The 60948-nt window shown below is 33.6% G+C and overlaps 1 protein-coding gene and 1 long non-coding RNA gene across 2 annotated transcripts; both read left to right on the top strand.

The window, feature by feature from the left end:
- The first annotated feature begins 9521 nt into the window (after window positions 1-9521).
- Window positions 9522-11297, top strand: LOC107941793 (phosphoglycerate mutase-like protein 1). Its single transcript, XM_016875404.2, has 9 exons — window positions 9522-9604; window positions 9701-9808; window positions 9916-9995; window positions 10102-10207; window positions 10316-10390; window positions 10498-10586; window positions 10699-10818; window positions 10896-10940; window positions 11055-11297. The coding sequence occupies exons 1-9, from the start codon at window positions 9545-9547 to the stop codon at window positions 11083-11085; spliced, it is 714 nt and encodes a 237-aa protein (XP_016730893.1). The 5' UTR covers window positions 9522-9544; the 3' UTR covers window positions 11086-11297.
- A 21529-nt stretch (window positions 11298-32826) lies between these two features.
- LOC107941794 (uncharacterized) lies at window positions 32827-35045 on the top strand. Its single transcript, XR_005914405.1, has 4 exons — window positions 32827-33390; window positions 33515-33577; window positions 33695-34653; window positions 34869-35045. It is a non-coding gene; the product is annotated as an uncharacterized lncRNA (long non-coding RNA).
- Window positions 35046-60948: the final 25903 nt, after the last annotated feature.

The following is a 60948-nucleotide window of genomic DNA, read 5'->3' as shown; positions in this document are numbered from 1 at the left end:
ACGTACCATAATTTCACTAGCTTCAGGAGTCATAGCAGATCCATCTTTCTTCTTATGTGTAATTTCAAAAAGTTGAAGGCGTCCAACTTTTTGACCGGACGACCGTTCCTACAATATAGTAGTAAAAATATTATTTAATAGAAAGTTATACATATTTGAGAATATTAAAAAATTAAAAATACCTCTGCTTTAGCTACACATGCAAAACTTCTCGACCCAGCTGTGTGAGTGAATTTTTGTTGCTGCCAGCTGCTTTTTCCAACTCGTTCACGATCCTACGTTATAAAATTTTTAGTACGTAAATAGTAAATACTATAAACCAAAATAATTACAATAGTTTGGAAGTACGTCGTACCTTGCCTTTCTTCGAATGCCAAAATCTAACCGCATCTTCCCATTGATATCTCAACATACCCGGCGAGACATTTTGCAATTTCTCATCGAGGGTTGTTTTTGTCTTATAATAATTTTTCTTCAAAGTACTTTTATTGTCTCTCCATTTTTTTCCCAATGCCTTCTTTACATAAGCATCCGAGACCTTTAAAGCAAATCTCACCTACAATAAACACAAGTTAATAAAGTAAATATAAATGAAACTATTTCCCAAGCATTACAGATGCCATTAACATTTTGTTACCTTAATATTATTGAGGGTTTGGTTTTTGTTGCTATCGGGCATTTGACGCATTGACTCGTAGTTGATAGGCAACATATTCGCATTTCATGCTAAAATGTCCATGTATCCTGCTAAAAGTCGAGCTTCTGATCCAACAGGCTGACCAAAACTGTTTCTGCATACCTTGACACGCTCGACTGGATCTAACTCGTATAACTCTCTAAGAAGCGTACGTTCTCGACTTCTGCGCGTCCCACCATTTTCAGCTACAAATGGTATATTATAATATAAGAATTTGAAAAATAAATCAATTATAAGTCAACACGCATGTAAATTAAATGTAAAATTAGTTTGAACTTCCGTAGGATCCTCAGGTGTAATCGGAACGTTCGAAGATCCAATTGCTGTCTGTTGTTCAGTACTATTGTTTCTGTCGAGTTTGGATCATTTTGAACAATGCTTTCCCTTAGAATTTTTCTTCTAGGCATTTTATCTGCAATACACATAAAATGTAAGTAAACTTAATAACTAATTACAACAATAACAGCACACATAAAATAGTTGAAATATATAATAACACCAAGATTTAAATTATGATATTACATATAATTAAACAATCGTAAAATCTTACTACATCATTATTCGTAAATATCTTCATCCATATCCTAACGAACCCATTGAAATTGTGCACTAGTACTAGGGATATTATCATTTAAGTTTTGTTCTGGAAAGGGCAAAGTTTCTGATCTGTCGTCGATGTTATCTCTACTTCCACTGCCCATGTCAAACAAGTCTCTAGGGATGTTACGGAGTACAACGTACCAAACCTCATCAGTTGGATCTTTTGAGTAAAAAACTTGTTTGACTTGAGATGATAATACATACGGCTCATATATCAGTTGTTGTCCTGTGTGAATCAATCGGTCAAAGTTTACCATTGTAAAACCAAATTGATCTTGCTTAATTCCACGAGCTGTATTAACATCGGCCCAATCACCTCGAAATAAGACAACTTTCCATTTGCCGTAGTAATCCAACTCAATTATATCAGTAAGATGTCTAAAATATTCCATATTTCCCTCGACAGGATTGTTGTCCCTAGCACTAGCATAACTTGTAATTGCAAAATTAACAACTAGGATGCTAGCCCAAGCCTCACACTCCTAAGATCGCTTGCAAAGCTTGGAAATTTATTGTCAAATGCTTTCCAAGCTAAAGAATCTGCCGGATGCCTTAGTAATCCATCATCGGTTCGTCCATCATGGTGCCACGTCATTGACTCTGCTGTCTTCGACGACATGAAAAGCCTTTGAAGCCTTGGTATCAACGGAAAATACCGCAAAATCTTAACTGGCTTATTCTTCGACTGTGCATCATTTTCATCGTCGTTCCCATCTTCTGTGTTTCTATTTATCCAACGGGATTGGCCGCATACATGACAGCACTGTTGGTTTTTCCGATCGCCCCAATACAACATGCTGCCATTTGGGCAACTATGGATTTTGTTGTACCCAAGGCCTAAATCTTTTATCATTTTCTTCATATCTTTGCATGACTGAGGGATTTTTGCAAATGGAAACATTTCTCTCAAAAACTCTAATAGCATTGTCAATGAGTTTCCGGTCCACCCTCCCAAACATTTTAACTGAAAAAGACGAACACAGAAGGACATTTTTGAAAATTTTGATCCCTCATACAGTTCTTCGTTCATGTCATTAAGTAGAGTGTAGAACTTCGCCGCTTCTCCATTTGGTTCTTCATGAGGTACACGACTTCCCAGTTCGGTAAAAGCAGTTCCACCAATATTACAATCATCAGATGCCATAAAAGCCCCTGGGAACGATTGCACACCATGATTGTGCATATTAAATGCATCCCGCAACATCCCATCCATGTCATCCCATCTAACAGACTGATGGTAAGCATTACCATCATAAGATACATCCATCCTTGAAGAGGATGTACTAGGCGGACATTCTCCATGAAAAAGCCATTGTTTATAACCCCGAACAAACCCATCAACAATTAGATGCTCGTATACTACTTCACGATAATGCCAGTTTATGTTGACACACTTCTTACACGGGCAAAGAATCATGTTCTCTTGGCTTGCATATTGAAATGCAAAATTTAGAAAAGTCTGTACTCCATTTCGATAACCGTCGCTTACCCTTGACAAATTCATCCAAGAACGGTCCATTTCTTAATTCTTGAAGTCTAACATTAACAATAAATTGCACGGGTTTAGGATTTAGGAATAAGTTATTTATTATGTAAGTTATGTAAGTTGTGTAAGTTGTGTAAGTTATGTAAGTTGTGTAAGTTATGTATGTTATGTAAGTTGTGTAAGTTGTGTAAGTTATATAATTATTTAGAAAACTTAAAAAATTAATACTAATAAATTTTATTACTAATAAATTTAGAACACTTATTTAGAAAACTTATAAATTTAATACTAATATAGAAAACTTATAAATTTAGAAAACTTATATAGATATTAAAACAATATTTATAATTATTTAGAAAACTTTTAAATTTTATAGTAATAAGTTTTAAATATAGGTTATATACCCATACCATATATGGGGTGATATATTAAAAATATTAGTTTTAATAGATATTAAATTATCACTTACAATTATTTTTTTAATTTAAAATGTTATTATTACAAAAAAATTGAAATATAGGTTATATATCCATATTAATATATGTAATATATAAAAAGAATATAAATTTACTAAGTTTTTGGCACGAATGATTACGTTTTTTGCGCGAACGTAGCAAATCATATTCCTTTCAAAGTTGTTGCTGGAAAATATTAACATGCTAGAGAGACTATGAAAATTATGTGTTCATTTTCTAAGCATTGCAAATTGTTACCAATTAATTAAAAATTTTCATTTCAAATAAATAAAACCTAACACATGAGGTACATCTTGTGATTATGAATCAGATTACAAACCATAAATGAGTAGTTTAGAAACCGAATTCATAGTTTACAAACCACAAACCGAATAGGTACTAATTGGTAACACGGATTCTAGAACACATTGACCCATTTTCATTCGGCTAAATAAATTTTAGTTTTTTTACTAATGTATCAATTTGATATTATCTCATTTCATCACTTATATAATCACAAATGGCAATAAGAAAATGGATGAAAGACAATTTTAACAAACAAACAAAGATGATATATATTCGGCTAAAAATCATACTAAAAAACAACATGGCCTAATAAAATTCAACTTAAAAATCCAATTCATTACCTGGAAATATAATCGGCTCTTATTATATTTAACAGAACATTTTTATAAGTTAATAAATGTAATCGAAGCATTACAGTACCTGAGGATGAACAAAACAGCTGAAGAACAAAAACCCTAAACACAGAGAATAATTTTTTTTTAAATTCCAGGATCACCAACCAATAACAAAGCAAAAAAAAAAAACTAACAAATACGAGAAAACCCAATGTATAAAATACGCAGCATTGATTTAAATTCATAGATGCAATTGCCGATTGCCAAGTTTAAAGCAAAATTAAAAATCCCCTAATCTTCTTGTCTATGAAGTCAATAGTTTAAAGCAAAGCCAATTTTGAACCCCCAAATCAGTAACTTACCCTTGCAGAAGATGAACAACTCCCCAAGCCTTAATCCTCCACTAGATTAGTTGCTCTGTGACCTTGACCAAAATAATCCAAAAGATTAATATCGAAAACATGCACCCGATTCAACAAGGTAACAAATAACGGAATAAAGGGCTTTAATCGAAAGAAATATAACCTTAATCGAAACAAATAACGGAAAATCGTGCAATGTGGAAACAAGGAAACTTACAGCGAATAGAAGAAGTAGATGACAACGAAAGCGGGTGACAGAGAGACCGCCGGAGTGGAGACGACTGCAATGACAGGGGGAATTTGGGAATTTGGGGATTTAGGGAAATTAAATTGGGGAAATTGGGGGAAAAGGAATTGGGGGGAAATGAAATCGGGGAAGTTGGGGGAATAGGAAATGGGAAATTCGGGAAATGAAATTGGGAAAATCAGAGTGGGGGTGAACTAAGGAAATTCAGCGCTACACAAACGACACCGTTTACGTTAGTTCAAAATAAATTTGCGGCGTTTATAAATAGCGCCACTAACGCATTAAAATATCACAGATACAAAACGACAATGATTAGGAAACACTTAAAACTTAATTGCGGCATTTATAATAAAATGCCAATAAAACATATCCTTTACCGGCATTTTGGTACAAACCCCACTAAAAACATAGATAAAAACGACAACGTTTATCGAACACCTTCATCATAATTGCGGCAATTTGTGCTAAAGCGCCACTACTAATGTAGATAAAAACGACAACGTTTACAAAAGCCTAATAAAATAATTGCGGCGTTATAAAAAAATGCCACTAATACAAATCATTTTGCGGCGGTTTAGTAAAAACGCCACTGAAAACGTACATAAAAACGACAACGTTTAACAGCGACTAAAAACAAAATTGTGGCGTTTTTTTGTAAAAACCCCACTAATATAACTCCTTTTGCTGCATTTTAGTCAAAACGCCACTAAAAAATCAGACAAAACGACACTGTTTTGCTATCTTTCAATGAATATTTATATCGTTTTCACGAAAAACTTCATTACTGGTCAAACTTAAAATTATTTTCAAATTATTTTAAATAATACTATTTTGATTTTTTCTATTTTTAACATATATTTTCCTATGTTTTTAGCATATCCCTTAAATGTGGAAAAATAAAATTTAAACCCTAAACCATAGGCTCCTAACCTTACACTCTAAACCCGTAACCTTTAAACTTTAACCTCTTAAACCCTAAACTGCAAACCTTACACTCTAAACCCGAAACCTTACACTCAAAACCATGCATTGTAAACCTTAAATTATAAACTGCAAACTGTTAACCACAAGCATCAAGCCCTAAAACACTAATTAACCTCTTAACATGACTAAAACGACCTAAACCTCAGACCCCAAACCTTAAACCCCAAACTACTAAACCCTAAACCCAAGACACCAAAGCCTACATTATAAACCCTAAACTCAAAACTCTAATACTCACAAAATAATAAACATTATATAATGATTAACCCTAAAATCCTAAACTATATACGATAAACTTTTTAACTTATAATAATCACTGAACCTTAATCACCAAACTCTCAAACCCTAAACCAAAAACACTAAACCTATATTGTAAACCTTAAACCCTAAATTATAATCCAAAAATACTAAACATTATATAATGAACCCTAATACCCTAAACCTAAACCAAATATGATAAACTAAATATATAATAACCTACATTATATAATGCATGGTTAAGACCAAAACACTGTTAAGATATTTTGCGGGCGCTTTCAACAAAGAGCCGCTAATAATATGCTTTCGCGGCGGTTTACCCTAAGCGCCACTAATTTTAGTATACATCACGACCAAAACGCTGCGTTTCAACGTAAGCGCCACTAATTGAAGTATACATCGAGACCAAAGCGATGCGTTTTGGTTCAGATATTTTTGCGGCGCTTCCGCGAAGCGCCGCTAATACTATCCAGTTGCGGCGTTTTCCTATAAGCGCCACTAATTCTAACATACCTCAAGACCAAACTCTGCGTTTTGTTAAGATATGTTGCGGTGCTTTTTGCAAAGCGCCGCTAATACTATGATTTAACGGTGTTTTCTAGTAAGCGCCACTAATTCTAGTATACATCAAGATTAAAACTATGCGTTTTGGTTAAGATATTTTGTGGCGCTTTTCAGTAAGCGCCGCTAATACTATTCTTTAGCGGCGTTTCCCGTAAGCGCCACTAATTTTAGTATACATCAAGACCAAAACGCTGCGTTTTAGTTAGGATATTTTGCGGCGCTAGCAAAGAATCGCCGCTAATACTATGCTTTAGCGGCATTTTACTGTAAACGCCACTAATTCTAGTATACATCAATACCAAAACGATGTGTTTTGGTTCAAATATTTTGCGGCGCTTTTCACTATCTGTTTGCGGCGTTTTCCTATAAGCGCCACTAATTCTAACATACCTCAAGACCGAACTCTGCGTTTTGGTTAAGATCTTTTGCGGTGCTTTTTGCAAAGCGCCGCTAATACTATGCGTTAGCGGCGTTTTCCGGTAAGCGTCACTAATTCTAGGATACATCAACACCAAAAATGATGCGTTTTGGTTAAGATATTTTGCGGCGCATCTCGCAAAACGCCACTAATACGCTTTAACGGCGTTTTCTCCTAAGCGCCACTAATTCTTGTATACATCAAGACGAAAACGCTGCGTTTTGGTTAAGAGATTTTGTGGCGCTTTGTTGTAAACGCTGCTAATGATGTTCTTTTACGGCGTTTATTCAGAAAACGCCACTATATGTCCGACTTTGGGGGGCGTTTTCCAGGTTGCGCCGCTAATTCTAGATCTTTAGCGGCGTTTAGTTCATTGCGCCACTAATACTCAATTTTTAGCGGCGTTTGTCATCCAAACGCCACAAAATATGCCGCTAAAAGCCTATTTTGGTGTAGTGTTTTTTTATTCAAATAAGTTTATATACACTATTCTCAAATAAGATTAAGCTCAAACCGTAAAATGAATGAGAATGTCTTTAGTTATATCAATAGAAAACATCTCTAATAATTAAAAATAACTTAATCCACTTATAATATATTACTGCATATTAATATTAAGCAATCTTTACTAGAAATCTTATCATGCGTATGCGTATGGAAATATTTAGGACATAGATGTGCGTTTAAAATAATATATATATACAATAAATAATGAAATATATAGTTTGGAATTAATTAATAATAACACATGAAATATGTACGCTATTGAAATGAAAAAAAATAAATTGTAAGTAAAACGAAATTTAAACACAAAAAAATACATCATATTAAAAATAAAAAAATGAGTGCAATTCTTTATCAAATTAAAACGAAATTTAAACACAAAAAATACATCAAATTAAAAATAAAAAATGAGTACAATTCTTTATCATGGTGTTGGTTTCGACTTAGTTTGTGACACTAACTTAATGAATAATATTATTAATACTAGAAACTTTATTACACGAGTATGCGTGTAGAAATTATATATTTAGAATGCATAAGAGTATTTATAAATAACATACAATAAATAATGAAATGTAATATTTGAAACTGATAATAACATATATTTCATATATATTAAATGTTACTTTAGTTGAAAATGTTAATGTTAGGATAGTGTATGCTTGGTGTCTTGGGTTCAAATCCAATTGTAGGCATGAATATTTTCTTTATTTTATATAAAAAGACAAAAATATCCTTAAATTAATATTTATTAATATTTTAATATTTTAATAATTAAGTTGGTACTAGAGTTGTCCATGGGGTGGCCTGGCCCGAAGGTCCACCCAAAAATGGGAGAGTTTGGGCAAAAATATAGGTTCGAAAAATGGGCATGAGCAAAAAATAAGGCTAGTTTAGAAAATGGGCCAAGCCTTGGGCAAGGTTTTTTTAGCCTAGGCCCAGCTTGGCCCGAATTTGCAATAAAACTCTATTGTTTTGCTATTGTTTTCCTGCTGTTTTGTTACCATTTTACTATTATATTGTTACTATTTTGTTGTTAATATTTGGATATTGTATAACACTTGTTTTGTTATTAATTTTGCTACTATTTTAGAGGTTTTTGCTTATTAAGTTGCACTGGTTATTTAAGTATAAAAACTTTTTTCAATTTATTTTCAATTTGTTGAGAAATATTTATTTTAATTTTTTTAGTATATTTGGTATATTATATGTTTTTTTTAAAATTATATAAAAAAATTAAAACAATCAATACGGGTGGGCCAAGTTAGGCTTGGGTTTTAATATTTTTATCCGGACTGGACTTGTGCAAAACTTTAGGCTTATTTTTCGAGCCAAGTTAAACCCGAACATATGAATAGAGCCTAAAATTTTATTAGAGTCCAACTCAAACCCGGCTCATGAATAACTCTAATTGGAACCGATGATGTGACACACAAGAGAATGTTCGACTATTTCAGACATAAGGCGTAATTAATAAATCAACAAGAGATTTGTTCAAGAAAAGTAAAAAACAAAAAAGACAAAGAAAAAGACTGATATATATAGTCACGCGTAAAGCATAGTGTTCACATACAAATTTTCTATTTTCTTTTTGGAAGGAAAAAGGAAAAAAACCCCCCCTGGTTTTACGCTTGCATGGACTCAATTTTACTACCAAGAAAATCAAACTAAACCCCTGCCTACGATATTATATTTCTTTCCCTTTTTGCATGCTATATATATGTACCACAAGTCCTCTATGGCTCTATCCATCACTTGTCATTAATTATACAACCAGTTCTTCCCCCTAACACTTAATTACTTTTCCTTTGATCGATCTATTGTGTTTTGCCTCTTTTCTGGTAAGTAAAGCTCAGACATGAAGTTGCATGTCAATGATATTTTCTATTCATTTTGATGGTATTTGCTGTGAGTTTTCCATGAAAATGTGTAGGCATTTGAATGTGTAGGCGTTATTTAAATTATAGTTTATGATGAGCTGAGAAAATTTTGAATTTTCCTACTAAATAGTATTTCTTTTATTCCAAGTCACTTGCATTGAAATTACTTTTCTTTTTTGTAATAGCCGAAATAGGAAATTAATTAACAAAAATCAATCTTTCTCGTTAATATTTCCTTCTTCAATTTCCATCTTTTTTCCTTCTAGTTTACTACTGTCTAATTCCATCATAATTATTCAATTATGAATTACGAAGAAATATATATGAACCAACGTAGAAAATACATTGAAATTCTCTCTCCCTATATATAAATATACATATAGTCTGCAACGTTTTACATTCACTTCTTACCATTTACCGGAACAAGTTTCTAGCCTATTTGCAGAAAATGAATACCACAGCGGCTCAGTTTCCATACCCATGGCAGCGTTGCAAAATTGTCCACCTGGTATGTATATACATACACCATTCCAGTATCAACTATTTGCTTGAAATTTGTTTTTTATTAAACCGTAGTTTTTTTTATCTTTTTTTTTTTTTAAAGGTGAGGCATGGACAAGCCATGCATAATGTAGAAGGAGACATTAACCGTGAAGCACTGTTGTCTCCTCACCTATTTGATGCCGAACTTTCCCCACTGGGCCTGCACCAGGTAATTCCACAACATTCAATGGCTAGCTTATCATCAATCTTCAATCCTGAAATGAATTAATCCAGTTTTTGATATAATCATATTAATTTCTACCTTTTTTATTTCAGGTTGGTAAACTGCGGGAGGATGTTCATGCTAGTGGGCTACTTAAGCGGATTGAGTTAGTCATCACTTCCCCTTTATACAGGTATAAAACTCAGTTTTGCCTGAATTTCAATGGAATATCTAAGTCTATGAAAAAGGAATCAAGGAAATATCTGTATTCTTCATGTACACTTTAATGATCACTGCAGGACCATGCAAACTGCTTTTGGAGTATTCGGTAGTACTGAAAGCAACGAAGATGCAGGGGTTAATTGCCCCAAAATTATGGCAGTTGAGCTTTGTCGAGACCGCATGGTAGTAACATATATGGCCAAAACCTCTCATGCTAGGCCTTCCTTCATTTGCGCCAACCATGATTGCAGTTCAATTATATATACTGACGCATTCTCGAATTCAATACAGGGTGTTCGTCCTTGTGATATGAGGAGAAGGGTCAGCGAGTGTCAAGCTCTTTTCCCTTCTATTGATTTTTCAATGGCAAGTTCCTTTAACCATCCCATCTTTGAACAAGATTTAATATGCTGATATATATATATATTATATCTTCATTAAATATCAGTACTCAAAGAGTTTTGGTTGTTCAGATGGATGGCGAAGAAGACAACATGTGGAATCCAGACTTTCGAGAATCTGAAGAAGAAATGGCTGCTCGAATGGGTCTTTTAATCAATTGGTAAACTCCAAATTTTCGTATGAACAATTTAGGATTCATAAATAAATCTTGGAATGTAAAATTTCAAGATCATATTAGAGTACAATTTCATTAGTGGCTATATATATTGCAGGCTATGGACAAGGCCAGAGCAAGAGATTGTTATTGTAAGTCATGGAATAATGCTTCAACATATTCTATACAGACTTGGAAACGACTGTCATCAATCAGTTAGAACCGCTTTATGCAAACGGTGAGCCTTAAACATTGTCTCTATGTTCTTCATGTTGTTTAGACAAGGACTAATGATCTGATGTGGGCCATTTGCAGCTTTGACAATTGTGAGCTTCGATCTGTGGTCATCGTGGACAAAAGGTGAGCATTTTGTTCCCAAATTTAGGGACATAATTCATTCAGACAACCCCGTATACATACATATATATAAAACATCAACATCCGCATCCACTTACTGTTTTGAACATGTTGCAGCTCAATGGAAGCGGATTCACAGCTTTGCTAACCAAGAAATGTAGCAAAAGAGAATGTGTTGAACTGGACTCAAGTGACTTCGAAATAAATACTCACCGCTGCATTCAAGAATTCTTTAATCTATTGCATCCAAACTTGAATTATTGTTCTTTCTTTCTTTTTATTATTTGTTTTAAAGCTAGTTTGACCAATTGATGTCTGTTTCTATTGTAAAACAAACGGTAGATAACCATCCTGTGAGCAAAATTTGTAATTGGATTGATTTTCAAATAAAATAAATTAATTTTTAAGTCATCAGTTGCTTCATGTAATAAATTTTGCATACATCGATCTTCTTATTAGCAATCCATACAAAGTTGTCTTGAGCTAGTGAAGAGATTAATCAGACATATATAATTAAAGTTTAAATAATTTGTAATTAAGTTTTGATTTTTCGTCTAGTAATCACAAATTATTTTGTCATAGAAACAATTCACTAAAAGTACATGACCGGTCTCTCAATTGTATACTTTTAAGAAACAACTTAGACTAATGTTTTTGTCCAACGATCTTGTCATTTGTGTGTTACTCTCACAGGATATCCTTGATCCCCTTAGGGTTAAAATTCATCCACCCAATTCAATAATATTTTATCACATAATCATCATTGTATCTTCTAAGAAGAAAAAGACCATTGCTTACAAATAGTAATAATAATCATTCATCCTGGACAAATGATCCGTGTTCACATTCCTTTTCCATAATTCATGTAATTCCATAGAGAAGCTACCATTTACCTTTTTATCGAGCTATGAATTCCATTGTTCTAAGTGAAGTCATATCATACATAGGTTGTATACCCAATATACAAACTTTCAACTCCGATACCAAAGGAACACATGCACGCTTTTAATATATCAAAGTATATGAGTTAGGTACACATGGTCAATTTACTCAGGATTGAGTTAAGTCACACCATGAACGTCACAAGTGAGTAAATCCATAAATGGATCTAGGATAAATCCTACTTCAATCCAATCTGATGTATTGTCAATTCAAACAATAGTTGAGAATATCACCTATATCTCTATTTTCTAGTAGTCAACTGCACCGATACCTAAGACAAGGTATCTCCCAAATTGGACTAATAGACAACATAATAGTCCCCATTAATCAATTACTCATTTTGATTCCATGGATTATAGACAATTCGAATTAACTACTAATTTAATTTGTTTTCTCAGATTATAATCCTTACATATAATGCAACTTAATATTAGTTAAACCATTAGGTAATCAATGAGCTAATATTTACTTATTCATTTTGTTTTTTATGCTGTAACACCCCAAACCCGACCTAGACGTTATGGCCAAATCTGACGATGTCACATGGTAGTGCTTTTCGCAAAATATGTCGTCGCTAAATCCTCTTTTCTATTTAACCATTTTTTTATTATCTTGTGTTAACTTCAAATCGTGTTGTTTGTTTTCAAAATATTATTCATTTACAAATCATTATTCAATTTCAAAACGTATTTTTATTTCTATTGTGGAAGCTTTTAAATAGTTTGCTTATTCGTGGTATTTTTGATAAAACATTAATTTCAATCGAAAACTCGAGTTTTACCTAACACTAGCAGATTTAAATCATAAAACCGTATAAAATCTAAATTTTAAACCAAAATTCGTAAAGGTCATAATTACAGCAAAATACTCCCAAATAAAAGTAAAATCATAAATAGGTAGTAAACAGTGTAAAAGAAGTCGTGTGGCCACTACTGAGTCCTCTGCTGCACTAATCCGCCTATATATAGGGATTACCTGTACAGATTAAATAGAAGGGGCGAGTTTACGTAAACTTAGTGTGTAATCCCCATACAAATGAACATACAGTAAACAAATAATCACAGTCTGAGCTTAAACCCTTTTCAGTATCAATATCAGTCCAGTTTGGGCCTTAGCCCATCACAGTATCAGTTGTAGTAATAGATATGCAGTCACAAAAATCCTACCCATCCAGCCTCTACACACCATCTCTGTCCAACCCTACACTCCATGTGGGGATATAATCAATGTAACAGCCCAATTTTTGGGTCAAGTTGGAACAGTGGTTTCGGGACCACAAATCCGACAAGGAAAAAAAATAAAATTATTTTAAAATTTTGACATGGGTTGCATTATGATGGGAAGGTATATTATGACATATTAATTCAAGAAAGGATTAAATCGCAAAAGTGAGAAAAGTTTTGTTGCCCAAGAGTAAATACTCAAAACTTGAGGGGTTAAAGTGTAAATATGAAAACGTTGAAGGACCAATAGTGTAAATATTTTAAGGGTAGAATAATCTAGAAACTAGGGAAAATGGATGAATTAGGACCAAATTGAAAAGATGAAGAATTTTGAGGGACTAAATTACAATTTCACCAAATTAAGTGATGACTCAAGGATGAAATTTCAAAAGATTATGAAGGGCAAAATGGTCAATTAGAAGGAGAGAGAATTCTAGAAGGTAATGATGATGTTGGTGATATTTTTAATTAATTAATTAGATAAATGTTATTTAATTATTATTTTATTAATGTTTTTAGAATTATTTTATTAATAAATGATTAGTATAAAAGGAAGGAAAGATGATGAGAAATCATCTCATTTTCCATGAAACTAACGTGAGAAGAGAGGAAAAAGAAAGAAGTTTTCCTTTCTTTACAATTTGGTCCTCCCACAAAAAATTCACCATTTTCACTTAGAAATCAAAGAAATTTCCATAGCCACCAAGAGAGAAAATTGATAAAGAGACTATGGGGAGCTAGAATATCAAGTTAGATTCAAGAAATAGAAGCTGGAGGAGAGAGAAAATCAAGTTAAAGATTGAAATCAATAGCACAAGGTAAGAACATCAAGATTTCAATTTACTTTTAAGTTTGATATTATTGAAAAAGCATGGAAATAATGTTATAGTAGAGTTTTCTTATATATGGTCTTATGTTTTTGATATATTAGTGAAGAAAAATAAGTAAAAGTGATGGGAAATATTATAGAGAAAGGGAGTTATATACCTAGTAATCAACATTTTGAACTAAAACAGTTTTGGACAGCAACAGTAGGTTAACTTTGAAAAATCACTATAAATTGTGGAAATCGAATTAGAATATGAATAAGATGTGTAATTAAAGCTTAATAAGTATAATTTCATATAAAAGAAACATAGCAAGCAAAAGAATTGTATATTTTGAGATATTTTAATTTTAGTGAGATAGGGTCGGAACAATTTCGAAATCCCCTGTTCTGACTTTGGAAAATTATAAAAAATCTGAGAAAAATAATTAGAGGCTTAAATTTATATGTTTAAATATTTAATGAGTATATTTTCAATAAAAACAAGCGGTAACATCATTTGAATTCTGAATGAGGAGATAATTAAGTTTTAGTGAAGAAGGGTCAGAACTGTCAGACAACAGAACAGGGATGACTTTATAGAATAAAATGTACTTATTGGCTAAACCAAAAATTCTGAAAATTTTATGGTAAGAATATATATGAGTCCAGTTTCATATAAAATTAACGGATATCAAATTTGAGTTCTGTAGCTCAAGATATAAATAATTTAGTGACTATGACTCAAGTAGACAGCTTTGAATGAATATAAATACATGTGAAATTATAGATATTGTTACATATAAGCATGTTATATATAATAAGGATGTGGAATGGAGAGGAGGAGGAGGAAAATATATGATTATTTAATTATCATGAGTTTTTATTAAAAATGACCAATTTATATGTTTCAGGAACTAAATTGAATGAAAGTAAAATTTAAGAGTAAATTGGTAAAAATGTCAAAAAATGACCAAATTGCACGAAATGAATTTTTTATTATTATTTAAAATTTTAAATGGAATGAAATATTAATTTAGATCAAGATTGGGTGGAAATTCGAGAAAAATAGAAAAATTCTAAAATGTCCCTAAATTTTGGTATTTCTGCAATTTAGCCTGGTAAGTTCGTATGAACTATATTTTGTTTAATTTCAATTGAAGTGAATGCTATTTGGTAATGAATATTATATATATGTGTGTTTTATATTGGAACTGAATTATTATTGGTAATATATATAATTATTAGATGCTTTAAAATGATTATCGGAAACTTGTTGGAGATATATCACATTATCTATTGGTTCTATCTGTAATTTTGGATGAATTGATTCTGGTTATAATGATATGTATAAGTTAAATTGGTTAACATTAGCTTATTAATGTTTTGATTTTGATTGGTTATAAATATGAATGTTAGATAAAAATGAAATGTCTAAAAATTAATTAGTAAACTCCGGTAATACCTCGTACCCTATTTCGGTGTCGAATACGGGTAAGGGTGTTACAATCAACCCACCGATCCCTACACTCCAAGTAGTACCGAATGCGGCACTAGACAGTAGTTTGCAGCTGAACTGCCAGTAAATTAGGCTCGAGGTCTTTCAGTACACTTCCTCCAAACATTATAATCTCCCAACCCAATGTAATGCAATATACAGATATGACATGCTATAACATAATATCATGCATGTAAACAGGGCATACAGTATCAAATCACTGGGACATCATCAGGCTTAATCATATAAGTTATACAGTCATTTTAGTCAATTAGAGGTCTAGGTAAACTTACTGACCCTACAGTAGGTTCGCAGTCGACTTGGGCGACCCGTGCAACCTTATAAGTCAAACAATGAAAATGGGCCTACAAGCCCATGATGTTCGCCCGTGTGGGCCCACATGCCCGTGTGGCCCACATGACCCAAATTGGCCTTGGCCTCGGCCTCGTGATTCATTTTAATGTAACCCATGCTAGTTAATTATTCATATGTGTTTTCACTATTTACTTATATGATCCTTCAAAGCTGTCTACTTGAGTCACTGTTACTAAATTATTTGTATCTTAAGCTACAGAATTTCAAATTAAGATCCAAAAATTTTACCTAAAACCAAACTCACATATCTTCTTACCATAAAATTTTTAGAATTATTTGTTTAGCCAATAAGTAAAATTTATTCTTTAAAGTTTCCCCTGTTCTACTATCTAAAAGTTTCGACCTTTCTGTACTAAAAATTAATTATCTTCTTGTATAGAATTTGGATTATGTTCCCGTTTGTTTCTCTTGAAAGAGGCTCATTAAAGATTTTAAAAATATAAATTCTAACCCATAATTATTTTTATACAATTTTTAATAATTTTCCAAAAATTAAGATAGGGGATTTTAAAGTCATTCTGACCCCGGGTGACTAAAATTCAAATATATCATAATATGAAATTCTTTTGCTTACTTAGTTTCTTCTATGAGAAACTAGACTCAAATATATTTAATCCCATATTTGTTTCATCCTCTAATTCGATTTCCACAATTTATGGTGATTTTTCAAAATTAGCCTACTGCTGTTGTCCAAATAGCAAGCAATTTCGGCTTTTCGCCGAATCCCTTATTTTTGTGTTTTGGGTATACATCTGGTTTTGTTTGATGCTAAAATAGTCCTTGAGCACTCCAAAGCCTATAATTGAACAAGTAACATCATAATCAGTCTTTTCTCGCGATTAATCAAAATCTCAAAACCAAAATACTTACCCATAAAACGATGAACACTTACCGCAAAAACTTCAAATCGGTACGTTTACAAAAATCACGAGGAGAGCCTTAATCCTCGCAAAATGCTTTTGCCAACACCCCAAAATTAGATTATTGAACACAAAATAATCTCTTAAAATGATACCCATCAACTTACTGAATTTGCACAAGTGCTGCTTAACGCTACGAAATCAAGAAGAAAGAATGGTTTAGGGGGAACAAGGAAATTTCGGCAGTAGAGGAAAGAAAATAAAAGATAATCGAGTAAGAAGCAAGGAAGAAAAAAAATTTGATAGAGATGGGAAAGAGAACGTCAGAAAGATGGAGAGAAAAACGACTCTCTTTTTTTTCGAAAAAGGAAAACGTGATCATATTTTGGATATTCTCCCCCATAATCCCCTAATTCACTCTTAAAATCGCTCTCTCACTTCCCACTATACATCCACCACTTAGAAATCCAATTCAGCACAACTCTTGCCGAAATTAGGAGTAGAAATATAACCTTTGCCGTCCCAAAAATTCAAACCCATGACCTCATTCACACCAACACTCCACTTATCCACCAGACCAGCAAGCCCATTCTGTTAATTATTTGCCAACTTTTACTTAAAAGCCTACTGACCAAAGATAGAGTTTATTCATAAAAATACCAAAATTTTCCCAAGCCCTGACTTGAACTTGGAACCTCCCAAATACTCCTAGAACACATAACCACTAAAGCTGACAGATATTTGTGTCACACATTCACAATACCCAAAATTAAAATTTTGGGGCGTTACATATGCAAACCATTAAGTACAATCATACAAAGATATAATAAATTAATTATAGAATTTTATTTATTCAATCAATTCAAACTTTACAAGTAGAATGACGAAATCACTGCGCTAAGAACAAAAAATCCTAATATCAGGATATCTTCTTGAACACTTTTCAATCAAGGTGATTATCATAGAATAGGCAAAGGAAATTGATACAATGATAATTGATAAGCTCATTGGATTCCTACAAATCTTTGAGATGAATATAGATGAGTCTAAGTGTAACATCTTTGACACCCCCCAAAGTGAGAATAGTGTCAATTCGGGTTCGCATGTGCTAGAAAATTTAGAAATAGACAAAATAGAATAATTAATATTAGTGGAGAAGGTGGTTGGATATTATAAGAAATTAAAAAGACTTTTGGATTTAGAGAAATTAATTTAAGGTATTGATTAAATAGTAAAAGTGTGAGAAGTGTTGGGCCGTAGTGTAAAAATTAGAAATAATAATTAATAGAATTTGATGCATGAGAAAAAGGGGAAAGACATGAAGTGTAATTTGACCAAGAGAGTACATAAGCTTGTGGATGAAATTGAAATGCAATGAGAAGTACTTGTTTGGATAATGACGACTTGATTTTTTAGTAATTTAAAATATAAAAATTTAGTAAATATTTTAGGGAAAGATGTAGAAAACTCTTTCCAACTTCAATTGTCATCATGCTCCATCATTTTTTTCTTTCTTTCTAATTCATGTCACCTTCATCCCTTTCTAAAGCAAGTTTTATTTTCTTTCATTTTAGTCTCTTTTCCTCCATTTCTAACCCTTTCAAGCTTTAAACTTTAAATTTCCTCCATAGATTCTTAGTGAAATCAAGAGAACAACTTCATAACAAGATAAGTTTTATGTGAAGTTAGCTAAAGTTCATATTTTAATAGAGAGAAAGGAAGAGTTAGAGATTTTGAGTAAGGTTAAGTTAAGAATGATAAAGTTTACTTATAGGACTTCATGTTTATCTCATCGAAATGCATGGAAATAATATGTGATTTTTGTTTTGATATTAAATATTATATATGTTTTGTGCAAATGAAGAGAAGGAAAAGAGAAGTGAACATCAAGTTGGTGATAAAGACAAAGAAATAACAAAAGAGTTAAGAAAGAAGGAAGGGTTCATTCCAAGCATTTTGTTTTAAGTATATAAAAAATTTTACTTTATATAATCTAAACCCTAAATGGAAACTTGTTAAATTGTTTTATAAATTTTCATGGGATTTATTTATATATATGAAAAATGATAATTTGAATTATGGAAATTAATTGAAAGTGAAGTTGTATTCATATAATGAATTGAAATGTGTATGTGTAGTGAATTTAGAGAAAATGACTAAATTGAAAAGAGTGTAAAAGTTAAGCAGATAAAATAGATATTAATATGAAGCTTTTAAGTGAAATGTTAAATGTTGATATAGTGAATGTTAAGAGAGATTTTCCAATAGTAAATTCTGTATAGATGAGGATTAAATTGTAACAAGGGTAAATTTTGAATTGTTATATTTGTTGAGAAAATGCAATAAAATTGTATAGTTTAAATGCTCATGTAGACAAAATGTGAACTAGTAGGATATAAGTGGTGTGCCATTAGGAAAATTTCTATACGCACAAGTGAAAGTGACTTTACGATGCAAGTGTTAGTAGAACTCTGGTGCAAAGTGACAATAGCGCATTTGTGTGAATAATAGTGACACTTCAATGCGAGTTTTATCAACATTTCCACATTTCCTATATGTTCTATTAAGTCTACAAATGGGCTATAAAATTTCAAGATAAGTGAACTCAATAATGGCATTGGTAAGTAGTTATAAACTTGTTAATCCGACATCCCATTATAGTAATTATTGAAATAAATTTATGTATGATGATAGTGATTCATGATAGTTATATATGTGTGTTTATGTGTAATAAATTTGTTTCAAATTCAGATTTTAATTCTTAATATGCTCACTAAACTCTTGTGAGCTTAACACATTTCTTTTCAAATGTGTAGGTGAGGACTTATTTTGAAGCTTTAGAGGGAAGGGAGATCTCTACTCATCTGATCACAAATTAAGCTTGGAAGAGAGTATGAATCTAAATTTTTGGCATTAGCTTTTGGCATGCACATGGTGATGTTCAAGGTTGGAAATTTAAATGTTTGAATGCTTTATTGGCTGAATTTGGTTGAAAGATACTATATGAATATTTTCTTTAATGCTAGGAAGAAAAACGCTTAAGTTATGAGGTAGGATTAAAGTTATGACGTGGAACTTTTTGAAGTCGCGACGAGCCAAATCAAAGAGTGATGTCACGACATGGTACCTTTGTGGTCGCGACAAGCTCAAGTTAGTGAGTGACATTGTGACGTGGAATCCATGAAGTTGCGACGAGCAATCGATAGTTTAGAACTTTGCATTTTGGTCCTTAATCACCCTCCAATCACCTTAAGAGCTTTCATAAGCTCGTATTAAGCTTAGATAAGTATTTAAATCATATTTTAATCTTAATTTTAGCTATCAACTTGAATAAAAATGTTCAATCTATTTGGAGTGATTATAGTTTATTTAACAACGAATGTAACATCCCAGTATCTTAACCTAAAAATCGGGTTGGGTAATGGGTCTTGCACTAAGAGAAGTATGGTTAAGGTAGAAAATAACATTGCTCTGTAAGATTTTTGTCCAATTGCAACTGAGGAAGAAACTTCTGTTGAAAATTTTCTAGAACACTTGACCATTTTTAAAAGAAATTTAAACAAAGTCATTTGGAAGTATAATGATGTTGGTCGATCTGTAACCATTAATAGAAGAAAATATGTTATGATAGAAGTTCAAGGTCACGAATGCAAAGATTATGGACAAACCAATGATACATATTCCAACAGTACTATCAAAAGGTTGAAGTCTTCAGGAGTTACATTTAGTGATTCCAAAAGTGGAGATGATGAAGAAAAATATAATATCAACTACCGTATTGCTTTTACTTCCTACTTGCTGATAAAAGTTATAAATAACTGTAAAATTTGATAGTGATAGTGATGAAAAACCAAAAAAAAAACTTTATTAAGACATAAAAGAGCATACTAGATAAATGGGGCCTCGTATGTAAAGTTAATGAAAAATTAACTAGTGAAAATTTTGCTCAACAAGAAAACTACAACCTTTTGAAGAATCTCAAAGAGAAAAATTCCTTGCTAGAAGAAAAAGAAGCTAATCTTGGTGATGCTTTGAAAGATCTTGCATCTAACCCAATCTATCTTAAGAAAAATTGGATCGAGAAGTGAAGAAGTGAATGAAATCCTTGTTATTGGTAGATGTGAACTGAGAAATGAAAGCCTTGGCTATGTTGATACTAGTAAGAAAAATGTTAGTCCTACAATGGTTTTTAAATTAAACGAATGTTTAAAGAAGCAAGTAAGTTCCAATGAATGTGCACCAACACACATTTTGAGAAGATTCAAAGTCCCAAAGGTAACTTGTATGCCATTATAGTGGAGTTATAGGACATATGGCCTAGATGCAAAAATATCTTGAATAATCTAAAGAATGGGAATTCAATTGTTTCTCTAGTTTCAACATAATCTACAACTACCAAAAGATATAAACATGAACAACTGCGAAAGAATAATGTGAGGTCATTACATGAAATAAAGGTAATTAAGAACAAAAACGTTATTTGCCATTATTATGGTATTGTTGGTCATATCAGACCGTATTGTTATAAGATGTTGAATGACCTTAAATAGGGAACTATTGCCACATCAATTGTAACTTAGCCAAGAACAACTAGCAAATACAACGAGAAAGAAATATGGGTGAGAAAAGATCAAATATTAGTTGATGCTCGAATCAAACATGAAGTTACAACTAACATAATAATTACTGGAAATAAGAATAAATGTATTTCAAACATCATGGGTACTCCATCAAGATTTTGTGGAAATGATCCTTGTTTTTCCATGAGTTATAGCTCCTACTTACTAAATTGTTGAAAAATTAGCATCCGTTGCCCTCCTATTGAAATATCTTATTAAGGAGAAGTGTATTGATGCTGTTACTGAAGGGATTTCTTTCTTTCTTTTTTTGGCATACCTACTATTGTTAATTGTTCTATTTATTCATGACGGTTCCTACTCGCTACTACTTGGAGTTAATGAAACTTTAGCTTATGAAGCATGAGCTGAGTTTGAGGGAGTATGAGCTACTTTGGATTTTTATAAAAAAAAAAATAGAGGGAGTGTAAGCTGAGTTTGAGGGGGAGCGGGAACTTGATGGTTAGTCTACTTGCTATTGTTTTTTTTTGTTTTTGATTTTGCTAATGGATACATTTTGTTACATTGGAAACTCTGGATATTTGGTTTGCTAAGTTTGTTTTTATGATGTAATGATGTTTGATGATTTAATGACATTAATTGTTGTTGGTGACAGATAAAGAGAGTTTGAAGAAATTTATTTTGTGTTCCATACATTCTTTGCTTGAAAAAGTTTGTTTTAAGGTTTTGGTTAAAAATGATAAGGGGGAGATTGTTAGTGCCGATTACAAGTACGAGCTACAACGCCAATTGTAACTTAAAGGAAAGCTAGTAGAGCATTATAACTTACCTTAAGGGAAAAATAGGTTTGGAAAATGTAACGGAAAATAAGTTTAAGGAAAAAATCAGAGTTTTAAATTTTTTTTCAAAAACAAAACTTGGTTATGATATCTAAAGTACTAAACACTTAATCAAAATTGTACCTTTTCAATTTGTCTAGGATGAATGCTTCGACTGAGTAGTCTTCTCCGCTATCCTCAAGCTCACGTCTGTCGAGTGTGGGATTGCTTCGAATAAAATTTTTTTCCACAAAATTACTAGTGGGGTAATTTCATAATTTCTTTAAACTTCTGGATCAAATTGTAAATAAGAAAAATATCTCTAGAAATTTTCTGAAATAATTTATTCAGAGAATTTTCTTTCTACAACTTTCTCTTGAATTCAAGTGTGAAAAATAATGACCCAATGCTCTCTTTATATATGGAGAGTTTAGAGAGTTCAACTAAGATCAAACTTAATCACTCTAATTAAATTAATATAATACTTATCAAGATAAGTATTAGATTAAATTTAACATTAAATCTATTAAATTATTATAATATTTATCTACAATATAAATATTAAATTTAATTTAATATTAAGATACTCACTTTAATATTAAATTAAGAAAATACTATGAAGATAAGTATTAAATTAAATTTAATATTAAATTTATTAAAATAATATTATTTTCGGAACAGTTAATTTGAAATCAAATTATCCGGTAGAGTCCTAGTAGAAGTGTGATTCTTCCATTGCTCAACTACAGAAGAACGACCGCCATCATCCATCCGCCAACCATCGAAATGCCTCTGTCGCAGCTGCCGTGTTTGGTGGTGTCATCGCAGACGCGACATCCTCATAGAACCTCGAGCCGATTTGGTTTGGATTAGTGACGGCCCAACCAGTCCGGTCCAACCACCGGTTGGACCATCGGCTCGGTTTCACATACTGGGCCTTATTCAACCAGTTTTGGGTCTTAATCTCGATTTTTGTTTCTCAGTTCCAATTTTTTATCTCAAGTCCAATTTTCAAATTCAATTACCCATTGAGCCAATTGTTTGACTTGAAAATTAATTTCCAAAAATATCATATTTATTTTAATTAATTTGATTAATTTAATTTTACTTGATCAAAATTAATTTTCTCAAAATCAAAATTAATTTTCTCAAACATAATTGAGATTTTCCAAAATTAATTTTTAAGAAAATAATTTAATCAAATTCTTTAGTTGAACAATTCTCACGACCGCCAATTTAATTCCACATAGAATAAATCGACTCAATTAAATTATTTCCAAAGTCGTAGAATTTTCTTTTGATTCAAATGTAGTTCGATTGAGCTTTTGTTGAGCTAGCGGAGAAACTAATAGGACATATACAATTAGGCTCTAGTAATTGCAATTATATCCAGAAGTATCGTTCCATTAATTTGAAATTTACTTAATCATGGAGTTAGTCCACAAGAAGTACCATGATTGAAAACTTCTTATTGTATGCTCTTTACGAAAGCAATTCATTCAACTGCTTTGTCCAATGACCTCGTCATGTGTGTGTTACCCTCATATGATATCTTTGATTCCTTTAAGTTAAATTCGTCCACTCAATACAATCCTATTTTATCTCATTGTCACCATTGTGTCTTCTTAATGATTAATGCGATCATTGTCAACAAATGATTGTGATAAATTGCTCGTTCGAGAACAAGCAACCCGTGGCCACGTTCCATATTTATCAATCCACATAATGCCAATAAGAGGATATGGTTAACTCTTTAATCAATCTATGGAATCCATTCTTGCTAGTAAAGCCATGTTATACACAAGTCATGTACCCAACATACCGATTATGGACTCGATCATCTTTAGAGCATAAGCCTCCACTTATACCAAAGCACATGAGTTATATACGCATGGTCGGTGACTAACTCAGGATTTAGATAAATCATACCATGAATGTCACAAGTGAACTAATTCACAAATGGATTCAGAATTAATTCAACTTGGGTCCAATTCAATGTATCATCTTTCCAATGAGTACATCTATGTTTCTACCCGTGGAGTCAACTGCTCCGATAGCCAAGACTAGCCATCTCCCCAATTGGAATTGTAGACGACATAATAATCCTTCTAAGTATTTGAATCAAACACTCACTTTGATTCTTTTATAAGATTATGGACTTGTTTAGATTATCTACTGAAGTAAGTGCCTTTCTCGCAATGTAAACGTCATTACAATGCCACGTATCATCAGTTTAAACTTAGACAATAAATGAGCTAATATTTGCTTGTCATAATTTTCCATGTATGCAAAACATGAAAGACAGAAACATAAAATATATAGTAGTGAAATGTAAAATTAATTTTATTTATTTATTCATCGTTCAAATACATAGAAAATAGTTACATGTTTGCTGTAATATGGACACATTTGCAAATAATTGGGTCAAGTAAGGAAAGTTTTCAAAGAGTTCTAGTGTGATCTATTAACCTTATTTATAGATATATTGATTTTGAATAAGTTAAAGTCAAGAAGATCTATTCTATTATATTCCATAATAAGTTATTTAATTGGGGTGAACTTTCAAGGATCCATTCAAATCAAACTTACTCTTCTACAATGTACTACAATGCCTATTTAAAGACTCATGTTCTCAATTTTTTTAGAGGAAATTGAGAGAGCACTTATTCTATTTACATTAGGAACTGATTTGAGTACAAATTGTTTGTAACTTGTTTTTGTTGATCAATTTATATCTAAACTTTTAAGGGGAAAAATCTTAGAGGGAGAATGATCTAAATTGTGAATGCGAGAGAAGTTGCAACTCAATATAACTATTTATGGTATGTGTATATTTTGTCATTATTAAGGTTTTAAATGAGTAGCTTAATAGTAGCCATAACATCTCAAGTTTATTATTTAGATAAAGGGTAAGTTATCAAAATAGTCACTTTTGTTTGCCTCAGGTTACATTTTAGTCACTTATGTTTGAAATGTTACGTTTTAGTCACTTATGTTATCGTGTTGTAACATTTTAGTCACTTATGTTTGAAATGTTATGTTTTAGTCAACTATGTTATCGTGTTGTAACATTTTAGTCACTGAGCCATTAATTGTCATTTATGGTGTAACGATAAGCTGACGTGACACATTAAATAATCATTTCAAATGAAAATTTTAGGTTAAATTTTACAATTGGTCCCTATATTTTTTCATTTTGAGTAATTTAATTTATTTCTTTTATGTTCTTTTAACTTTCCTTTTTTTTCTATTCTTTTCTGCTTCTCCCTTTGTTTCCCTCCCTTCTTCATTTCTTTTATCGTATATTTTTTATATTTTCTATTTGTTAAAATTAATCCATAAGTTCACCTCACTCGAAAAAATTAAATTATTTAAAAAAAATATAGGGACTAGTTTTTAAAATTCAATATATGAAATAAAACAAGTGACCCACCATTTGGTATATGAAGTTTCACAACATTATGACATCATTTGGTTTGACTAAATGTATTGTTAATTGTGTATCTACTATCAGGTTAGTAGAGTAACTTAGTCCTTTATTTCTCCTTACTAGTATTAAAGAGTTTCACCAAATTAAATAAAATTTTTCCTTCTCTAAAACTTTGCTTTGTGTTATATGAATATTTAATTTAATGGAATTGGACTAAAGTTTGAATTTAAATCTCACCAAATTGTTTGTAAACTTAAATCACTACTCATCTGTCAATAAAAACAAGTCCCATTGTCTTGCCTTTCGGAGGTTGTTGATGTTGGTTCATACATTGCTTCTTTGATGGGGTTGGGCATTATTTCCCTTGGATAAATTTTATCTTTTTGAACTTGAATCAAATTGGTCAAAGAATTCATTTTTAATGTCGTTTGTGGGTCTGGTCTCTGGACAATCCAAGTCTCTAATGAATAAATGGAAAAAGGTTTTCACTGTATGTATGGAGGCTATTTTAAAAAATATGTATGTAAATCATCAATAATGACCTTTTATATTAGCAGTTCAATCCTTTTTCTTTTTAGCTTTTGTGTAAAGCATGCAAGCGTGCACACATGTCCACGTTACAACAATAATGATGACCAAGTCAGTCGGTCTAAATCAAAGGTTTTGATTACTGTTTTTACACATTTTAGCTAATTTACAACTTGTTATATTTATACTTTAGTTGAATTAGTGTAATTTATTTTTTTATAATAATAAATATTACTTTGAGGGTATTTATTTTTTTATGTTTTGATAAATTTTAAAAAAATTTATGATGAGAATCATGAGATTTGTGCGGATTTATAAATAGATACTGATGTTGTGCAAGTATTTACAGGACCTAAATTATCAACGAGCTCCCCAATCACATTAAAAATTTGTCTAGGGTTGCTTTGCCAACTGGAACACTTGGAGGAGCTCCCGTGTCAATCACTTCCTTTCCTCTCATTAGATTGTCTATAGTGCTCATAGCTACAACTCTAACTTGATTATTTCTTAATAATTGTTGTAACTCACAAGTTACATTAATTTGTTGACCGGTGATATCTTAATCCTTAACTACTAAAGCGTTGTAAATACTAGGCATCTTGTTCTGGAGAAAGACTACATCCAATACTGGACCGATGATTTGAGAAATACACCTATATTTTCTTTTTCAAGCGTGGAAACTCTAGGAACAAAAGTAGTAAGATTTATTTTCATAATATGATAAAGTCAAACATGTCATTTTTTTCCCGAAAATTATCAAATACAAAATAAAGTAAAATATTTTTTACATTTTAATATCTCATGTAAATAAATTTTCAATGAAAACAAATTACTGTGATAAATTATACAAAATATTATATGAATTGAAATATAACACAAAAAATTCAAAAAATAATTAAAACACTAAACAAAAATAACTTTAACATAATATATAAGAATTTATAAATTCACACATTTATCTATTTATAATGATAAAATTATAATAATATAATATCTAAATTTTTTTATATATATATGTTTATAGATTTAGAAATTTATTATTTGAAATAATTTGAATTCAAAATTAATATATACTTAACACTAATTTAAACTTGAAATTACATATTGACTTAATTTAAGACTTACTTAACACGTCTACTTAACAAATATAATTGAATCATGTTACTTTTTCTTTAAATTCATATTTGATTCAATCTAATTGGTGAATTTGAAATGTTATTGTAACACTTTGAAGCCAGTCCATACGTTATGGCCAAATTCGAAAGACTATATTGGCCATCGAAATTGTTGAAGTAAATTTTCAAAATTTTAAACACATTCTAAAACCATTTACTTATTTGTTCAAAACTAGTGAAATCGAACATTTATCCTTATTTCGTAGACACATGATAATTTTAGAAATCGATTGATTTGGTAAATAACTTGTAACGATTAATCATTTTTGAAAAACTAATTAGGATTTTGTTAAAAACTCGTTTTTCAGAATTGCAGCGAAAAGCGTATTAATTTTAGAAATCAAGTGTCTTTAGAATTTCCTTTGTGAAGAACATTCATTTCAAAACTAAGTCGTATTTAATCCAAAACTTATTTTCATCGTCGTAGCGGAAAAGAGTGGTTATGTCAGAATTTTAAAAACCAAACTTCATGCGTAATCTTTTAAAATACCTGTTTGAGTAGTTTAAAAACTCTAGTGTTATGCAATCAAGTCATGCACATTAGAATAATAATCCCCAAAGTAATGTCCCATGCCACAATCTATAAACAAACTTATTATAGTCCCAAAAATAATATGATAATAAACTTAAAAATACTTTATTTATAAAAGTTCGAGATGAGCCCTCTGAATATTGTGTCTAATCCTAACTTTAAGGATTATTTGAAAGGAGAAAAATTAGGGGGGTGAGCTTTAAGAAGCTCAATGTGAGTCTAGAAGTAACAATTCAATCATAAAGATATTTTTAGAAAAACGATAAGCCATCCATACAAAGCCAACAATGGTACATAGCAAACCATCAATTAATACCATCAAAACAAAGTTCGTAATAAGCATGACAATTTTCAACCAGTGCATGAGCATGAGTATGATCAAATGATGCAATGCAAAGTGTCAATAAAACAACAAAACCTACCCCCATTTGCTACACATCATCTCTGTCCACCCAACACACCAATTAGGGTAATTAAAAACCCTTCAAACCAAACACACCAAAATCGTGGTCTTTAGCCACCAGAAATTATGTAGACAAACTGCCAAATTTATTGCGAAAATACTGCCAGAAACAGATAATACAATTTAATTGCCAAATCAGAATTTGCGGGTAAACTGACATAATCGCAGATCGTAGCTTGCCAGAGCTTCCTCTAAATCATACATAACCCATCCCCAATGCACATGCAAATAACATAAGTGAGCATACTCGAATTAGACGTGCCCATATACAGATAAAACAAATTAGAACATACTAGTTGCACATATAGTTTAACAGATAAAAAACATGCTATTGGCATATTCAGATAAAACGGATCAGAACATACTATATTCTGTCATAACCGAAACACACCCACAATCAATCGGCTTACACCAAATTTTACAGTTAGGGGAAATACTTACATTCGGCCACCGCCAGAAGAAAACACAGTTCATAATTGAATGATTTCAATTAGAGCACAATAACATTTGATTATTATCATACACTCACAGATTACGTAGGGTTAGGACTCACACCTGATCTATGTAGAGGATGGGCTAGGGGTGGCAAAGAAGGGCTGTTGAATGTTGAGGGAATCAGTCGCAGGTTGCCAAAGGGCTGGTGTTGCTGTTGGCTGGTGGCGCACAGGGTGCGATAGGATACGGTGGCTGCAGATTACATGCGACAGGATATGATGGCTACTGATTACGTGTAACCAACAGTAAACTAGAAAAGAATAACTACATCGAAACTTAGGGTATGGACAACAACAAGGTAGATAAAAGGGTGGCAAGAGGTGAAAAATAAGAAAGAAATAGAGCTTGCTAACCAAGAAATTATGAATAAAATCGAAAAAGGGAGAAAAAGATTAACAAAAAAAAAAGAAAGAATGATAGAAAATAAAATTGGGCGGCACAACAAGGAGAAGCAAAAATTATTCCCACTTTGAACACAACAGGATTCAAATTTAGGACTACAGAGATAGGTGAATGCTTAACCATTAAACCAGCAAACTCATTCTTATCAATAAAGATACAAAAATTATAGATAAGCTAGATGTACCAAACCAGATATTAAGACCAAAAATAATAAAAATTTCTAAGAGAAAGGAATCAAACACAAAAGCTCAAGCGCACAACCAGACACTTATCTGTTGAACTAGACCAATTTACATGTCACAAATAACACCTAATAAAATAAGAAATTTGAGGCATTACAAAAGGAATTTGAACTTAGGTTTCAAGGACCATTTCACTGATGCTTAACCAATAGACCAATAACCCATTTATTTTCTAAAAACGCACAGATAATCTCAAAAATTGGGGTGCGATCACTCTCTCGATTCACAAACCCGATTCTACTAACCCCAATTTTTAAGATGTTATAGTTATTCATTAAATAGTAAAAATAAAATACTTTATTGATCACTCCATCGTATGATTTATATAAATTTCAAATTAATTGATGTAAAGTTCAAAATTCGATCTTTGTATAAATCAAATCAAGTGGATGCTTAAATAAAGTTAATTAAAAATATATTCTTCCATGTACTCAAAAGAAAAAATAACTTTAAAAAATGATTTACATATAAATCTAAATAAATTGTGATAATTAATAATTGATTTTCTTTTAAAACGTGTAAATTACAATAGGATGTCATCAATTCACATGTAAAATGAGTAAAAGATTTGTGTTTGAATTGGGGAACGAATGAGAGTTTAATTCCTCATCCTTCTCAAAACCTCATTTAACTATTGCCTTTTATGGAAGTTGATCCCATGTTTGTGGGAATCAATCCTCTGTATGAAATTGCCTTGACTAAAAATGTGTTTAAAATATTTTAAAAAATTTTAACTCAATTTATAACTAAAATAATTTTAAGCAAAAACTAACTCAAAAATATTTTGGGATATTTGGTAAACAAAGTTTTGGGTTTTTTTAGTTGATTTGGGCACAACGGAGGATTGAATAGTCAAACCCTCTAATTGAAGTATTTGGTGAATAGAGATTTGTAAGAACTTGTTAAGCTAAAACTTCCAAAACAAAAATTGCTCGGATGAGCAACTTTTTTCACCATTGATTGGGAATGTGATATGTGGAATGACATATTTAACTATACTTGCGCAAATGAGGAACTTAAGAAATTTGTTTATTTCAAATTTTAAAAATCTTCACTAATTAATTTCTATAATAGATGTTTTAATTCCTTGATAATAGTGTTTTAGTTCAATAATTTCACCGACTAAAGTATTATAAACAAATAAATACTTAACAATAAAATGTCATGCCATTATTTGTCATTTTAAACATATCAGCTATCAATTAAGTTTTACCAAATACTTTTAAATAAATAATTAATAAAATCAATTGGTCAAATCAGCCACTGCAATAAACAATAAGCCATCAGCCAATTGTCAAACAAGATCATATATAAATCAAATAATTTTAAGCAAGTGTTTTTGAATGATTTTAGATTAGAAAATATTTTATGATATTTTGAATATTATTTGCTAAAAATAATTTAGAAATAAATATAATTAATGATTATATTGAGATATCAAAACTATCACTCTTTCAAACCCAAAATCAATATTTAACCCATCCTCCTCCCAGAAGGAAGTTAACAATTTCCAAACACCAACATCATTTTGTAAAATATAAAAAGGTTAAGGTTAATAATCACAAATGAGATTGCTATGTGATTTCAACCCAAGCTGAAAAGTAAAAAATTTTCAGTGAAATTATCTTTTTATCCTTTCATTAAAATTTTTATTTTACAATATCATATCTAAAATTGACATCTTATATTTTAAAAAACACTTTTTAATAATAATAATAACTATCAAATACTTTAAAAATACTTTTTAAAATTTCTATTTCACAATCCTTCTCAAAAGGACTTTTATCGAAAGCACAAATTAAGTTAAAATGGATAACTTTTCATATGCAAAGTACAATTTAGAAGAGGGTGTGTGTTCAATTCCTGACCCACTAATTAATCAATAGGCCGAATGTTATCTAAACTCATCCCAAAATTAACAATTATTTAGGCCACTCATTATATGTATTTATAGCCTAATCTCAGCCCTTTATTATAAGATAATCTCGGTCCAAAACTATTATGGGACTACTTTTGAATGAAACCCAGGGTTTTTTAGTCCAACAATCCATTGGATGGACTTGGATTAGATGACAAAAGAAAGGGTCCAATCCCAAAAGATAAATTCCATCAAGTTTGAGAAATCAGAAGAAAATTTTCGCTTGTTTAGCATTATTGTCATAACTTTTAAAGATTAAATGTTGCTTTAAACAAGTAAATATTTTGACTTTTGCATAGGAAAAACATTTTTTTTATTTTGGGTTAAAATCATGATTTGACCAAAAAAAAAGTTTGTATTCTTTTCTCAATTAGACTTTTTATTATTATTTGAATTAAATTTGACTGTAATTCTTAAAAAAAATTTAAATTTAACCATAATTTTTTAAAAAAGTAGAATTATTTTTTAACAAAAATATTGATTCAAATATTAAATTTTTAAACATAACAACCCACGTGTACTTCATAAGTTTTTTTTAACAAATAGTGTCATGTCAATATAAAATACACATAGATTGACACAAAGGTTGCCAAGTGAACATAGTTAAAAAAATTAATATTTTAGTTAACGTTTTCGTTAAAAAAAGATAATTTAACTTTTTTTAAAAGGTTAATGATCAAACTTAGCTAAAAAAAAGAATAAGAGTCAAATTGAGAATCGAAAGATAAATTTATTATTATATGCTTAAAACAAAGAAAATGATGTTTTTAACTTTTGAAATTATTGCTGATAAAAGTTTGAGTCCCATTTTATATGAAATATGTAGATTTTTTAAATTAATTATTGAATTGTTTATTCAATTAAGTAATTGAATTGGTTGAATGCATAAAAACATTTTGAAATGATTTGCATTGCTGAACTTTTATTAGTTAAAGCATTTTGACATTTCAATTTCTTACGCTAATAGTTGCCCATCATTATATCTACCACCACCTCATTAACAATCAATGCAAGCGGACTTGACTAAAATGATCCACAGCAATCACAAAATGACTCTTTCATTCCTTTTTGTACTACTAATTTCAACAAACCAAGTTTTCATACTTGTCATTTTGTCCAAATGAACAAAAGCAAAAAAAGTCAAAATATGCCATAGATCCCGAACGAGATATTTTAACCAAAGAAAAATGTTGATCTCATTGTCCAAATTGAGAGCATTATTGTTATATGCACTACGGAAAAGATTATTCTTGGCGCAACTAAACATTAGTGGCACGCGCATTTAATCTCCACCTTAGTGGATCCCTTAGAAATTTTCTAGTGCCGGTGTTAACCCGTTGCCATCCCGATTAATGGACTCGGTGCCGGGAGGAATTTGATGCTCCAATTTATTAGGAGTGGACAAATGTAGATGGATCAAAATCGTGGGAGTTTACTTTAGAAAAGCTCTACAAATTTGTAAACCATTTATTGTTATAATTATACCAATACAAAGAAAAATGTTCTAAATGGCTATGATTCTTTTTTCGTTTTCTTTTTCTTTTTCCTTTATAAAATATTTTGTCTATGGAAACATATTCAAACTTAAGCACATTAAAGTTCTAGATTCAAATTTCAATATGTATGTGTTGGGAATCGACCCGATTAAGCAACAAGTAAAAAATAGCGGAATAAAGTGATAATGTAACGCCCCAAAATTTTAAGAATTTAATTGTGAGAATCTACAGTAATTAAATTTTTGATCTGTGGTCCTGTGCTCTACTTTTATGTTTAAGGACTGGGGTTTGATTTACATCGTTAAACGTTTTGTTATTTTTAAAACAACCTTTATCCATGTGTTATGTAGTTAAGTACAATTCTAGGTAAATTGGTGTTAAGAATGAGTCTGCTGGTTCACTGGTTAAGCATCTGTCTGTATTCTGTCTAGTTCCGAGTTTAAGTCCCATAGTATGCACTAGGAAATATTTTCTTTTTGCAAATGCCGGAAGGTGGGATGGTGGTTAACTTAAAACATTCTGAAGAAAACCTATCGTTTATTCTTTTCATTTTCCTAAGTTCTTCGTTCTCTTTTCCTTTTCTTTTTTTCTTTTATTTTTGCTTTTTACTGTATTTGATTCTGCATTAATTAGGAATTCTTCGTTGCTTGTGAGGTCGATTGTGCAATTATTGTGTAAGTTCCATTGTTATCTCCTTTTGTTCTGCAAGTTTCGTCTTGTTAACATTATTCTGTCGAAACAGGATTTTGCTCGTTTACTTGAATGTTCTGTTTAAACACTCGATTGGTTACTTTTTAGGTGAGGATATTACAAGAGACGTTCTTTCACCGCGTTAGCCGAGTTTCTTCTGTTTCGTGCAAGGTAAGTATGCGAATTGAGTTGGGGTTGTGTCGAAACTTTCGACATGATCTTGATGATGGGTTGATTTTAGTAAATATTGAAAACGATGGTGTAATTGATTATTGGATGATTAATTAGGTTTCGGGTAGTCCCCGCATTATTTTTCCGTCAAAGAGAAACCAGGTGCGTACCAAAAATATTAATTTTTGCAAGTTTCGATCGCCGAAAATGGTGGCTATTGACCCCACAAGCCTAGGCACACGGGCGTGTGTCTAAGCCGTATGAGGCACACGGGTGTGGGTCCAAGCCGTGTGAGCCACATGGCCATGTGACAGGCTGTATGGTTGGTCGTGTAATTCACTGTTTATCGATTTGGGGACACACGGGCAAGGTACACGGGGTTGTGTTTAGGCGGTGTGTTGCCATATTAGTGTAGGGTTCACACGGACAGTAGACATGATCTTGTGTCTGGGCCATGTAACTCATTGTTTGTGGTACAAGACCACACGGCCAGGGACACGGGCATTTGACCGGGCCGTGTAAGTCACATGAGCAGGGACACGTGAGTGTGTTCGGGCCGTGTAACTCACTGTTTATGCTTCAGAACCACATGAGAAGGGGACATGGGCGTGTGTCCAGGCCGTGTGGCATGTTATTGGGGCCCGAAACCTATTTTTGAGGCCATGTATGTTGGCACTGATGCTAGCCTCCTCAATGTAGGAATGATTAAATTTAATTGTATGAGAACTGTCTGATACTCTGAGACTAATGTGTGCATAACATAGTTGTGCATATTTGTGAAATAAATTAGAACGACTAAATACATGATTAGGAAGTAATCTGTGAATAAGGAAGTAATCTGTTCTGAATACATGTTGAACTGTCTGCATTTGCATGGGTTGGGATATTGTGAAGAAGGAAGTAATCTGTTCTAAATTAGTGGCTAAGCCACTATACGTATAAATCTAATTTTGGCACTTTTTCGTATTTTGATCTAGCAGCTAAGTTGTATCTCTGTAAAAGTGTCAAACGGACACTCTAAGGTGTACAGGGTTGGTTGGGCATTGAATGTCCTTAACGGTGTGTAGCAGATGGAGGTAGGAATATTGCATTTGAACCTGATCTGTATCATATATGAAACTAAAATTACATATGTCTATATGTAACTAATCTACTCTGAATCTGAACTGAAATTACTTATGTATCGAATCGAGTTTTTGAAATCGAAACAAGTTTATAAGTCAGCATTAGTTGAACAAAATTCTTTTACGCACTGAGTTCACAACTCATTTTGTTATGGATTGGATTTTAGGTGGTTCTCAGACTTGAACGAGTCGGCGCCGCGGGAGCTCGGTTAAGCGTTTATCTTTCTGTTAAGTATTTCGTTAGGAGTTTTGGTAAACTATGTTAGTATGACTTTGGGTGATTATATACTTAACAAATCTTTGTGATGAATATTACGTGAAACATGATTTAGTATTATTGTGTTATTTGTGTGGTATTTGAGTATCGATGAGGTAACTCTCTAAACTTGGACTGGACGTCTAGGCCGAGTTTAGGGTGTTACAGAGAAATTGAACACACAAATTTAACGTAGAAAAACCCCTTCAAAGAGGATAAAAAATCACGGGCAGAGATAATTTTACTATAATGGAAAAAGAACGAAGAGTACAAAAGATAGAGATAAAAACTAAACTCAAAAAAATTGAAGACAAATAACCCTCAAAACGTAAACACAAAATTCTCTAAATGTGTTATGAATATACCTCAATTATTCAAACATTTCATGTACAATTCTCATTCAAATAAAAAACCATTCATAAGGTCCCTAATACGAGCCCTTGAGGCCCAAAATAAACATTAAAATAGGTTCGAGACTAAACCAGGTACTCAAGAAATTTTTAGGAAAATATTTAAAATTTTCAAAGTACAAGGGACACACGCCCGTATGGCCAGACCATGTGTTTCACACGGCCAAGAGACACGCCCGTGTATTAGGCCGTGTGGGCATTCGAAATGGGGACACACGGCCATGTCTCAGCTTGTGTCTGACCCCGTGTAACTCACTGACTTGGGTCATACGGCCAACCCACATGCCGGTGTGTGAGGCCGTGTGAAAACTGGTAGGTATACTGACTTGTGCCACACGGCCAAGCCACATGCCTGTGTGCTAGGCCGTGTGAAACTACTGACTTGGTTTCTAAATAAGTATTAGGGGACAGATGACCGTGTCACCTGGCTGTGTGTCACACATGGCTAAGACACACGCCCATATCTCTGCCCGTATGGATAAAAATAAGTAATTTTCCAAGCCACATTTCTCACATAAATTGGTACCAAACTAACCACAACCATATGCATACAACCATGGCATAATTAGGCATTCAAACCAACCAATATCAAGCTTGAATCATTTAATATCCACACATACAACACAATGACCATAAGTACTTCAATTGACCACTTGTTATCATGCAAACTATATATATCTCAAACATGCCTATATGATCAAACACATGCATGCATCATTGTGCCTATAACTTAACATGTATGCCATTTATCAAAATCAACCATTTGGTATTCAAAACACCGTTTTACAACTAAGTCATTCACATGACAACCATATATCAAATACCATAAGGCTATTTACATATTGACACAAAAAAAATATACCAAATTCAAGCCAATCAAATGACTAAAACACAACAAAACATGTAGGCTATCATTAGCTAAAATAACCTATACATGTCATAATAACAAAAATTATAAAACCATAAGTACTAAAATAGTCGATAGATAGTGTGATGAAATCTCTGACAATTTCCAACCCAAACGAGCTTCTGATATCTAGGTACAAATAGAAAGTAACACAAAGTAAGCATGTAATGCTTAGTAAGTTCGTAACTCAAAAATAAAGTTTACCACTTCAATTTATAAGCATAATCCATTTAAGTCAATCCAACGTGTCTTGGCCTTAGCCTAAACAACAATAACCTCTCAATGTTAAATATCACAAGAACTAGCCAATTTATCTCAAAATATCTTGACATAAGCACACACACTTATGTGCATTTATAATTCAAACATATGGCTAAACATATATCAATAATCCAAATTAACCATGTATTTATATAAAAATCGAGAATCATGTATGAAATCAACTATTATCAAATTTCATGTACATGTAGCATCTATACCGTATATCTGTATATCATATATGAACCATTTCCATATAAATACTTATACTAGTTCGTACTGAACTTGTAACCTCGTATCATCACTGTGCCCATTGAACCACTTGGAATACTATCAGATACTCGGGTATCTCGCACACTAAGTGCCAATACGTGTTCAAAACCACCTCCATCACATATCTCATATCGATGCTCACTCTCGAGCTATAACTGGGTTTGCTTACACAAGCTGTCAGTCAAGACGTACCTATACGGTGTTTTTCACTCAAGCTATAAAGTAACTGCAACACATGCCAAAAACTCAGCCATCGGTAGGACGTATGATTCCAACACCCAAAACACGGTAACCCCTAATGACATGTCATTTGTATCTTATCTATTCCTATGGTTCAACTGGGATCCAATTCATAAATCATCAAATCTTCGTCGAGTATTTTCGTAGAGTCATATCATTACAATTATAATAATAAAGCATTTAAAACATGTATAAGTTAATGCTTATTAACATACGAACTTACCTCGAACTCGTACGACGAAAAACGATTATTTAATCGATAACTTTGTCTTTCTATTAATCTAATTCCGTACGTCATTTTTCTTGATCTATATAATCAAATTTAACTCATTTAATCATTATTCTATTCAATTCAATCCAATTTCATGTTTTGGCAAAATTATCATTTTGCCCCTAAACATTTGACTTCTTTACAATTTAGTCCCTAGGCTTCTAAAATGAAATTCATGCAATTTCACTATACCCAACCCTAGCTAAATTTTATATGTGCTTATAGTATCCCATATATTCCACAAATTCACACATTTAACACATAATTCTCATATTTCTCAATTAAACCCCTAATTAACAATTTTGTCAAAACTCACTTAAAAAAAGTTGTTTATTTAAAACAAGGGTTCATTTTCTTCCATTAAACTTCAAGAACAACTAAAATGCTCTCATGGAAAAACCCTAAACTTTGAATCATATCACAAATTAGTCCCCTATTTAGCTAGATTAAGCTACAACGATTTCGAAAACATAAAAATCATCAAAAACGGGATTAAAAATCACTTACATGCAAGAGATTTATTAACCAAAAGTTTCAAGCTCCCAAAGCCTTCCATTTTGCTGTAAATTTTTGTTGGGGAAGATGAATAAAGATGGTAGCTTTAATTTTTTTTTTGTTTATTTTATCTTTATTTACCTTTTTACCAAATTACCCTTACCTAACTTTAATAATTTCATATTTACCGAGCCATGAACATCCACTAACTCATTTAATGGTCTAATTACCATATAAGGACCTCTAATTTAAAGTTCTATAGCTATTTAATACCTTTAGCTAATAGAACACAACTTTATCACTTTACTCGATTTAGTCATTTTTCACAAATTGAACATGTAAACGTTAAAATTTCTTAACGAAATTTTCATACTATCATATTATCATGTTGTAGATATTACAATAATATTAAAATAAATTTTTATACTTCAAATTTGTGGTGCCAAAACCACTGTTCTGATGTCACTAAAAATGGGTCGTTACAACTCTCCCCTCTCAAGAATTTTCATCCCCGGAAATTTTACCAGAAAATAGGTTAGGGTATTGTTTTCTCATGGTTTCCTTAGGTTCCCAAGTAACCTCCTCAATCCCGTGACGTTGCCAAAGAACCTTCATTAATGCTATACTTTTTTTTATAACTCTTTAAATCTCTGGTGTCAAAATTTTGATCGGTTCTTCGTTACTCGACATTTCGATTAAATCTGAACATCTGTTAGAGAAATCAAATATGAAGGGTCTGATCGATACGCTACTAGCCCTATTCTCTCATTAATCTCATATAGCCTGATAAATCTTGGTCTCAACTTCCTTTTGTGACGAAATCGAAAAAACCCTCTTCTAAGGCAATACTTTCAAAAACACTATGTCACTGATTTGAAATTAAATATCTTTATGTTTCAGATCTGCATATGATTTCTGTCGATCTAAAACTGCTTTCAAACTTTCACGAATCACTTTTACTTTCTCGACAGTCTGTTTGATCAAATCAACCCCGTGTATCTTTTTCTCACTAAGCTCGGTCCAGTATGACAGAGTTTGACATTTACGAACATATAAAGCTTCATAAGATACCATCTTTATACTGGACTGAAAACTATTCTTATACGCGAATTCGACCAACAGTAAATATTTTTCCCAGTTAACAAAGCATATCGTCAAGAATCTGAATCATTCTCTTAGACTGACTATTAGTTTTAGGGTAAAATGCAGTGCTAAATGCAATTGTGTACCCAAAGCTTCTTGTAACTTCATCTAGAATCGCGATGTGAACCTCAAATCTCTATCCGAAATAATGGAGATTGGCACTCCGTATAATCTAACAATCTCAGAAATATATAACTCAGCTAATCTGTCAAGTGAGAAATCTATACGTACTGGAATAAAATGTGCAAATTTCATCAAACGGTCAACAACAACCCATATATCATATTTCTTTTTCAACAATAGGGATAACCTCGATACAAAATCTATTGTAACTTTGTCCCATTTTCACTCTGGAATCATCACTGGCTGTAACAGTTCTGAAGGCACTTGATGTTCGGCTTTGACCTATTGACAAATCAAGCATCTGGACACAAAGTTCTTCGTTCTCCTTTCCTTTTCTTCTTTCTTTTATTTTTGCTTTTTACTGTATTTGATTCTACGTTAATTGGGAATTTTTTGTTGCTTGTGAGGTTGATTGTGTGATTACTGTGTAAGTTTCGTCGTTATCTCCTTTCGTTTTGCGAGTTTCGTCTTGTTAACATTATTCTATCGAAACGTGATTTTTCTCGTTTACTTGAACGTTCTATTTAAACACTTGATTGGTTACTTTTTAGACGAGGATATTATAAGAGACGTTTTTCCGCTGTGTTAGCTGAGTTTTTTCTGTTTCGTGCGAGGTAAGTATGTGACTTGAGTTGGGGATGCGTCGAAACTTTCGACATGATCTTGACGATAGATTGATTTTAGTAAATATTGAAAACAATGGTGTAATTGATAATTGGATGGTTAATTAGGTTCCTGGTAGTCCTCGTACTATTTTTCTGTCAAAGCGAAATCAGGTGCTTACCAAAAATCTTAATTTTTATAAGTTTTAGTTGCCAAAAATGGTGGCACATGGCTAGGCACACGGGCATGTATCCAGGTTGTGTGATTCACATGGCTGTGTAACTCACTGTTTATCATTTTGGGGCCACACGGGTAAGGCACATGGGCGTGTGTTTAGGCCGTGTGTGGCCATATTAGTGCAGGGCTCACACGGGCAGCAATCACGAGCGTGTGTCTAGCCGTGTAACTCACTATTTATGGTACAAGACCACACGGCCAGGGGTATGAGCGTGTGACTAGGCCGTGTGAGTCATACGAGCAGGGATACAGGCGTGTGTTCAGGCCGTATAACTCACTGTTTATGCTTTAAAACCACATGGACAGGGGACATGGGAGTGTGTCTAAGCTGTATGGCATGTTATTGGGGCCTGAAACCTATTTTTGAGGCCGTAAATGTTGCTTAACACTGATATTGGCCTTCTCAATGTAGGAATGACTGAATTTGATTATATGAGAACTTTCTGATACTCTGAGACTGATATGTGTATAACACAGTTGTGCGTATACCATGATACTTATTTTGATGTTGAACTGTCTTATCTATTTGTGAAATAAATTAGAACGACTAAATACATGATTCGGGTATTTGTACTATGCATTTGCATGGGTTGGGATATTGTGAAGAAGGAAATAATCTGTTCTGAATTAGTGGCTAAGCCACTATGCGTATAAATCTAATTTTGGCGCTTTGTCGCATTCCGATCTAGCAACTAAGTTGCGTCTCTGTAAAAGTGTCAAATGGACACTCTAAGGTGTGTAGGGTTGATTGGGCATTGAATGTCTTTAACAGTGTGTTGGGATGGCCGAAGACAGTGTGTAGTGGATTGGGTTAGGAATATTGCATATGAATCTCATCTGTATCATATATGAAACTGAAATTGCTTATGTATATATGTAACTAATTTGCTCTGAGTCTAAACTGAAATTACTTCTGTATCTAATCGAATCTTTGAATTTTGAATGATTTTATAAGTGAGCATTAGTTGAACAAAGTTCTTTTACGCACTGAGTTCACAACTTATTTTGTTATTAATTGGATTTTAGGTGGTTTTCAGACTTGAACGGGTCCGCCGCGAGAGCTCGGTCAAGCGTTTATCTTTCTTTTAATACGTTAAGAGTTTTGATAAACTATGTTAGTATGACTTTGGGTGATTATATACTTAACAAATATTTTTGATGAATATTATACGAAGCATAATTTAGCATTATTGTGTTATTTGTATGGTATTTGAGTACCGATGATGTAACTCTTTAAACTTGGACTGGACGTCTAGGCCGAGTTTAGGGTGTTACAGAGAAATTGAACACACAAATTTAACGTAGAAAAAACCCTCTAAAGAGGATAAAAAATCACGGGCAGAGATAATTTTACTATAATGACAAAAGAATGAAAAGTACAAAAGATAGAGATAAAAACTAAACTCCAAAAATTTGAAGACAAATAACCCTCAAAACATAAACACAAAATTCTCTAAATGTGTTATAAGTTCTAATCTCTAATGGATGTGTTTTCTAAGGTTGTAAAAGAGCCTATTTATAGGCTAAATTCATAGGTAAAATAATAATAAAATAATCTAAACTAATCAGAGTTTGATTGAAACAAAGAAACGGAGTTTAACTAGAAGATTATTTCTCAAATTTGACTGAAATAGGAGTCATACTTAACAAATCTCTACCTTAACTCATGTTTCCATAACGCCATCTTTGTCAAAACCCGTCACGAGCATATCTTGTACTATGTAGGAAATTAATTGAGTCGAATCTGTACTTAGAAATTGACGATGGATGTCTGATTTCACCGGTCACTGTAGAACCTCCAGAATCTAAAGACTACCGGTCCTTTTATCTTTTAACAAAATGAGAGCTCTGCAAGATACCTTAATGCCGCTCGACTCGATGTTAATTCTACATCCTTTCGAGTTTAAAATACTCAATGAGATGAGATTCTTTCGTAAATCAAGTACATACCTGACTTCTTAGAGTGTCATAATCGGTCCATCGTACATCTTAGTTTTAACAGTACCAATACCAATTACCTTACTGGATAAATTGTTTCCCATGCGTACAACTCCACCTTCAACCAAACTGTATGTGGAAAACCATTCTCTATTGGGACACATATGGAAAGAACATCACGAATCTAGGATCCACTCGGATGTAAGCTCAGAGTTTTCGCTCGTTGACACTAACAAGAAATCATCACTGATTTCATCGACCAAATTGGCACCAGCTACATCTTCCTCGTTACTTTCAGCAATCTTTTTATTTCACAATTTATAATAATCTGCTTTGACGTGACTTAACTTCTTACAATAGCGGCACCTTTTGTCTCGCTTCTTTGATGCTACCAAAACGGAAACTTGCCTATCTGCCTTGCTATCCAAACCAAACTCATTGTCGAATTTTTCTCTACTCAACAAATGACCCTTCACATCTTCGAATGAGAGTTTGTCTCTGCCATAAATCAGGGTATTCTTAAAATACTTGTATGAAAGGGGTAAAGAGCACAATAATAGCAAAGCTTGATCTTCATCGTCAATTTGAACCTCAACATTCTTTAAATCATTTAAAAGAGTAATGAATTGATTGATGTGATCTCTAAGAAGCTCACATTCATTCATGCGAAACGTAAATAGACGTTGTTTCAACACTAAGCGGTTAGCCAGAGACTTAGTTGCATAAAGAGTTTCTAACATTTTCCACAAGGCGGATGAGGTCTTCTCTATCAATACCTCCTGTAATATCGTATTTGCGAGGCACAACTGGATTGTAGACAAAGCCTTTTTATCAAGTTCTTCCCATTTTATTTTATTTAGATTCTTAGGCTTTTTTCTGGTAACAACCTTTCTCAAGCCGGATTGAACTAGAATCGCCATCATCCGAACTTGCCACAGATTGAAATTTGTCTCACCATCGAACTTCTCAATTTCAAACTTTGTTGCTGCCATCTCTAAACTAGCTGATCTAAGAAAATTGTGAAATTGTTGGTGATTGACCTGATTAAGCAACAAGTAAAAAATAGCGGAATAAATTGTGAAATTGAACACACAAATTTAAAGTGGAAAAACCCCTCCAAAGAGGATAAAAAACAATGGGCAAAGATAATTTTACCATAATGGAAAAAGAACGAAGAGTACAAAAGATGGAGATAAAAACTAAACCCCGAAAACCCGAAAACAAAGAACCCTCAAAACGTAAACACAAAATTCTCTAAATGTGTTATGAGTTCTAATCTCTAATGGGTGTGTTTTCTAATGTTGTAAAAGAGCTTATTTATAGGCTAAATTCATAGGTCAAGTAATAATAAAATAATCTAAACTAATAAATAAACAGAGTTTAACTAGAAAATTATTTCTCAAATTTGACTGAAATAGGAGTCATACTTAACAGTATAAGTTTAATTTAGATTTATTTTTGTATGTTAATTTGTGAAATTAGTTATTTAATTATGTGTTTATCTTTCATGTTCGTTTTACTATAAACTTTACGAAAAAGAAGTAAAATATCCTTAATTGACATTGGACAATCATATCGGCTTAAGGTGTGATTTTTTCTTCTTGAAGAATAAAAGAGCTTTCATAGAAAAATCAAACTCAGACAAAAGTCAAGTCGGTAGACTAAAATTAACCCCAAACCAATTAGCTTACCCTCTACATCTGGTTCTGGTGTCTGTCTTAATCATAAAATTATCAATACAATTTGCATAGCATAAAATTACACTAGTTAAGGAATGAGCGATTTTGTTGGCACTCCATCAAGTTTATTATGGACAAATTACAAAATTGATTTTTCAATTCACTCATTCAAATTTTAAAATTGAATGGTTGAAACTTGTCATTGATAATTCAAGAGATTTTTAAATGATTCAAATTTTAAAAAAAATCATAAACCGAGTTTAAAGAGTACTGAAACATGCATGTTTATTTTAGGGTGTAGTGTTATACAATATTCGTTGGAATTTGTTGACTAAGGGATTTTTTTATAGCCATTCAAAAAAAATTAACATTTTCAATAATTTATTTATTCACACGCGATTGATAATTTATAATAAAAAATATTATATATTGTTGACACTATTTTTTTGATGAAAACGGGGTCGACTTGGATTTAAAAAAAAGAATGAAAACGGGAGCCGCCACCAATCCTTTTTTGACGAGGTGTGATCGGGTCATGCAATGCAATGTGCAGAGGTATAAAATAAAATACAGAACACGATAAAAATATAACTCAAAACAAAAGTGATGCAATGAAAGGATCGTAAATTTAAATCAAATTTTCCACTTTCAACAAAAAGACAAGAAATAATCAACACGTGGCTTGACCCTCTTATTGTCCCCAGCGGAGCCGCCAAGCTGTTGACACCATTTTTTTGATGAAAACGGGGTCGACTTGGATTTAAAAAAAAAGAATGAAAACGGGAGCCGCCACCAATCCTTTTTTGACGAGGTGTGATCGGGTCACCTCAAAAAGTGGTTGTTTTAATAAATGATTTAATTTTATTTAAACAACGATTTTAGTCTACGAAATTCAGAAAAATGAGTTCGGGAGTCGGTTACGCACGAGGAAGGGTTAGCACCCTCGATACGCCCGAAATTGGTACCTAGTTGATTAATTAGTGTCTTAGTGTCGAAAATTGAAAATTTGAAGAGTTTTAAAAATACGATCCTTAAAAGAAACTCTGATAACATGAATTGAAATATAAGATTCTCTTGTTCCGAAGGAATATCACATCCAGCACGTTAGGACACGATACTCTAAACCATCGAAACCAAGATCACCTTATAGTTTAATGAAACCACACTTTGAAGCTTTAAGAGGATATTTGGCTATTTAGTCGAACGAGAAATCGAAACCCAGCACGTTAGGGCACGTTTTCTCGATTTTCCAAACGCGAAATATTGCCTTATTTAGAAAAATTTCCTTTTGATGCTTGGTGTTAATGCTTGACAAAACAATAACGAATACGACAAGGTAAGCAAAGTAAAGTGAGTAACAACAATACAATAGGCAAAAATGAAATGACGAGGCGATTACATAAATAAAGCATACAAATAAATAAATAGAACTAACATTTTAGAAAAAGCACAAGTGTACATGGATAAATAAACAAACACCAAATAACAATGATGACGATAAATACAATTATGTAAAAATGTATATACATGTATAATTTTAGCCATAAAATAAGAAACGCATATAAATTATAGAATATGAAAACATAGATAAATATATACATATATAAAAATCGGTAAGTATTATAAAAATAAAAATGTAAATATGTGTTTATATATATTTACAAATTGTGATAATATAAATATATGTATGTGAATTATAAAATATGTGAAGTATACAAAAAGCATTTTTAAGAATATAAAGAATATATATAAGTATGTATATCTTAGAAATGATAAGAATAATAATAAAACTATTTTCTACACTACATAAATACATACACATATATATAAACAACAGTATATACAATATAATATTAGAAAAATATATATAATAGTGTAAAATATAACTAATAATATTAAAATATATACAATGATAATATATATAAAAGATATATGTATATATAATTATATAATATAATATTAAAATATAATAATACGACATAAAAAACATGACACAAATAAAGTATAGTATTAAGGACACATATATAATACATGAAGAATATACATAATACTAAAATATTTAGGTAATATATGCGTATATTAAAAACTAGTAATAATATTACCGAGGTATATACAAATATGTCAAGTATATATACGTATTATAAATATATAAAAATATAACAAAGCATAAACTAATAAAAATAATAATAATAATAATAATAATGATAACATTGGAATATAAAAGAAACAAACATAAGATTAATAAAATATTAGAATAAAAATGAAATAAAAATATTAAATATGAAAATATATATATGTATACACGTACATAATAAAAATATATACTAATACATAATAATAATACTAATACTAATAATACTAATAATATAAAAATAACAAGGATATTTAATAAAGATATAAAAATAAACGAAAAAAAGGACTAAAATTGAATTAAAAACAAAGTTGTGGGGCAAATGTGAAAGGAAATGAAGAGAAATGGGCTTATTTGAGCGCGCACAAAACATAGGGGGACCGAAACAACAATTATTCCATTCCATTAAAACGCAGCACATTAGCGGGGACTAAATCAAAAAGCGCGAGAAATTATGGGGCCAAATTGAAAAAAAATGACTTAATTGCAAAACCCTGAAAAAGCGGAAGGACTGCGCGCATAAATATCCCATTCAAATGAGAACACGCGGATCCTCTAGCGGGTCGGGTCGGATGGGTCGGGCATGGCCAAAACGACGTCGTTTTGGGGCTTAAGTGTAGCCCCCAAAACGACGTCGTTTTGGAGGGCTATATAAGGCCTAAACTAACCAAAAAAAAATCATTTGGGGAGAGGGAAAGAAAAAAAAAGAAGAGAGAGGGAAGAGAGAAGGGAGAGAGAAGGGAGGGGGGAAGGAAAATCCGGCCAGGGGGCCGGTCACCGGACGGCCACCGGAGGCTCGCCGGCGCCGGCCATCGCACGCGGTGGCCGGAAAAGGTAAAAAATATTTTTTTTATTTTTTTATGTTTATATTATGTTGTTATTTTTATATTTTTTTAGTATATATATGGGAAAATAGAACAAAAGACAAAACAAGAATAGATTCACAACCACCTTAAGTTTCCGGTTCTGATTTTTGACTTGTTGATTTACTGATTTTTGGGTGTTCGAATCTCTGCCTTTTGATGTTAAGATTGTAGTATTTCGGATATCAATTGTTTGCTTTTGGTTAAGAAATTGAAAGAGAGAAGAGGAAAAAAAAAGGGGTCCCCCAAAATACAACCGATTATTCCCTTTGAAATCTCCAAAAAAACATCAAAATCCCTCCAAAACAAAGAACAATCCTTCTCCATAAAAAACCAAAAAAACCCCCTCCCAAATACAAAGTCTTGAATGGCTTTTATAGCCAAATTTTACAAGTGGAGTGGTTGGGGTGGTTTAGGTGGCCAAGGGTGGTGGAGTTGGTGGCCAAGGTAGGTGGCCAACAAAGGTGGTGGAGTAGGTGGCCAAGGTTTTTATTTATTTATTTATTTATTTATTTATTTTTTGTGTTTGGGTTGGGATTAGGTTGGGTCTGTTGGGCTAAACTGGGTTTGGTTAGGGTTGGTTTAAGTTGGGCCAAAATTGGGTCTTTACGCTGGTCACACCTTTTTAAGTGGGAGTGAGAAACTACGCCTTCGTGAGGTTTTCACCTCCGCATGGGATAGTGAATCGCTTCCGGGATACATCCGTACCTATGTCTTCGTGAGATTTTCATCTCTGCATGGCCATAGGGAAATGTATTCCCCTGAACTGAACTCGGTCCATATGAGCCTATAATGGGTGAGGATCAAGGAATCTGCTAGTTCAGGTACCCTTACTCTAGAACCAAACCACATATAGAGAGACCTAGGAGCCTACCCTACGTAGAGCCACTCCAAACCCGAATTGCTTTATTTGTTATTTATTCTGCACTAACGTGTTTTGTTTTTGTTTATAATTGCATTTTATTACATCATCCTAGGAAGGAGGTGTTGATTCATATTTGATTGCTAAATAGAACAGTTTGTCATAAGAAAACAAATTTTTTGATAAAGTGGATTATAGCACGGTTGTCTAAATATGGTCCAAGTGAATACATGAAAGAAGGCTGATAGTCCGTGAAGAAATACAAGACTTTGCTTCATTGCCTGAAGACAGAAACTAACAAAGATTATTCGAGAGCTGTCATGTCTTGACTTTCTTAAAGGAGCTGAAAAGTATCATAGAAATAAGTGAGCAACGAGTCGCAGCCTGGATCAAGCAAAAAAGGAGTTAATATAGACATCTCTTGGAGAATTCGTCAGACTCGACCATAAGATCCAGATATGAAGAGGAAGAAAGGTGTCTTCACTTGGAATATGAGAGAAAGACCGTGTATGTAGTCCGTTTTATGTAAAGGAATTTGTTTTCTAGAAAAGTTGTTCCAATGAAATTAAATTCAGAATCAATGTCTTCCTTTCTTTTTGCATTCATGCATTTGCATTACATTACATCAAAGAAAAGAATGTGTTGATTCGAAATTCGATTCCTAAATAGAATAGTTTGTCATAAGGAAACGAATTTCTTGATAAAGTGGATTATAGTGCGGTCACCTGAATATAGTCTGAGTAAACACGATGAGAGAAGGCTGGTAGTTCACGGAGGAATACATGATGTAATTTCTAGAGATTCAAGCCAACGAAGGCATGACGAGAGAAAGCCGGAAGTCCACGAAGGAATACATGACTTGATTTAATTGCCAACGAAGATTATCCAAGAGCCGGCACTTTTTGATGAATATCATGGAGATAATCGAGCAAGAAATCGAGGCTCAGATTAAGCAGTAAGGAGCTAGCAAATGCATCTTTTGTAGAATTTACAGGGTTTAACCATGAAGAAAATATCAGCATTTACTTGGACTATGAAGGGCAATACCACATATGTAAACTATTTTCATGTAAAAAAATTTGTCTTCTAGAAAAATTATTCTAATAGAATTAAATTTAGAATCAACGCATTCTTTTTCTTTGCATTCTTTTCATGCATTGCATCACATCATATGCATTAATAACCATTTAAAAAAACTTAATCGAATAAAATCATTTCAGTTAACCTGGAAAACCAACAAAGTTACGGCACCCGAGCTAAGGCAAAATTATGGACCAAAGGTTGGAGAAGCTAGAGCGACTTCAAAAAGAAATGCAAGACCAGTTGCAGGCGCAAATGAAAGAGCAAATAGAAAAGATTCAGCGTGACATGGTGCGAAAGATGGAGGAGTCCCAAAATGATCTGGTGGCTAAGATGACGCAATTATTGAAGGGAATAGATAAGGGTAAAGTTCCTGTGATTGTTAGTGAAGAAGAAAACAATGGGGAACCACTTTATCCTCCAGGTTTCACGCCTCCGCATGCGCAAGTACAGACTGAGCTGCATCCGCGGAGACCCTCTGTGTCGGTTAGGCCCCAGCAGTTCCAAGGCGATGCTTCAATCCCAATGAATTTTCAACCCGGAGCGGGCTTTAATCCCGGTGATAGCCCGAATAATATTGCTGTCCCAGATCTTGACGAGATGGTTGAAAAGGACAAGGCGAAGGAGGAATTTCCAAAACAATTTGAGGAGAAATGGAAATGGATAGAAGAGAAGTTTAGGGCAATAGAAAGCATCGAAAGCTATGGAATAGATGCAAAGGATCTGAGCTTGGTTCCGGACTTGGTGCTCCCTTACAAATTTAAGATGCCGGAATTCGAGAAATACAACGGGACTAGTTGCCCAGGATCTCATATTACTATGTTTTGTAGAAGAATGACGGGGCATATTAATAATGATCAATTATTAATACATTGCTTTCAGGAAAGTCTTACGGGAGCGGCGTCAAAGTGGTACAATCAGCTGAGCCGAGCTAAAATTGCTACTTGGAGGGATTTAGCACAGGCTTTCCTGAGACAATACAATCATGTCTCAGAAATAATGCCTGACAGGATAACTCTGCAAAATTTAGAGAAGAAACCAAACGAAAGTTTCAGACAATATGCGCAGAGGTGGCGAGAGGTGGCGGTTCAGGTGCAACCACCACTTTTGGAAAAAGAGATGACGACGCTTTTTATTAATACTTTGAAAGCCCCGTTCATCACTCACATGTTGGGAAGCGCTTCAAAAAACTTCTCGGATATAATCATGAATGGTGAAATGATTGAGCATGCCATTAAAAGTGGAAAAATAGATGGAGGAGAAAATAATAGGAGGGCACCCCCAAGGAAAAGAGAAAATGAAGTGAATAATGTGAATGCTTATGGTAGGTCAATTACCGTGAATCAACCAAAGAAAGTGGTTGCTAATCAACAGGGATCATCAAGACAAGAGTCGGGAGCTAGGCAAACTACTGAAAAGCCCCAATTCACGCTAATCCCGATGTCATACAAGGAGTTGTATCAGACTTTATTCGATGCACATGTTGTTGCTCCCCGTTACTTGAGTCCTCTACAACCCCCGTATCCAAAATGGTATGATATGAACACGCAATGTGATTATCATGCGGGAATTTCTGGGCACTCGATAGAAAATTGTACTGCCTTCAAGAAGGTAGTAGAAGGACTTATCAATTTAGGTGTCGTCAAACTTGACGACTCACCTAACGCAAAGAATCTGTTACCTAATCACGCAGATAAGGGGGTGAATATGGTTAGCGAAGGTACGGGAGAAGAAGTCAAGACTGACATTGCTGAAGTAAAAACTCCATTGAAACGGGTCTGGAAAGAAATGGCGAAAAGAGGGTTGGTTATTTCAGATTCTGAGGAAGGGCATGAGATGGGAAATTATTGTGAATTTCACCATAAAACAGGGCATGAAATCCAAGAATGTGAAGGATTCAAGGCTTTGGTTCAAAGCATGATGGATAACAAGGAGATGAGGTTTTATGAAGATGCGAAAGAAATGAGAAGCATATGCGCGACAGAGTTGGGAACAAAGGCTCCAAAAATAAATCATCCTGTGGTCATTATCTCACGCCCTAGGGGTAATGAGGTTAGGGCTCAGGTAACACCGAAAATTGTAATCCAGAAACCATCAAATTTCTCTTATAGGCATAACAAAATGGTGCCGTGGAATTACGGGTGTAATGTGACCATTTTGGGAAAAGAAGCAAATCAGGAAATAGGTTCTTACACGCGCAATGGAAAAAGATATGACGCTCAAGCAGAGTCGTTCAGGGAAGAGAATTGGAAGAAAGAACAGAGGAAAGGGAAAGCAGTAGAAGTTGAGCCATTGGTAAATGAACCAATAAAAGAAGAGGAGGCAAATGAGTTTTTGAAGTTTTTGAAACACAGTGAATACAGTGTTGTGGAGCAACTGCACAAACAGCCAGCCCGTATTTCTGTATTAGCTTTACTCCTAAACTCAGAAGTACATCGGAATGCACTTTTAAAGGTGCTAAACGAAACATATGTGGCTGACGATATTTCGGTAAACAAGCTGGATCGGTTGATCAACAATATTGGTGCTGACAATTTTATCTTCTTCAATGATGATGAAATACCATCCGGAGGAAGAGGTTCTACTAAAGCCCTGCATGTTACTGTCCGATGCAAAGGGTATACACTCCCGGGGGCCTTGGTTGATAATGGATCTGCACTAAATGTATTGCCTTTGTCCACTCTTAGTCGATTACCAATAGACAGTTCGCACATGAAAGCATGCCAGAGCATAGTAAGGGCATTTGATGGAACAAAAAAGAGGTTATGGGGAGAATTGAGGTACCATTAAGGATTGGCCCAGTCACTTATGAGGTGGATTTCTTGGTAATGGATATTAAACCCTCCTACAACTGTCTATTGGGGAGACCGTGGATACACTCAGCAGGGGCAGTACCTTCATCATTACATCAGAATGTGAAGTTGGTATCGAAGGATCGGTTGGTAACAATAGATGCAGAGGAGGATATTATCGCAATGATGACTAGCGATGCACCTTATGTGGACATCAACGATGAGGCACTAGAATTTTCTTTTCGGTCGTTAGAATTTGTGAACGCGATGTTTATTGCGGAGGGAAATAGAATTCCAGTACCGAAAATATCCAGGACCACTGAGATGGGATTGCGATTGATGGTAGGAAGATGAGCCTTACCCGGGAAAGGATTGGGAAAATATCTTCAGGGAAGGATTGAGGCACCAATGCCGAAGGAAAAGTTTGATAGATTTGGTTTAGGGTACAGGCCAGACATAAAGCAGAAGAAGAAAGAAGTAGAGAAGAGACAAGAGAGAAGAAGGGCGCGTTTGAATGGACATGAAGCTAAGTGTGAGCCTTTAACCTTTCCCCACATATCTACATCTTTTGTGTCGGGAGGATTTATTCATTCTGAATGTGGAGTGTCCGGTAGCGGCATGGGAGGAATGTTGGAAAATGTTTATACCAACGCCATAGAAGCAACGGAAATGAGGGCTTTGTTGGAGATCTGCCTTTATGAGCCTGGAAGCGAGCTAAACAATTGGACTGCTGAAGAAATCCCTGTAGTCTTTAGGGCTTATTCAGAGTAATGCTCAAAACATTCCTGTTGTTTGTTGGCCTAGAAACGATATGAAATCTTTTGAGAAATAGGCATTGGGCCTAAATATCATTATTTTAATGAAATACGTGTCTACGTTCATCTCAATCAGTCATTTTTTTTCCTTTTATATTTTTCATTTGCTTGATTGTCTTACAAATAATTCTTTCATTTGTAATTCTTTTGCACAAACATATTCATAAATTTATATTCTTGGTATATTCTTTGATATGCCCTCATAGGTCTTCAGATATCAATGACATGAGTGACGCTGCCTCAAACACAGAGCCTATTTTTGAGCAAAAAGTGTGTTCAGAGGGATCCCACGACTTTGAAAATGACGAAGATTATGATGCATCTCCGGACTTGTTAAGAATGATGGAACAAGAGGATAAGCATATCCTACCTCATAGGGAATCGTTAGAAATAGTGAGCCTAGAGGATGGAAAGGAGGTGAAAATTGGAACTGAAATCACCGCAAAGACAAGGCAAGACCTCATTAATTTGCTCTGAGAGTTTAAGGATGTTTTCGCGTGGTCGTACCAAGATATGCCTGGGCTAAGTACTAACATTGTGGTGCATCGTCTGCCCATAAAGGAGGATTGTAAACCCGTTCAACAGAAGCTTAGGAGAATGAGACCTGACATTGTGTTGAAAATAAGAGAAGAAGTCAAAAGACAATTCGACGCTGGATTCTTACAAGAGGTCAAGTATTCGGATTGGGTAGCCAACATCGTCCCTGTTCCCAAAAAAGATGGAAAGGTACGAATGTGTGTGGATTATAGGGATTTAAACAAGGCTAGTCCAAAGGACAACTTTCCACTGCCTCACATTGATACTTTGGTAGATAACACGGCGGGCTATTCATTGTTTTCTTTCATGGACGGTTTTTCTGGATACAATCAAATAAAGATGCATCCTGGAGACATGAGGAAAACCACATTCATTACCTTATGGGGAACATTCTGTTACAAGGTAATGCCCTTCGGATTGAAGAATGCGGGAGCAACATATCAAAGAGCTATGGTGACTTTGTTTCACGACATGATGCACAAAGAGATCGAAGTCTATGTTGACGATATGATCGCGAAGTCTAGAACGGAAGAAGAGCATGTTCAGGTCTTGAAAAAGTTATTTTTGAGATTAAAGAAATTTCAGCTCAAGCTTAACCCGGCCAAATGCACGTTTGGAGCCAGATCAGGGAAGTTATTAGGCTTCATAGTTAGCAAAAAGGGGATCGAGGTTGACCCAGACAAAGTAAAGGCAATACGAGATTTACCTCCCCCGCGCACTCAGAAGGAGGTTCGAGGTTTCCTAGGGAGGCTGAATTACATTGCTCGGTTCATCTCACAACTGACAGAGAAATGTGATCCAGTATTCCGGCTCTTAAAGAAACATAATCCGGGTGAATGGGATGAAGAGTGTCAGAGGGCTTTCGATAAGATAAAGCAGTACTTGGCTAATACCCCAGTCTTATCACCTCCAAGTCCAGATAGGCCATTGATATTGTATCTAACAGTGTTGGAGAATTCCATGGGATGCGTATTGGGCCAACATGATGAGACAGGAAAGAAAGAAAGGGCAATATACTACCTCAGTAAGAAATTTACCGATTGCGAAATGAGGTACTCATCAATTGAGAAGTTGTGTTGCGCTCTAATCTGGGCAACCCGAAGACTGAGGCAGTATATGTTGTATCACACGACTTGGATGATTTCAAAGTTAGATCCTTTAAAGTATATGATGGAATCGACTGCTTTGAACGGGAGAATGGCTAGATGGCAGATCTTGCTCTCAGAATTTGATATAGTATATGTCAGTCAGAAGGCCATAAAGAGAAGTGCAATAGCCGATTTCCTAGCTAGTAGAGCCTTGGAGGACTATGAATCTTTGAATTTCGATTTTCCAAACGAGGACTTGATGTATGTGGCGAATACTGAAGAAAATCCTCAAATGGATCGCGTATGGAAGTTAAATTTTGATGGAGCTTCAAATGCTACGGGTAATGGAGTTGGGGCAGTTTTGGTATCCCCAAGTGGAGATCATTATCCTGTTGCTAGCAAGTTGGACTTCGATTGTACAAATAACATGGCAGAATATGAAGCATGTATTATGGGCATTCGTGCAGCCATTGAACGGAACATCAAAGTACTGAGAGTATACGGGGATTCAGCGTTGGTGATATACCAACTCAAAGGGGAGTGGGAGACTAGGGATCCTAAGCTAATCGGTTATAGAAAACTAGTTCTTGAATTGGCTGAGGAGTTTGACGATATTACCTTCTATTACCTCCCACGGGAGGAAAACCAAATGGCTGATGCTTTAGCTACTCTAGCTTCGATGATTCAGGTGAATAGACTTGAGGCAATGAGGCCTGTTCAGATGAGTATCTCTGAGACCCCGGCTAATTGCTGCAATATTGAGGAGGAGGGAAAAGATGATTGTCCTTGGTATCAGAGTATCCTACAATATGTGAAGAATCGGGAATACCCTGATCAAGCGACAGAGAATGACAAAAGAACTCTGAGAAAGATAGCCATTGAATATGTCTTAGATGGAGAAGTGTTATATAAAAGAAGGAAGGATCAAGTACTGTTAAGATGTGTGGATGCTGTGGAAGCCAAGAAAATTTTGGAAGAAGTCCATGAGGGTATTTGTGGGACGTACGCCAGTGGTTTCACGATGGCCAGACAGATCATGAGATTTGGGTACTATTGGCCCACCATGGAAGGAGATTGTATTGATTATGCCAGGAAGTGCCACAAATGCCAAATTTACGGAGACAAAATACACGCGCCCCCTTCACCTCTTCACGTCATGACCTCTCCTTGGCCGTTTTCCATGTGGGGTATGGATGTTATTGGGCCAATATCACCAAAGGCTTCTAATGGGCATCGCTTCATCTTCGTAGTAATTGATTACTTTACTAAGTGGGTGGAGGCTGCTTCATATGCAAATGTCACGAAAGCAGTAGTCAGCAAATTCTTGAAGAAGGAGATCATTTGTCGATATGGAATGCCTGAGAGGATCATATCCGACAATGCGATGAACTTGAATAATAGCACAATAGCTGAAGTTTGTAGCAAATTTAAAATTAAGCATCATAACTCATCACCGTATCGTCCCAAAATGAATGGTGCAGTGGAGGCGGCCAATAAGAACATTAAAAGGATTGTGGGGAAAATGACTGAAACCTACAAGGATTGGTATGAGAAATTATCATTTGCTCTCCTTGCCTATCGAACATCTGTTAGAACTTCTACTGGGGCAACGCCTTTTTCTCTGGTTTATGGAATGGAGGCAGTATTACCCATTGAAGTTGAAATCCCTTCTCTACGGGTGTTATCTGAGCTACAGTTGGATGAAGCCGGTTGGATCCAATCTCGGTACGATCAGTTGAACCTAATAGAAGAAAAGAGGCTAAGAGCTATTCACCATGGGCAAATGTACCAGAAACGAATGATGCGAGCCTATAATAAAAAGGTTCGCCCCCGAGAATTTCGTGAAGGGGACTTGGTACTAAAAAAGATTCTTCCTATGCAAAAAGATTTTAGAGGAAAATGGATGCCAAATTGGGAAGGCCCTTATGTTGTAAAGAAGGCCTTTTCTGGTGGAGCTTTGATCCTATGCGAGATGGATAGCAAAAGTTTACCAAATCCTGTAAACGTAGACTCCGTCAAGAAATACTTCACTTGAAAAAAAAAAACTTTGGAGAGGCTAAGGTGAAAACCCGTAAAGGGCACTTTGAGACCAAAGAGGGCTTGAGTCGAAAACCCGGAAAAGGCGACTCAAGTATTGGGCAGGATTGGAACATCAGGATTTGAGCAGATCAAATTTTGATCGGGGGATATGATGATCTTCCTTTACTTGAACCAATAAGAAAGGATATGCAACGTCTTGGAACATTGACAGAGTATTGCAGATCTCCTGAACACATGTCAAACTTAGAAGGGTCTTCGGAAAGTTTGTACAGAGAAACTCAAGCTGCGATAACTGGGGCACCTAGTTCTTATGTGTATTCTTGAAAATACATTTTCTTGTTTTTTTTCTTCCTTTCTTTTGGTGAAAACGCACATTCTCAATCCACTTCTTTGTTACCTTGCTTTCGCCATCTTTGATGTTTTATTCGAGTTATGATCAGAACTAGCTTTATTCTTATCCATTGTTATGATCTTTTTGCAAACATGTTGCATAGGAATAGTGATTAACGAACTAATGAAACTTTCAGGAAAGAAGTTTTGCACATTACTCTGGAAAATTTCTAAATAATATAGGGACCTGAAACATGACTATTGTTTAGAAAATACCAAGTTTAAAGGGTGAAATATCTAAGAAGGAAAAGTCTAAGCTAAAGACTATCCTTTCCGATTTTGTTGTCTAAACATTGATTGAACAAAATGACAAGCTGTCGTGTTACAAAGCTTAAATGAACAAGCAAGCAATGATCATCAGGCAATAGGAAGAGGTTACCTCGGAGAAGAGAGCCTTCACTTGCGCATAAGACTTTGGTACGACACCTTGAGAATGGTGTAGGAAACCAGAATGGTTCAGATCCTATATCCCCGAATTGTGATAAAAGAGGACAGAGGAAAAGCCACATATTTCTACCCTTAGATTACTGTGAGAGAATGATGGTACAAATTTTGGCGTCCCAGTGGATATAACTTTGAGGTTTACAATGGGGATAGTCTGGCTAAATGTTTCTTCAGAAAAATCAGTCAAGCGAGAAGGCGTTGTAGCACATCAGTCACAAAACCTTGATAAACTTCGAGTAGTGATAACCTAAGCGAGATCATTCTCGGAAAAATAAAATTCTGCATTCATGCAAACACCATTCACATATGTCTAGTTAGGAGCATTTGTTTCATTTTGATCATGTCATCCTAATCATTAGGCATAATTAGGTTTATTATACAGGTCTTATCTCCCTGAGATTACAGTGGAACAGACCAAAGAATTTCAGATCTTATCTCCCTGAGGTTACAGTGGAGCAGATTGAAGCCAGAGATCTTATCTCCCTAAGATTACAGCGGAGCAGATCAAAGATAGTAATCCTATCTCCTTGAAATTACAATGGAGCGGATTAAAAGATCTTATCTCTCTGAAGTTACAGTAGAGAAGATCACATACAGGTCTTATCTCCCTGAGATTACAGTGGAACAGACCAAAGAATTTCAGATCCTATCTCCCTGAGATTACAGTGGAGCGGATTAAAATAAAGGATCTTATCTCTCTGAAGTTACAGCAGAGTAGATCGCATCAGGTCTTATCACCCTGAGGTTACAGGGGAGTAGACCGAAGAATTTCAGATCTTATCTCCCTGAGGTTACAGTGGAGCAGATTGAAGTCAGATCTTATCTCCCTGAGGTTACAGTAGAGCAGATTGAAGCCAGAGATCTTATCTCTCTGAGATTACAGCGGAGTAGATTGAAGCTAGTAATCCTATCTCTCTGAAATTACAGTGGAGCGGATTAAAATAAAGGATCTTATCTCTCTGAAGTTACAGTAGAGTAGATCACATCAGATTGAAGCCAGAGATCTTATCTCTCTGAGATTACAGCGGAGTAGATTGAAGCTAGTAATCCTATCTCTCTGAAGTTACAGTGGAGCAGATTAAAATAAATGATCTTATCTCTCTGAAGTTACAGTAGAGTAGATCACATCAGATTGAAGCCAGAGATCTTATCTCCCTGAGATTTCAGTGGAACAGACCGAAAAATTTCAGATCTTATCTCCCTGAGATTACAATGGAGCAGATTGAAGATAGTAATCTTATCTCCCTGAGATTACAGCGGAGTAGATTGAAGATAGTAATCCTATCTGCCTGAGATTACAGTGGAGTGGATTAAAATAAAGGATCTTATCTTTTTGTAGTTACAGTAGAGGAGATCGTGTCAGGTCTTATCCCCCTGATGTTGCAGTGGAACAGACTGAAAACATAAATTTCGTTCCCTTGCGAAGAAGATTAAAGCTACAAATCAGATCTTCCTGAAGTACAGTAGAGTGGATCGAAGCAACAAGGCACAGCAGACTAGAATAAGGCTACTGGAAGAAGATGAGCACCAAAAAGTCAAGACTCGGCAAGACCGGGCAAAATTGGCCCTTTTGATGTCTTTGCTCTATTCTCGTTACACGAAAATGAGCAAAGAGGGGCAGCTGTAAAGACCCAATTTTGGCCCAACTTAAACCAACCCTAACCAAACCCAATTTAGCCCAACAGACCCAACCTAATCCCAACCCAAACACAAAAAATAAATAAATAAATAAAAACCTTGGCCACCTACTCCACCACCTTTGTTGGCCACCTACCTTGGCCACCAACTCCACCACCCTTGGCCACCTAAACCACCCCAACCACTCCACTTGTAAAATTTGGCTATAAAAGTCATTCAAGACTTTGTATTTGGGAGGGGGTTTTTTTGGTTTTTTATGGAGAAGGATTGTTCTTTGTTTTGGAGGGATTTTGATGTTTTTTTGGAGATTTCAAAGGGAAGAATCGGTTGTATTTTGGGGGACCCCTTTTTTTTTCCTCTTCTCTCTTTCAATTTCTTAACCAAAAGCAAACAATTGATATCCGAAATACTACAATCTTAACATCAAAAGGCAGAGATTCGAACACCCAAAAATCAGTAAATCAACAAGTCAAAAATCAGAACCGGAAACTTAAGGTGGTTGTGAATCTATTCTTGTTTTGTCTTTTGTTCTATTTTCCCATATATATATATACTAAAAAAATATAAAAATAACAACATAATATAAACATAAAAAAAATAAAAAAAAATATTTTTTTACCTTTTCCGGCCATCGCGTGCGATGGCCGGCGCCGGCGAGCCTCCGGTGGCCGTCCGGTGACCGGCCCCCCTGGCCGGATTTTCCTTCCCCCCTCCCTTCTCTCTCCCTTCTCTCTTCCCTCTCTCTTCTTTTTTTTCTTTCCCTCTCCCCAAATGATTTTTTTTGGTTAGTTTAGGCCTTATATAGCCCTCCAAAACGACGTCGTTTTGGGGGCTACACTTAAGCCCCAAAACGACGTCGTTTTGGCCATGCCCGACCCATCCGACCCGACCCGCTAGAGGATCCGCGTGTTCTCATTTGAATGGGATATTTATGCGCGCAGTCCTTCCGCTTTTTCAGGGTTTTGCAATTAAGTCATTTTTTTCAATTTGGCCCCATAATTTCTCGCGCTTTTTGATTTAGTCCCCGCTAATGTGCTGCGTTTTAATGGAATGGAATAATTGTTGTTTCGGTCCCCCTATGTTTTGTGCGCGCTCAAATAAGCCCATTTCTCTTCATTTCCTTTCACATTTGCCCCACAACTTTGTTTTTAATTCAATTTTAGTCCTTTTTTTCGTTTATTTTTATATCTTTATTAAATATCCTTGTTATTTTTATATTATTAGTATTATTAGTATTAGTATTATTATTATGTATTAGTATATATTTTTATTATGTACGTGTATACATATATATATTTTCATATTTAATATTTTTATTTCATTTTTATTCTAATATTTTATTAATCTTATGTTTGTTTCTTTTATATTCCAATGTTATCATTATTATTATTTTTATTTTTATTTTTATTAGTTTATGCTTTGTTATATATTTATATATTTATAATACGTATATATACTTGACATATTTGTATATACCTCGGTAATATTATTACTAGTTTTTAATATACGCATATATTACCTAAATATTTTAGTATTATGTATATTCTTCATGTATTATATATGTGTCCTTAATACTATACTTTATTTGTGTCATGTTTTTTATGTTGTATTATTATATTTTAATATTATATTATATAATTATATATACATATATCTTTTATATATATTATCATTGTATATATTTTAATATTATTAGTTATATTTTACACTATTATATATATTTTTCTAATATTATATTGTATATACTGTTGTTTATATATATATGTGTATGTATTTATGTAGTGTAGAAAATAGTTTTATTATTATTCTTATCATTTCTAAGATATACATACTTATATATATTCTTTATATTCTTAAAAATGCTTTTTGTATACTTCACATATTTTATAATTCACATACATATATTTATATTATCACAATTTGTAAATATATATAAACACATATTTACATTTTTATTTTTATAATACTTACCGATTTTTTATATATGTATATATTTATCTATGTTTTCATATTCTATAATTTATATGCGTTTCTTATTTTATGGCTAAAAATTATACATGTATATACATTTTTACATAATTGTATTTATCGTCATCATTGTTATTTGGTGTTTGTTTATTTATCCATGTACACTTGTGCTTTTTCTAAAATGTTAGTTCTATTTATTTATTTGTATGCTTTATTTATGTAATCGCCTCGTCATTTCATTTTTGCCTATTGTATTGTTGTTACTCACTTTACTTTGCTTACCTTGTCGTATTCGTTATTGTTTTGTCAAGCATTAACACCAAGCATCAAAAGGAAATTTTTCTAAATAAGGCAATATTTCGCGTTTGGAAAATCGAGAAAACGTGCCCTAACGTGCTGGGTTTCGATTTCTCGTTCGACTAAATAGCCAAATATCCTCTTAAAGCTTCAAAGTGTGGTTTCATTAAACTATAAGGTGATCTTGGTTTTGATGGTTTAGAGTATCGTGTCCTAACGTGCTGGATGTGATATTCCTTCGGAACAAGAGAATCTTATATTTCAATTCATGTTATCAGAGTTTCTTTTAAGGATCGTATTTTTAAAACTCTTCAAATTTTCAATTTTCGACACTAAGACACTAATTAATCAACTAGGACCAATTTCAGGCGTATCGAGGGTGCTAACCCTTCCTCGTGCGTAACCGACTCCCGAACTCATTTTTCTGAATTTCGTAGACTAAAATCGTTGTTTAAATAAAATTAAATCA

This window comes from Gossypium hirsutum, chromosome D06, assembly GCF_007990345.1.
Source record: "Gossypium hirsutum isolate 1008001.06 chromosome D06, Gossypium_hirsutum_v2.1, whole genome shotgun sequence".
NCBI lineage: Eukaryota > Viridiplantae > Streptophyta > Magnoliopsida > Malvales > Malvaceae > Gossypium > Gossypium hirsutum.
Note: the sequence above shows the minus strand (reverse complement) of the source record. Positions and strands in the feature narration are given on the sequence as shown.

What these genes read in the sequence shown, in the direction of transcription:
- LOC107941793 (XM_016875404.2), top strand. Translation starts at nt 9,545, where the DNA reads ATGAATACCACAGCGGCTCAGTTTCCATACCCATGGCAGCGTTGCAAA. An exon ending in GTTGCAAAATTGTCCACCTG is followed by an intron (nt 9,605 to 9,700) that starts GTATGTATATAC and finishes TTTTTTTTAAAG; the next exon opens with GTGAGGCATGGACAAGCCAT. An exon ending in AGAACCGCTTTATGCAAACG is followed by an intron (nt 10,819 to 10,895) that starts GTGAGCCTTAAA and finishes GGCCATTTGCAG; the next exon opens with CTTTGACAATTGTGAGCTTC.